This window comes from Pinus tabuliformis, chromosome 2_2 (genome assembly GCF_031772625.1).
Source record: "Pinus tabuliformis cultivar Carrire ecotype Pingquan chromosome 2_2, CPIR1, whole genome shotgun sequence".
Classification (NCBI taxonomy): Eukaryota; Viridiplantae; Streptophyta; class Pinopsida; order Pinales; family Pinaceae; genus Pinus; species Pinus tabuliformis.
The window spans coordinates 680,470,362-680,542,450 of NC_142300.1; the positions used below are offsets into that span (position 1 = coordinate 680,470,362).

General features: G+C 36.6%; 1 protein-coding gene across 6 annotated transcripts; it reads right to left on the reverse strand.

Annotated features, from left to right (window-relative positions):
* Positions 1-10,469: 10,469 nt before the first annotated feature.
* LOC149194494 (beta-xylosidase/alpha-L-arabinofuranosidase 2-like) lies at positions 10,470-33,560 on the reverse strand. Of its 6 annotated transcripts, XM_089405100.1 has the most exons (8): positions 32,618-33,560; positions 30,769-30,931; positions 30,423-30,679; positions 30,235-30,336; positions 27,830-28,024; positions 27,555-27,740; positions 11,036-11,174; positions 10,470-10,870 (listed from the first exon to the last, which is right to left on the reverse strand). In XM_089405100.1, the coding sequence occupies exons 5-8, from the start codon at positions 27,891-27,893 to the stop codon at positions 10,765-10,767; spliced, it is 495 nt and encodes a 164-aa protein (XP_089261226.1). In that variant the 5' UTR covers positions 27,894-28,024; positions 30,235-30,336; positions 30,423-30,679; positions 30,769-30,931; positions 32,618-33,560; the 3' UTR covers positions 10,470-10,764. The 6 variants fall into 6 exon arrangements, with proteins under 6 accessions (XP_089261226.1, XP_089261227.1, XP_089261228.1 ...); XM_089405101.1 differs by lacking the exons at positions 30,235-30,336; positions 30,423-30,679; positions 30,769-30,931; XM_089405102.1 differs by lacking the exons at positions 30,235-30,336; positions 30,423-30,679; positions 30,769-30,931; positions 32,618-33,560 and adding an exon at positions 29,826-30,209.
* Between the last annotated feature and the right edge of the window lie 38,529 nt (positions 33,561-72,089).

Genomic DNA, 72,089 nt, shown 5'->3' on the forward strand with positions numbered 1-72,089 from the left:
CATATCTTATAGAAAAGGATTAACAGAATTTGTTAAACTATATTGAAGAGTGGAAAGCAAAATATCCGAGTACAATTCTATAACATCAAAAGCTCTGGTATCAATAAATCTAGCTTAGGATAAAAGATCATATTCAAGAATCAATGAAATAAATGGGGTCAACCAACAAGAGATTAGTGGTCCAAATTTTCTATATAAAATAAAAACTATTGTAGAATAAAGAAGTTAAAGTACAGGTGGTGAAGGACCAATAAAGCTTCAATCAAAATGGTGGGAGATCATTTACTTAACATAGGACATGTCACAATTCTATCATAGTTGTTTTCCTCCTCTAAACACTCTTCTCAATGAAAATAATTTCATCGAATACTAGTGGTCTCATTAGTAAAGGAAAGCAGATACTTCTTAAGGAGAGAATCAAGAATGAATTTCTGGAAATTGTTATAATATAGAAGACAAAGACAACTAGTGATAAATTAGATAAATAACCCCCTATGTTGGAAAGGATGTGATCAATAACATGATGTTTTTGGAACCACTTATGGCCCAGAAAACTTATGGAATCCCCTAGAAGTATCATTTACATACTAGATTACCATGCCTCACATCATGTTAGGGAGATTTCAATATATAGGAGCCAAGGATATTGGATGTCTTACTATAGTCTATGGCCCCTACATCTTGGTTGAAAAAAATAGTTTTCTTAAGAATATAATGGCCATTAGAGCCATTCACGAGGAGGAGCTCTGCTTATGGGGTGGGGACTTCAATCTAATAAAATCCATTGAGGAGAAAAAAAGTGGTATCTGAAAATTGGATATAGAATCTCAATAGTTTAAAGACCTATTCCATTAACTCCAAGTTATGGATTTGAATACCATAAATGGTACATTCACTTTCAATAACAGACATGAAGGTATGGATCAAATTTCCTATGGAATAGATACATGCATTATCTCTGAATCACTCTTTCAAAAATATATTTTAGTGGAAATATCAATTTTACCTAGTATCGGCTTAGATCACTAACTCATATGCTTCGAACTAGACCTTAAAGTCGCCCCTCATAACATCCCATTCTAATTCAAAAACTTATAGTTGCAAGAGACATCCTTCTCAACTAAGGTTGAAGAACGATGGTTGGAAATTGATAGAAATGGGAGGAATATGATGCACAATTTCCAGTTGAAATTAAAATGATTTTAAAGTCAATATAAAAGAATGGAACAACTCTAATTTTAGTAATATATTCATAGAGGAGCAAGCTCTAGAATCCCAAATGAAAGATTTTCAATAGAAAATAATCGCAGAGGGATGTACAAAATATTTGGATAGGGAAGAAGTAAAACTGCTTAGAAAAATAGAGAAATGTCGTAAGCAATAAGAAAGACTTTGGAAGCAAAATTTCGTAATAATATGGCTACGATAAGGGGAAAAGAACAATGAATATTCCATAAGGTAATGATCAAGCATAGACACAACAATAGAATCTTCTCTTTAACAACTACAAATGGGGGCTAACTTGTCACCCACGCAGATTTGGAGTGGGAATTGGTAGCATAATATCACTCTCTTCTTTTGAATCCATATCCCAATCATCGAGTTGCAATTCAAAAGATAACTTCGAATATACTGACCCTTATAAAACTATCCCAAATTTATGCCCTGACAAGGGAATTCTCATTTACAGAAGTGAGGAAGCCATAATATCTATGCCTATGAATAAAGCTCTTTAGCTAGATGGATTTACAACATACTTCTTTCAATAATGTTGGCCTTTTTAGGCCCATAAATTCATTCACTTGTTGAAGAATCCCGACGTTCCCATTGAATATGGCTAGGACTTAATTATGCCTTCCTCACTCTGATCCAAAAATTTGATAAATTCAATTCATCTAGTGGCATCCATCTTATCACCTCTAGCAATGTCATCTACAAAATCATAAATGCAGTCATATCTAACCCTCTTAAACCCCTTTTGAGCTCCATTATGTCTCTAAAACAAACAACATTTGTGGAAGGATGATATATCCTAGACAATATCCTAGTAGCCCACGAAACAATACACTCTTTGAAAGAATCCAAGAAGGCATGGATGATGATTAAACTTTATCTATCAAAGGCATATGATAGATTGATTTAGTGTTACCTACTTCAAGTACTTTGAGCTTTTGGATTCTATGAAAAATGGATTGCATGGATTAGATCCTTAATCTCCACCCCCCTTTTTTGATACTTCTAAATGGATTGCCTAGATCCATTATCAATCCCTCAAGGGGGATTCTATAGGGAGATCCTCTATCCCCATTTCTACTCATCCTAATAGTAGAGGGCCTTACACAATCTCTTAAAGAAACTATGAACCAAGGAAATCTCAAAGGGTTGCACTGATATAGGGAAGATATTCCAATAAAACATCAATAATTTTTCAATGACATCATGTTTTTGGTGTACCATAGGCTAAAGAAGCCAATATTTTGAAATAAATCCTCAATAATTTAATGGAAGCATCAAGTACATTCATTAATCTTGAAAAAACACAAATATTTTTCTTTGATATTAACATGAATGTTCCATCACTTGGTTTTCCTAATGGGATTCCAAATTATTTGTCTAATAGATAAATATCTTGGTTCCCCATTAGTGAAGAGCACATAACAAACCACCCATTAGCAGAGCACTGTGCAACATATATCACAAAAGCTAGATAGCTAGGTTTTCCAACTGTTAAGCCTAGTTGGATGGTTAGTGCTATTGAAATCAATTTTGCAAGCTCTTCCTTTGTACCTTCTCTCCATAACGAAAACCCCTAAAGCTATCCTTAGATTGATCAGAAAAATCTACAGAAATTGTTGTCACTCGCTGCAAAATGTGTTTTCAGTTGCCCAAAGTGTAAAAGAGCAGAAAAGTTTGCAGCCATATTCCAAGCCATAGATGCTCTTAAAGCTTAATCAGACCCTCTCCATTGGATAGGGCTCAGAATAAGCTTTCCCACGATATGAGGAAGGCCAAAAATGGACTTCTAGATCAAAAGTTAGATCAGATTGGAGATACCCTTTGAAAGCCAGAAGATAAAGAGAAAATGACTAAGGGTAAGGCTCATTGCAAATCGCAATGGGAGTCTTCTGAAGTAACAGTAGCAGAGAAAAGTAAAATCAGTGACCATCGATCACCGATATCACAAATTAGTGATTGATGGGTCTAGGCAACGACGAGGAAATCAGAGATTTGGGGAAAACTAGTGATTGGCGGGTTCGGGCATATCGACGATCAGCGAGTCCAATGGACCATTCTTGAGAAGTTGACCATTCTTGAGAAGTTGCGGGAGGAATGTGTCGATGGCGTTAAAACGCCAGGAGGGCCGAAAACAATTTAATAAAGGAAATTTTCTGCAAAACCAGAGAAGGATGGGCCTTTTATCTATCCTCCAACAGGCCATGTGGTAGAATACCATTGGTCACAATGAATCCACATGGCAGCTGACGTCAGCATGACGTGGTGGTATGGAGGACACGTGGCACGCAGATATGGCATTTTCAAGGGTCCAAAGAGGGCATATCCGGGTGACACATGTCACCACTCACAAGGTGACACGTGGATAAGTATGACGTTATCTCGTAATTTGACAATCAGAGGTCCCAGCTCATCACATATTGCAATCGCAAGAGGTAGGAGGGTGTAACCAGAGGCATGGATTAGAAAAGTATCGATTTCCGATCTCCGATAAGGGCACTGGCCCACGGTCACATAAAGGGTCGAATAACCCAAGGGCTATCAGCAATCGACGAATCGGAAAAACCTAATATCACATTACCCATAGTTATTTCCCTGATTGCAAGTCACCGATAAGAAGCCTTTGATATTGGGTTAAGCACCCGGTCATAGCCGCCGATCATATGAAAAGACATGCAGATAGGGGCTAAAACAAAATGGCACAAGGAGCATCGACAACTCGTTCAACAACACCTTTAAAAGTAAAAGTCCCGCTACCGTAAAGCCCTAATATTATGGTACAAGGCTTTGAAGGCGGGTGGGTCGATCACTAAAGTATTGAATGAAGTATGGTTCAGTGGTAAATCAATATGGGGGGGCTCAAGAAGACTTAATGGCTCGGCATAGAGCTCCACTCAGATACGAAATGAAGCACTGCGCGAAAAAACTCTTCTTATGCTCAGTGACAAGCAAACACAGTGATCACTATTAGCTCCAAAGAGTGGAGAAGTCGGGCAGTTAAGGCGAAAGCAACAAGAACTGGTCAAACAACATGAAATGAATCATGGTAGAGAATGGCTTGATCAAGGGCCTTCACGAGAGCAACATAAGGACATTTTCTTCCATCATCATTCAATTTACCTTGTTTCTATTTTTTGTAATTTCTATTTATTCTATAGTTTTTATGTATTTCCAAGAAAGGAATCAAAACCTTAGAAATCATTTTGGGCAACAGAGTTATCATAGACCGAGGCAACCAGTCCATCGGACAACTGAACCTTGGATGAGATATTTTGTAACTGTTAATTCAAAGCTCCCCCTCTTCTTATAAATAGGGGGAAGAAACACTTAATAGAGGTTCTAGAATTCTGCACCCACAGTGGTCCCAATTCTTTGGTTCCATTTTGGTTCTAAATTCTTGTTCATGAGGGACTTGAGCGACACACACCGTGAATGTAATGGATTGGTTATTAGGACCCTTCAAGTATTAATGAAACTATTCTAGTGATTCCAAGTAGATCAATGCACATTATGTTTCTCCCCTCTAAATATCATGTCATATATGTTTTTTTCTCTGAAATAGGGTGATGAGGCCGCAAGTTTTAACCTTGTTCATGATTGTATATTTATTACCAAGTAGCAACAGTACCTGTGTTAGATACAAATTTAATTTAGTACTTGTAATGTGCACATATTTGCTTAGCCTTTTGGATACAAATGTGCCCATGAGTATATGGCCTGAAACCCTGACTAGCGCTCCACTCCTGCCGCTTTTTCATCTCTTTTCTCTTCCATATTTATGCTGGAACATTGTTTCTTAGGATTTTGTTGACAACCCTATGCATTGAATTCCCTCCTTTCTTTCCTCCTCTTCATGTTACTACAACATCGATATTAAGATTGCCCATTGTTTTGTGTCGGCCACCAGAACAAGGCATTTCTCTTTGAGGTTGACCTAATTTACCCCCTGAGCATTCAGATCCATGTGTTGGCTTGTGTTTACCTTCATGAAGGCTTATTGAACCAAGCCCCATTTATTCTTTTTTTAATTACGTGACAATTGGAGTGCTGCAGAAACCTCCTCATAAATAATCTTCCATGCACTCCCTTATCTAAGATGTCCTAGGAATTGGTTTACAATCAACCCAGAGGCTGTAGGAAGCTTTTTGTGTCTCCCGAAGCACTTTTGCAACTTGCAACGGATGTCATTGACAAGGACATAAAGGTTAATTAAATGACCGTCTTGACTAGCATTGACAGGGACATAAAAGCTAATTAAATAACCGTCGTCTTTGAGAAATTAAATGGCCGAATTGAGTGGACAGAAGAGGGTCGGTTGGCGCCTTGACTCTGTTCTCCTTCAAAAATTTTGAGCTGTGTGTTCATATGCACCTCTCATATGAAATCCTCCTTGTGTAAGCTTGAAATTGCAAGGCAATAACGCTGAAAATGGGTAGGTTTTAAAATGTATGGCCTAATTGACAGGGACATAAAAATAAATTAAATGGCAAGGGAGAAATTTTTGCCTCCATGTCCCAGTGGAGTGGAATCATGCCAATCTGCTTTATTATCTGTAAATGCCTGACCGCCTCTGCCACACTCTAAGTCAAGTCAATACACTCACTTTTCTTTTATCGTTGTTCATTTGCCTTTGAGCTTCATTTTCTAACGTATATGTCAATTCATTCATGAAAGCTACACCAATGACAATTTTTTTGGGAAGTGTGTATAGAGCCCGAGGAAGGAATTGTCTAGAAAATTAAAATTTTTTAATAAATTTTGTAGTAATAGTGTTTGAATTATGTTTTTGATGGTGGAAATAGATTTAGCACCATCAAAAACACTGTAACCTAAATTTACAAAAATTTGTGTAAAATTTTATCGAAATCTACCAAAAATTATCGGAATCTACTAAAATTTCCATAATTTTCAAAACAAAAAAACAATCTAATTAATTTAAACTCACATTTTAAAATGTGCACATCATCATTGACGTCCACTTAATTTTTAAAACCTTCAAGTTGATGGACAAGGTAAAAATTTAATTCAAGTTCTATCACCGCGTCGTACTACTAAATAATTTTATCTCTTAAGATTCTGAGATACATATGCTGGAGGAGTGTGGCCAGTGGCTGACATTTTCATCCGCATTTTGATTGATAACTAAAATCCATTTGCGGTGAAGTGATTTGCATTGGATCTGAGGGCTGGTTGTAAGCTCTGCCGCACCAACCTGGAAGTATTGGCTACAGGTTTGTTGGTGATTATTAAAATAGAGAGTTGTTACTCTTCTTACGTGTATCATAAAATTTTATTGGGATGGAGATCATACATGTATTATGTATTTGTTTGAGTTACATCTTAGCGATTTGCATTTTGTATTAATCAAATATTTTGGTCGCATTGAATATTCTTATCCTTTAAGATGCAGAAATTATTTCAATTAGGGTCTACTGGGTCCTCTTGTTACTTGGGTTTATTCCATTTTGTTACTTGGGTTTATTCCATTTATACCTATATTGCTTACTTTTGTTTATTGTATCTTTCTTTATGCCCGGTCAAAATTGAAGAAATAGTTAGAGACATCATGAACCAAAATTGAGTCAATATAGTTTTGATTCCCCGTTATCAGAAATTCAACCTATGTATGTTTGAAGCTAGGATTTAGCATTGCATTCACATTCTATGTTTAGGATGCATAAAAGCAAAAGCGTGAGGAAAGATTGCTCAAGCTTCATTTTTGTTTAAGAAAAAACCGTTATTTTTTTTTTATTTTTATTTTTTTAAGAAATGGTCTTTTTGTATGATCAGGGGAAAATAATTGTGGTGGGAGGTTTTAAATAGTTATATTTTTAAGTTTTTGTTTGGGATTGTATCAATATTCTTAAATCAATATTATATTTTGATTTTTTTACAAGAGATTATTTCCAATAATAAAAAAAAGTATGTTACAATATGTATGGAATTATTGAATGTTCTCCATATGATTTTTATATTGAATTTAATTAACTTAGATCTATATGATAAAAATTTTCAAGGTGCAAACTCTCTTTTTCTTCAAGTTTTATACTTCGAGAGATTTGATCCTTCTCAACACTTGATAGATAGGAAATTAACATGGATCTAAGCTAGTTTATATATATATATATATATATATATAATTATAATTTGGTTAAGTCAAAATGTTTAAATAACATAATATAACATAATAGGCCATTACAACATCTCTTCCATATTGGGAAGGAAAGTCGTAGCTCAATAATAGTGAATTATTCACATATATGTTTATTAGTTCAAGTGTGTGTGTATATATATAAGAAGGAAATCCATGTAAATATGTATGTGTGCATGATAGAGAGGGATATATATTAGATATATATTTATAATTCTATATCTGATATATAAGCAATTCCAAATTGAACTAGAGAAAATAAAAGGAGTTAAGCATAAGATGAAACTCCAAGATAAACAAATATTGCATGGTTGCTATATACTTTAAGATAAACACAAGGTATGCATTCACTAAGGAGACTATGGGTCTTTGAGCATGGTAAAAAAAGTTTGTCTTTGACCTAACTAACACTATTCAAACCCACACCATGCAAAAGGTTCAAACTCATCATGTGCTCAACTATGGGCCATCTCTATGCTATATAAAAAAACATATGTGGATAGCATAATTAGATTGAAGGGTCTTTTAGTTGTACGTTGCAAAGAAAAAGTCGTTGAAAAAGTCGTAAAATCGATGCAATATCTGCACAACATTATAGTGTTTCAAAATGATATATTTACAATGTCTAAGTCATTCAATCAACATTTATTACCACGACAAAGAACAATATAAAGGTACTTTCCTTGGACATAACATTTGAAGTGCTTCCATGGTGTTGGATAATTTCTACAATAAGCATATGATAGTTATTGTATAAAAATCAATATTGGAAACTAGTTGCAATTCTTCTAATCAAAATCAACATCACAATTATATAATGTTTCAAAATGATATATTTACAATGTCTAAGTCATTCAATCAACATTTATTACCACGACAAAGAACAATATAAAGGTACTTTCCTTGGACATAACATTTGAAGTGCTTCCATGGTGCTAGATAATTTCTACAATAAACATATGATAGTTATTGTATAAAAATCAATATTGGAAACTAGTTGCAATTCTTCTAATCAAAATCAACATCACAATTACAATACTGGAACAAATTGAAATCATCAAGCTAAGTCTAAGCAATTGTAACTCCAAAAATATCTAGAGACTAATACTAAAAATTACTTGTTTGATATCATTTATCATTCTAGATGTATTATAAATAAAATGCAGCCTTTGTAATATTACCTTGAAATTGTCAAGCTAAGTCTAAGCAATTGTAACTCCAAAAATATCTAGAGACTAATACTAAAAATTACTTGTTTGACATCATGTATCATTCTAGATGTATTATAAATAAAATCCAATCTTTTGTAGTATTACCTTTTTACACAATGTATAACTTATGTGGTACTACCTTTTTACACAATGTATAACTTATGTGGTACTGGTAGAACTATATGTCAACTTGCCATGACCTTTGGGCAATTAGCTCTTACTATATAATTACTATAAGTCATTTTGCCATGACCTTTGGACAATTGGCTCTTACTAAATAATTACTATAAGTCATTTTGCCATGACCTTTGGACAATTGGCTCTTACTAAATAATTACAGCGAAACGAAATAATGAGGTGAAATAAAATCAAATTTTGGGACCTTTAGTTCGTAAATAAAATGATTTATTGCAAAAAAAACATGGAGTTCAAATGCGATATAATAGCACTATCAATATCTATAAGATATAATTCTATCTTTAAATGGCTACATTTGGAAGTTATTATTTCAATGGGAAACTTTGCATTAAAAATTAACAATAGAAGTGCAACGACAATGGCAACAATGAACATTTGTTTGCTAAATAAAAGCTTACAACAATGTATAATAGCACACCTGAAGGTACCTACCAAGGTTCAGGTGCTTCATTTGTTTGCAAAGAACCATAGCCATGGCTATAAAGGCACCTTGACGAACAAAATCTACCACATTTGATGTTAATGATTCCAACAGCGCAAAAAAAACATGGAGTTCAAATGCGATATAATAGCACTATCAATATCTATAAGATATAATTCTATCTTTAAATGGCTACATTTGGAAGTTATTATTTCAATGGGAAACTTTGCATTAAAAATTAACAATAGAAGTGCAACGACAATGGCAACAATGAACATTTGTTTGCTAAATAAAAGCTTACAACAATGTATAATAGCACACCTGAAGGTACCTACCAAGGTTCAGGTGCTTCATTTGTTTGCAAAGAACCATAGCCATGGCTATAAAGGCACCTTGACGAACAAAATCTACCACATTTGATGTTAATGATTCCAACAGCAAAATGGCCTCACTTAATGTTGTGTCTGTACAATAGACCCACTGCCAAGGTTGCTCCATATCTGACATGTGGATTATATGACTAAGATAGTAAAGAAACTATTTGTGGGGTCTGTTAAATTTGCAGAGTTTGATTTAGCACCAGCATAAAGGACCCAATGCCAAACATGTTGTTCGTGAGTGTGATAAAACAAACCACAGGAAAAGAAAAGAAGGCAAATCTAGCATTTGTTTTGCTTTGTATAAACTTATAATCAAAGAGGCAAATCTAGCATTTGTTTTGCTTTGTATAAACTTATAATCAAATTACAGAGTCAGTAGTAGAAAAAAAAAAAAAACATGTATACACATGATAATCAACAAAAATAATAACAATACGCTGCAATTTCTAACAATACGCTGCAATTTCTACAGTCTTTTGCTTAGGTGAAGTGACCAAACACTATGTAATTGGAAAATGTCCTTTGGATTAAGAAGCAATACATCTAGCATTTAGCACTTGAGATAAAGGATGCTTTTAGTGCAAGAGCAAATCAAGTTTCTTCAATCTTACCATAGAGGACCTTAAATATTCAACTCAATTTATGTTGTTCTTTGGGAGGAATCCATCCTATTATATGTTTGATAGTTGGCTTGTTGGAGGACAAAGTCTTTTGATGAGATAGTAATCTCATAAACTATTTTTAAAGAAACAAGGACCCTCTATAGGGCAGAGCATATCTCGGCCAAACATTTTAACCACATGACAATCATAAGAGACGATAACCATGTACAAGGGAGAGCATATCGCGACCTAACATTTTTAATTGCTTGTAAACATAAAATCTTTTAAAGGTAACTTTGGAATTAACGATCAGAAGTATTAATGCTCCAGTTAGTAGATAGAGGTAGGTGGCCATAGCTACTGGACTTTCACACATATCTCCTAGTGTTTTGATATCTGTGAGGATAGATGAGTTACTATCTATCTTATTTAGTCCTGAACAAATAAACACTTAGATTTTCATGGCCTAGCTAGTGATATTTTTGATATCTATGATGTCCCCAAGATATATAAACACCATGTTCAATATAAAATGAGGGTTCATTGTGTGCTCTGTCTACACTTGAGATTAGACTAAAAAATTACTACTGCCTTCCGAAGACGACTGCTTTGCATCTGCTTCATATCCTGCCGGAGAATTTTGTACAAGATAGTTTGACCGATTCCTTTTTTGCCTGAAATAAAATGTTTGAGGCAATAAGTTGGCCTCACCGGAAGTTTTCAAGAACGAGAACCTCAAATATGAAGCATTCGGTGAAAAGTAAGGGGAAAAATTTGCATGTTTCAAAGCTTTACATAGTTAAAAATCAAACAGAAAGCAGAGATACTAAGCAGTTTACCATGTAACAAAACACCCGGATGTGCCAATAACAATGGTGAAAGCCTTGCGAGCTGTTGCCTGTTCAACTGGCAGATTGCCTGCTTTCACTGCTGCTTCTGTGTGCAGACCAAGAAAATCCCCACAGTTCAGATCCAATCCTGCGATGTCCAGGCCAATTCAAGTATAAATTTCAGTAAACAAAAACCAGAATCAAATGCCATTTTCTTTTAGATAAGATTCAATGTGCATTCATGAGGCAAAATTTAAAGACATTAACAAAATTGGAAAATTCTACAACAACTAAAATTAAGAAATGCATAAGAGTATAGACCAATGCAAGCTTCAAAATGTTAAAATCAACTAGAAAATCCCAGAAAAAAAGAAAATCGATGAAGAAAATTTATAATTGAATTGTTTTACCATAACCACAAATCTAAATTAAATTTCAGCCAAAAAAATGATGCTCTTTCTGAGGCTATTTTCAGAATTTTCTTTAGAGAGCATTTTATAGCTTGGGAGTTTCTATATATACTTCCCAAACCTCAGGAAACAATGGCAACATGGGTACTTGATAAGCATGGAGATGCATTTATGCCCCAAAATGAAATTTAAAAAGCCCTCCTTCGGATGAACACCATTTGAAAAGAATATAAGCTGTCGAAATGGAAAATTTAAAGTGGGTATTTCAAAATATCCCTGGATTATATGCTCCATATCTCACAATTGCAATGGTTGCTCCCCCAGCTTGACCAGGATAGCCCACCTAAAGAATACCTGAGATCTTGTTATTATCCTTTGCAAAGGATATATCAAAAGGACCCCAGACATGATCACAAGAATTACAGGTCCCTTGGATGCAGCAGAAACTTGGGATATGAGTTGTTGTTGCTGGCCAGGTAACAGCAAAGTCGTTCTGTCTAAACTTTCTTTCTCTAATGTTTCGTCTCCACCTACTATCAACACTCTTGCATCTGCATTTCCTGCTGTCTGGACTGCCCAACCTAACAAATTGTTTCCACTGCATAAAACATTTGCACACCCAGCGGCGTAGAGAGTTTTAGTTTACGCTGAAAGGCCCTAGAGGGGGGTCGTGTACTTGCATGGAGTGTCTGCCAACAATATAAAAAAAATGGATTATGTAATCCAGGGGATATTCGGTAAATACTAAAATCTAATGTTTTCAAGTTTCAGAAAAAATGAATCACCATCTAATGAATCCATACCAGTATAGTTTCCTATCATTGTTTCGGTGACATTTGCGTTGGGGCCAATAACAGCCAAGGAGTGGACTTTGTTAGCAGCCAATGGCAACGAACCATCGTTCTTTAGCAACACTATCCCCTGCCTCGCAGCCTCTAGCGCCAGCTGCTGATGTTCGGCTGTGCACACATCCTTTGGTCCAAGGTTCCCATATGGTTGCTTGGCTGGATCCCCATAGAACCAGCCAAGGCGCATCGCACTGTGAATCTAAAAAGATCTGCATCAACAACATATTTTGGCAGTTTCCCTGCTTTCACCGCTACTTCTGTGTGCAAACCAAGAAATTCCCCACAATTCAGATCTAATCCTACGATGTCCAGACCAATTCAAGTATAAATTTCAGTAAACAACAACCATAATCAAATGACATTTTCTATTACATAAGATTCAATGTGGATTCATGCCTGGCTTCCGTGAAGAAAATATGGATTCCTAAGAGGCATGAACCCTGATTTTTTTGGTTAATGTAGAAGCTAAGGTTTCATATTTATTAAGAATAGAGAATTAGTTACAATGGGCACCTAGGTTACCGTAACGAATTTCTAACGCATTATTTTACTGTAACCAACTTCCAACGCATTTCCACCTCAGTGTTTACTGTAACCAACTTTCAACCTAGAACTGTAACTAACTTCCAACGCATTTCCACCTCAGTGTTTACTGTAACCCACTTTCAACGTAGTGTCCACGGCCTATAATGATCCAACAATGGAAAAAAAATTTATGTCTAATGCATTAAATCAATGGCACAAGACATAACATAGTGACACATTAATGCATTAAATCAATGGCACAAGACATAACATAGTGACACATAGGGGAGTTCTCTCCAGAGGGAAAACCCTGGGTAACTAGCATTTGCACCATATGTTGCAAAGGAAACGCCACAAGGCAATGGCATAAGAAACATTAGTGATTTTGTTTCTTTTTTATCATATGTTATGTTTTAGGGAGATTCCAACCAAGATATGTTCAAAGTGAAATTAATGCACGACACTTCACTCCAAAAGATTTATGAAAATGCTCTTAATTAAAATTTTGGAATCTTTATATTTAAATGTTTTAAATCAAACATTTCATAACAAAGTAATCTCATATCACCTTAATTCACAATGCAATGGATAATAGTTTTTGTTCATTAGAAATTGGTCTAATTTTATGAGAAAAGCTTAATAGAAAGACTTTAGTAGTAAGGGGAACATTAATAAACTCCCTCATCATTTGTTATATAATGTTGTTAATTTAGCTACTTGTTGCTTCTTATCCTTATTTTAGCTGTGTAATATGTCCAAACTATAAAATAATGGTATTATTTATTCTCTTTGGACCATTGTATCCTTCTAGTGCCATCAATAAATTTCAATTTTCAAAATAAGGTTTCCTTCTTGTGATAAAAAAATGTCTTAGATGTAATACCTGTCTATTGAATTTCTCTAGCTTTTATTCCCAAGAAATTCTATTAAAGATTCAAAAACAGTGTTTTAATTTCTCTAGCTCAAAAATAAATGTCTGAGCTTAAAAAAATATCACATTTGACACAAAGCTCTTCTTTTTGCAAAAATGATAAACTCACAATCACAACAGAATCCAATTCGCATAATTGAGGAAGAAGACAATTCTATACTTGTAACGGAAAACTTGTTAAAAGATCAAAAATAAAATAAACAATTACTAGATGTGGACAAACGTACAAGTGGAAGAGAAATGCCTAAGTAAATAGATCATCAACGACACTATGCGAGTTATCAATTTAGGGCTTGAATAAATTATTTATGAAGCTTGTGAAATTTGAGAGAATTAAGGTATTATTGTTGATTTTGATGACAATGTATCAAATTGTTGCAGAGACATCTAAACAATTGAAAGAACAAAAGAAATTGCATTCATCTTAAACATGTTAGACTTTGTTTGGATTGTCTTAACTACCCATATTGTGTAGTAGCGCTAGAGCCGTGTGCCCTGAAGGATGTAGAGTTCACCTTGGGTGCCAATATTTAGAATGAGGGGAAATGCTCAGAGGTTTTCCCCAAAATATGTTGCTTTATTAAAAACAATGACAACTAAATTCATAGTCTTCATAAATGGGAAAAGTTGGAGCATTTGAGGTAATTGCACTTATATTAGATTTCCAAAACTATAGGTTTCAATTTTGTCTTTCATATTAAAGTAATCACACTATTAATTCCCTTGATTCCCTGTGTCACTACTCAACTTGAGCTTTAAGTTATTTTAACATCAGTAAGGCTTCCTCTTTCTTGTTATATCATAATTGTGGAAGACTTTGTATTTCAACTTATTGTGGATGAGGATCAGTTGACTTTTAATTGAGTGTCTAGATTGCTTCTCAAGGGAATATGCTCAGCATATGCTTTGTCTAAGTGCTTATCAATGGTTGTAGTGAGTTTCTTGTTATATCATAATGGCTTAAGACTTCCTATTTCAACTTAGGGTGGATAAGGATTGGTTGACTTTTATTATTTTTTTAATTTAGTGCCTAAGATTGCTTCTCAAGGGAATATGCTCAGCATATGCTTCGTCTAAGTGCTTATCAATGGTTGTAGTGGGTTATTGAGTTCATTAGGTTGCATTGACTTTAAATAAATTAAAAAAAAATCGTGCCATGTGGCTCCCTGCGCACCAATTTACTAGGTATTTGAGATTATTCATATTCTAATATGTTCATATTCTAATTAGATGGGGAAATTAATATATAAGCAAATTTTATTTAGCAAAATGGTCCATTTTTTTCTTTTTACAAGAACTGTTATAGGATTTCATTAACTGCTTGGCTAATGGCCACACAATCGGTTACAAAGAGAGGAGCAAATTTTAGCCTGCCTTTCTACCAAATGGGAATTGGCTCTTGCTCTTATCAGCTTCCTCTTTTTACAATTGATAAAGTGCACTTTGGCTGCTAATTGTCCAAGCAGAAAGATACAAACGAACTGCTGTAAAAGAAGGCAGTAAAACATGACTCTTTACGGGATGGGCGCCCACAGGATTTCCTTTTTTTTGAGAATAGTTCCAGCCTCTAAGTGAACTGCCTTGTTTGCCTGAATGTCTGCTGCTTTATTATTTGTTCTCAAAATGTGAAAATAATTCAAATGTAGAGACTTTGACATGCTTTTAATCCTTGTAATTAACCTTGCTAGTTGCAGATCTGCTGGGTTGGAGTTGGCCACCACTGCTCTTATGATTACTTGCGAGTCTCCAAAGACATTTGCTTCTCGAATTCCCAGCTCTTTGAGGAAGTTTACACCTTGTAAGAGGGCCAACGCCTCGGATTTTATGTTAGATGTATGGCCTAGACCCCAGGCGAAATTGTGAGGAGAAGTGTTGTCTGGCATATTAATGTGTCCTCCAGCACCGGCCTTCCCTGGATTCCCTTTTGCTGCCCCATCAAAGAATAGGGAAGGAATTGGTTGATTGGACAGCCAATCCTGAAAATCTTTCTCATTTTTCCTAATTTTCCAGTCTTTGAGAATTGGAGGGGAGCTTCTTGGCTTGTGAAAATTAAAATTAAGGACAGATCCCAGATCTCTGTCTTGTTGGTTGAGATTTGAGTCGTCTCCTATGTCTTCCAGCCACTCGTTTAGTTGGCATTTCACTGAGTTGGCTACTAATCTGTGGTCATGTTCTTTGCTCCGGAATATCCTCCTGTTCCTTTACAGCCAAACCTGCCAACTGATGAATTTTGGCAGTGCACTCCAAGTTGTCCTGATCTTTTTGTTTTTTGGTTGAGCGCCTAGATATCTAGCCATCAAACCCGCGAACAAACCCTTGACAGAAGTAGGGAGAATGAAGTCATGGTTCCAAGTATCTAGCAACTCTTGCCAAATAGAGATTGTAAAGTTGCATTCAATCATAAGATGAAGGACAGTTTCTGAGTTTGCCTTGCAAAGAATGCATCTGGAAGGTCCATTCAATCCTCTTTTCTGGAGTCTGTCCTCAGTAAGAATTTTTTGGTGACAGAGGATCCAACAGAAATGGTCTATTTTGGGAATAGAGGGGAAATTCCATATGCCCACCCAAGGGGCAGGGTTGGGAGGCACATGAGGGTGCTCAAGACATTTGGTGTATCCCTGCATGACTGTATAGCCTGCCCGATTTCTCCCCCAACCTCTCACGTCCTTTCTGCCTGCGTGGATAGGTGCCAGCCCGTGTAGATGAGATCTGAGCACTGCCCAATCAGGTTGCAATGCGTTGGGCACAGGTAGATGCTTCCAGCCCGCCCAGGTATCCTCTGTCCACCGTGATATGTCCCACAGGGTGTGGACGTTTTCTGCAGCAAGCCAATTCTTCAGCTCTGTGAAATCTCCCAGCTCTTCCAATGGAGGTCGATCCAGAATTTTATCACTCCATAACTGGATTTGCTTGCCATTTCCAGGAATCCAGTGCGAGTAGTTTTTGATCATCGGAGCAATTCTGTTAATGAAAGTGTTGAAGTGAGTTCTGAATGTGTTTTTAGGCTGATCCAAACATCTGAGCCTCCTTCCTCTGAAATATTTCCTCCACAAGGCAATCTGTGCCCAATTTGGATTAGGAGCAATGATTTTCCAAATTATTTTGGCTCCCATAGCTAGATTTTGGGCTTTGAGATCTTTAAAATTCAATCCCCCTTCAAAAAATGGTTTAGTGACTGTTTCCCAGTTGATTAGGGAAAATCTCTTGTCATTTTGTTTGCCACCTTTCCAGAAGAAGTGCCTGATTAATTCCTCCATTTTTTTGATGATTCCCACAGGTGCCAGGAGGACAGAAAATTTGAAAATCAGAAGACTGCAGAGAACTGCCTTAATGAGCACTACTTTGCTGGCGATGTTGAGCCAAGAGGATCCCCAAGCTTGCATCTTAGCTTTAAATTTGTCTAGTTGGGGAACCCAATCTTTGCTAGATGCCCTCTTATTGAAGATTGGCAGACCCAGATATTTGAATGAGGACCAAGAAGTGGAGGCTGCAAATCCAAGGCATCTAGCTATGGAATTTGCAGTAGAAGCAGGGATGTTCCAGCGGTATATTTGACATTTACTCTTGTTTAACATGCTGCCTGAGATCTTAGAGAAGTCGTCCAAAACTGCTTTGAATTTGATAGCTGAGTGCGGTGTAGCAGCTCCCAGCAGTAGAGTATCATCAGCAAAGAGGGCATGATTGATGCATTTCACCCCTCTTGCAATACACAGTCCAGCAATGTCTTGTTCTTGCTACTTTTTATTCAAATAGAAACTGAGAACCGAAGCTTGAATGACGAATAAGAGAGGTGAGAGAGGGCACCCCTGTCTCAGCCCTCTTGAGGCTTTGAAAAAATCAGCGGCCCTTCCATTCACCAAAGGGGAAATCCAAGGCTCCGATATGCAAGCTTTTATCCACTTTATGAGTCTTTGCCCAAATCCCAATTTATGCATTACATCAAACAAAAACCTATGTCTAACACGGTCAAAGGCATTAGCTAGATCTAATTTAATAACCATACCTTTTTCCTTTCGATGTTGGCTGGAGTGGATTGCCTCTTGCACCAGCACGAAGTTGTCCACCAGCTGCCTGCCCTAGATGAATCCCCCTTGATTGTCCGGAATGATTTTAGGGAGAAATCTTTTCAGCCTGTTTGCTATCACTTTGGTGATCACTTTGTACCCAATATTACATAGTGAAATTGGACGAAGTCTATTGAAGGAGTTTGCCCCTTTTTCCTTAGGAATGAGGGCGAGAAATTCTGAATTTGTGCAGCCTCCAATCTTCTGACAGTCCTGGGATTTCTGAATCATTTTGAGGAATTCCTTCTCAATTATCTGCCAACAGGTTTGTAAAAATCTCGGTGTGAAATTGTCCGGTCCTGGGGCTTTGTCCAGCTCCATGGCAAATAGGGCATCCTTGGCTTCCTTGTGCGTGATTTTGCTTTCTAAGATCTGGTTCATCTTGGGGGTGATGAGGTTAGGGACAACGTCCAGCAGGGAATCATTTTTCTCAGCTCCTATTTCTTCCCTGTATAGTTTCTCAAAATGATCTGAAGCTACCTTTTTTATGCTTGCAAAGTCCTTCAGAACTTTGTTTTCTTCTTTTATTTCAATGATGGAGTTCCGTCCTTTCCTAGCTTGAGCTTTTTTATGAAAGAAAGAGGAGTTTCTGTCGTCGGATTTGAGCCAAAGGCTTCTAGACTTGAGCCTCCAGTACTCCTCTTCTGCCAGGCATGCCTTATGGAAGTTTTGCTGAAGTTTGGCCTCCTTTTCCAATTCCTCTTTTGTGATTTCAGCTGTTTCAAGATGGAGATGTTGATTTTCTAATTCTATTTGGAATTTTTTCCTTTCCACAGCTGGGTTAGGCAGGGTCTTGGCCCAATTTTTTAGCATGGCTTTAACTCTCCTGAGTTTTTCCTCCCACACAAAGAAGGCAGAACCCTTGACTGGGTCTTTCCAACAGTCTCTGACCTTGTCCATAAAGTCTGCCTCTTTGATCCAGAGAGAGCTGAACCTGAATGGAATGGGCCCCAGGTCCTTATGGGTCGGCAGTTCCAAGCTAATAGGCTTGTGATCTGATATGCTGCTATGAAGGATGTGCGATCTAGCTTCTAATCCTAGAAGCAGGAAGGAACTTTGCACCAAAAATCTGTCCAGTCTTGCAGTTATATGTCCCAGGCCAACCCTCTTGTTTGACCACGTGTACTTGCCGGCGGTCGGCTTAATATCTATCAGATCCCAATCCTGCATGAGATGATCTACTGATTCTCTTACCAGATCTCTGACAATACTGCCTCCTCTTTTTTCTGACGAAAGGAGGGTGAGATTGAGATCTCCGCTATAATAATGTTTTCCAAATTTTCCAGATCTACCAAGTTTTTGATGGAGTCCCAACAAATTTTCTTTTCACCTGCATTGTTAGGAGCATATACATTGACCAGACTGATAATTTCTTTAGATTCTAAGTGCTGCAATTTTAACAAAATCCAATGAGTGTTCAGGGACTCGGAGATAAGGGAAAACTTATTTGGATTCCAGAGCGACCCAAGTCCTCCTGAAGCTCCACGGGCAGAGGTTGCATGCGCTCCGTCTTTTTTCCATAACTTTTTGCTTGCTTGGAGGAAGGCTAAATCCTCCAGTTTAGTCTCCTGGATGAGAAGAATGTCCGGGGCTTCCAGTCTTGTTAGACTCTTCATTGCTTCTTCTTTTGCTTTGGAGCCCATTCCCCTACAATTCCAGGAGACTATCTTTATCATTTATTTTTGTTGTGGTGAGCTCCTTTGGAGCTCTGGGTTTGGATCCTCTTCGTTTTCGGGGTTTTTGCTAGGAGTTTCTCTAGCGTTGGCTGGCTGCCCTGGAGCTTGTCTTTGTATGTTTCTTGATCCCTTTTTTCCTTTGTTGACATTCGGCCTCTTGTAGATCTTCTGGGGGTAGACTGCAAATCCCCTATTTCCCCTTCTTACTCCGATTCCTCGTACTCTTGGGTTTCATCCTCCTCTTCTAATATCTTCCCTTTGGATCTCTTTGGTCCGCTTTTAGATTTAGGCGGAGAGACTTCTTTCGGAGTTTCTGTCTCCTGGGTATCCATTATTTCAAATCCAAGGATCTCAAATTTATTCCATTGGCTCTCCATGGAAGGATGTTGTGCAGGGCCCGTTTGGGGGGCTCTGGCGTTAGTATTTGCAGTCTTCCTGAAAGAAGTTTTGGGTATTTTTGCCTGATTCCATCCTTCTTCCTTTCCTTTTTCCTCTACCCCTTTGGACGGGCAACCTCTAGCGAAGTGTCCGTAGACTTGACACTTCTGGAATTTGAATGGCCACTGTTCATAGTCCAGCTTCTGGACATGCGTCCAAGGACCTACCCTTATTTTGATGGCTTCTGGTAGTCCGACCTCCAGATCCACCTCCACACAAATTCTGGCACAGTCATACTGATCCTTGTTGTTGGTCTTATCTATGAATTTCCCAAGAGTGTTTCCAATGTGTTTCAGAGAGTCCCAATTCCAACAGTGAAACAGGGGATTGGGAAGCCTTACCCATACCGGGACCGCAAAGGGCACATCCACTGCCGGATCGAAATCTGGCGTCCATTTATTTAAGTACAGCCCTTGTGGCCCCATGAAGTAGGGGCCGTTTCTGAAAATGAGATCCTTGTCTTCTTTTTCTAAAAATTCAAATAGGAAGTATCCTCTTCCGAAGAAGTAAGATGTTACTTTGTTCTTGATCGGCAAAGCTCAATTTCTAGCAACCCAGTTCTCTGTTGATTTTGAAGAGGGTCAGAGACCTGTAAACTGACCAACCAGAGCACAATCCGCCAAAGATAAAGCTACTTGAATCGGAACTTCAGGGGGAAGAGCGATCTCGGGGATGTCTTCAAGTCTTTTCACAAATTTGGCGGCTTCCACAGCTTTCTTCTTAGGCAGAGAGGCCAACAAGGATCTGAAGGCCTCAACAACGGAAAACAGAGAAGGGGAGGAGGGCCCTTGGGGGAGATCCGGCTCCTCCATGGCGAGCAGTAGGACAAACCCTAGCTGACCGCAGCCAGAGGCTAGAGCTTTCGGTAGACAAACCCTAGCCGACCGCACTCTGAAGGCAGAGCCCTCAGTGGACGCGCCCGCAGGGATTGGAGAGAGCAGGAGCGGGCAAGCGCGCAGAGATCTAAATCTGCAGAGTGCGGATCTCGCGAGTTGCCGGGCCGAGCGAGCGCGCGCAGCAGCTCAGAGCTCAAGGGAAATATCAGGATCCAATTCAACAAAATGGTCCATTTTAAAATAAGATGTGTAATGTTTTTTTTTTCAAGTTAAATTAGATTCATGCCAGTTTTTTTTCAAGTTAATTAGATCCATGCCAGGTGGCTCCTTGCCCACCAATTTCCTAAGGATTTAAGATCATTCCAATTCTAATGAATTCATATTCTAATTAGACTTGGAAATTAATATATAAGCAAATTTTATTTAGCAGAATGGTCAATTTTACAATAAGATCTGTAATACCTTTTTATTCTCAAGTTAAAGTTGACCCATAACCTTTTTATACATGGTTAATCAAGAAATTTTGTGCATTTCTTTGTATTGCAATAGTTTTTTTGTTGCAATAATTTTGTTTATTATATTTATGAAGCCTTCAGTTATATAACCGCATTAATATTTTTAATATGATTTTACTAATATATTTTTAAAATTTAACTTCTAATTTATTATTAGATTATTTTTATATTTTCTAGAGTAATAAAAATGACAATTGCCCAATAATGTCCCACAAGATTTGTTAAGAATTTAAATAGGTAGGTTAGTACACAAGATTTGTTAAGAATTATCTCGAATGGCTCTCAGTTGTAATTCCATTATTAATTAATCCTAGCAGGAGTTAGAGAATCTGACAAAAATCTGCAATACCTTTAAAAAACTTTTGAATTAGTGCAGGCATCTAACCATGTTTGAATTTGAGTTACCAGAACTTTTCAGAGGCCAAGTAAACAATTGAGCTGCACATATGGAGTCACCAAAAGGCTTACTAAGTGTCGCTATTGAACTGGATGGTGACAAGAAAATGAGGTCATAATACTTTGAAAAGATTGAGCATCATAATCATTGCATCTTTGAATCATACCTTATTGTCAAACCATTCCATCATTGCAATCGTTTAACCCACAGATTTAAAAGAACATTGTTTGCTTTTATCAAAAGAGATCTGACAAATATCTCCATTTGCAAAATATTATGATTCTAAATATTTATGGAGGGGGAGTACCAACAGTCAAAACAAAATGTACATGTCCGTTTTTGTATAATCAAAACAAAATATATAAATTTGTCATTTTTTATATAGATAATTGATTGTATATTTCATATATAACAACTAAATTGGGTGGAGTAGGTCTAAAATTGTTTTAGATTGGCAGTTTTTTGTAAAGAAATAAGTTGACTGTCCAAAATCTTCTGGAATGTAAGAAATAGATTAAAAATTCAAAATCCAATAAGTTGAATGTCCAAAATCTTCTAAGATGTAAGAAATAGATTAAAAATTCAAAATCCAAACACATCCAGAAAAAATGAAAAATGAAAAACTACCATTTACAAATCTCTAACAAATAATTAAATATTAAAATTTGCAATCAACATAAATTCAATAATTTTAATTATAAAAAAATTAAAACATCATAAAAATACTCTAAAAATCCAATAAAGACTATAAAGACTGAAACACAATCCAACCAACCTATTATCTAGAAATTTATGAAAAGCAGTTTGAAAATTATTACTATCAGATTGATGAGAAGTGTTTGTTTCCATCACCATCCCATAAAAACTAAATATGTGCAGCTTTCAATAAAGAATATAAGTGAAGGTTTGTACTCAATCTGAAAAATTAGGCAGATAACATAATTGATTTCAGGGATTAACTCTGATGTCTAATCAATAACATATAGATATAATCATAATGATATCAAGATTTATGACTAAGATACTCGGAAATGTTTAAAAAATCTGTATATGTCTTTCATTTCCATGATGCAGTACATGTTCAAATAAACACCATATCATATGAATAGAAAGCCTACGTACCTGCTAGCCCTTCCATCTGGCCTTATTGTTTCTGTTATATGGCTATACTTGCATGCGTACCTGCTAGCCCTTCCATTTGGCCTTATTGTTTCTGTTACATGGCTATACTTGCATGTAACAGTCAGAGACATTTCAATCAGGACCTTATCAGAATTTGGAATGCTGATAAACTTCTCTGCCATTTTCTTTGCGATCCCATTTGTAGAATGTTGTCTGTCACCCCCTTCCACATGATGTTTGAGTACAGAGACCCCGAAGATCTCTATACGATTATTTATGCTTACTCCACTTCAACAAACTGTAGACCAGTAGAAAAAGAGAAATCAATGGTGCAATCTATGAACAGCAGTGGGAAGATGAGTTGGGCTGGTGCAAAAAGTCCATCATTGCAAGAGGATGATCAAGGTCCATTCTCAACAAAGAAGAGTTGAAGAGTTTCCATGATGAAAAAATACATGTATGGACTGAAAGGGCTAGGAGGAGTAAAATGAATTGTATGCTCAATACCCTAAAGTCTCTGTTACCTGAGGGTCTCAATTCAAAGGTAGTACTTGATGATTGTTGTCTGGAATAACAGTTCAAGACACTAATATAGGCCATGAGCTAAGCAAATGAGTTTAAAATAGATTTTCATGACTGTACAGACATGCTAGATTCAGATTGCAGAATTGATAGATTCTTATCAAAGCTGATGTTCTAGAGGTTCTAGACACTGAATTGCTGAAGTATTTCTTTCTTAAGTGGACAAAGGAAGAATTGTTGATAAGGCCATTGATTATATCAAGACCCTCCAAACTGCCTTGAAAGATTTGCAAGCCCAACAATCAGAATGCCTTAAAATTCTCTTGGTATTCACATCCTTCCTTCAGTTCCAGTAACATCATCACATCCAGGTCTATAGATTCTTGGATCCAAACTTTTGGGTGGCCAGGCTTTCATCACAATATGGGCCCCTGAGAAGACTGGTTTTCTGCCCAAATTATTTTCTATCATGGATGCCAATCAACTGGAGATTGTAAATTGCACCATAAACGTTGTTGGATCCAACATGGTGAATACCCTTTATGCTAAGGTAAGTAACAGTTCTGAACTTAACCATGGAAATAATTTACTGTCCTTTTACCAGCTACGATATTTGATACATTCTAGGAGCTATGTATACTGATGGTGTTATTTTCCAGAAATTCCTAATCGGATTTTCTCTGTTATATATAGAACTACTTCCTGAAGTGTGCTTTCTTTGATTTTTTTAGTCAAAAAACAATAACCAGCAAGTCACAACCAAGGACTTGAGTTATACCATAGATGAACTTAATACCACCATAGTTGGTCCTGAAGAACATACCTTACAAAATGCTGGCAACAGATAATCTCTGTGAATATCCCAACCAGTGGATTTCTGCTCTAAGAGCGATGATTTGTTTTTTTTCTTTCATTTGTGCAATTTCTCTGCAAAATATATCCATTCCCAGGCTGGGATGCATACCTCAAACTACTTCTGACATTCGTTGCAGTTTTATGACACTTTGTGGCTGGGATGCATACCGATAAACTATAACCATTCCAAGGATGTGATGCATACTTCAAACTTCTGACATTGGTTTTCCTGAAAATCCAATGCAGTTTTATAATACGTTGTGGTAAGTAACTAGCGGGTTCGGAACTTCAAGCCCCTGTAAAAGCACGGATGCCTATTAGTCTAATAAGCGAAGAGTTACTGCAAATCTACATGAGAATCATTAATTTTTGTATTGAGCTATTATCTGTGTACCCCAGTGTGCTTTTCCACTGAGGTGAGAAAATACTGAAGATTTGAACATAAATACAACATACAATCGTAGCATTATATAAAAAAAAATACTTCACAGACTTAAACCAGATTGCTGGTAAAGCAGTTTAATGGACACTACTTTGGATCATCTATTTTGTAATTGGATACCAATTCAGAAAATATGTTAAGGTAATAAATGACCTGGCACAATTATAAAATCCTGACACTAAGATTTTAAACTTTTCAGATAAACTATGACAATGAATAGAATGGTTTGATAATAAGGTGTGATCCAAAGATTCAATGATTATGATGCCCAATATTTTCAAAGTATTGTGACCTCAATCCTTCTACTATGATGTGCTTCCAATTCTAATTGTTGGGCTGGGTCTTGATGTAATCTATGGCCTCATCAACAATTTTTCCTTTGTCCACCTGAGAAACAAATACTTCAACAATTCAGTGTCTAGAAAATTAGGTTTGATAAGAACAACAAAAAACACAACTCTGCAATCAAAATCTAACATGTCTGTACAGACATAAAAATCTATTTTATACTCATTTGCTTAGCTCATGGCCTGTATTAGTGTCTTGAACTTTTATTCCAGACAGAAATCATCAAGTACTACCTTTGGATTGAGACCCTCAGGTAATAGAGACTCTAGAGTATTGAGCATACAATTCATTTTACTCCTCCTAACCCTTTCAGTCCATACATGTGCTTTATGACCAAGGCAACTCTTCTTTGTTGAGGTTGGACCTTTATCATCCTCTTGCAATCTTGGACTTATTGCACCAGTCCAGTCCTCTTCCCCCCACTGGTCTTAAATTGCACTATTGACTGTTGGTTTTCCATTGGTGTCGAGTTTGTTGAAGTGGAATAAGCGGAAACAATCGTATAGAGATCTTCAGAGTCTTTGTACTCAGACATCATGGGGAAGGGGGCTACAGACAACATTCTCCAAAGGGGATAAAAAGAAAATGACAGAGAAGTTTATCCGCATTCCAAATTCTTGTAAAGTCCTGATTGAAAGCTCTCTGAAAATTACATGGAAGTGTAGACATATATAAGAAACAATATGGCCAGATGGAGATTGAAAGAGTTGCAGCTATGCAGGCCTTATCAATTGAATGCATTGAATCTATAATACATATCATTATAAAATGCCAAATTTATATATTTTGTTGTGATTATGCAGAAAGAGATATATGTACATTTCGTTTTCATTGTTGGTAGTTCCCAATCCATGAATATTTAGACTCATAATCTTTTGCAAAAGGGAGACACTCGTCGGATCTCTTTTGATAGAAGCGAACACTAAGATTTTAAACTTTTCAGATAAACGATGACAATGAATAGAATGGTTTGACAATAAGGTGTGATCCAAAGATTCAATGATTATGATGCCCAATATTTTCAAAGTATTGTGACCTCAATCTCTTGTCAATATTTTCAATAGCTCGGTTCTGGTAACACAAATTCAAACATGGCATATTCAAATGTGAATTAAAGGTACTGAACATTTTGTCATATTTGGTAAACTCTCTGCTAGGTTAAATAATAATTGAAATAGACACAAACTTTTATTTTTAGAAATTGAAATAACGTAAGAAGTCAGTTTTGATGTTTAGAGAGGTGCATTATATATTATAGTTCAATATAAGGGTGATGTGTGATTCTGTCTATGTATATATGTTTAAAAAAAAAATTAAACATGGAATTCAGAAATGACAGATCTCGGTAATTTTTCATAAACCAGAGAAGTATGAATTCAGTGAGCATTGAAAGTAAACTGCTCCCCACATTCAAAAGAACGTGTAAAGCTATTCAAAGTAAGGAAAGCTGGATGGTGATGTAGAAAAAAGAGCAGAAGAAATTGCTATGGCCTGGATCAGCAGGCTGTCCAGCGACAAGTCTGGCAACACTAACTGGTCTGTCTTGCAGGCTTTGGTGTTCCCCTCAAAACCCTTGTCTCTTCAGAGAGCATGATCGGTTCCAGGCACTCAAACACACTTGCTTCATGGTTGATTTTACATTGATTTCAACCACTCAGGGGGCTAAAAAGCATTATAGATGTAAATATATGGTACCATTAAGTATAGAGGTCAAAACTTTAACCTCTTTATGTTGTTTTGTGCTTGGAAGGGTTTAAAATAACTGCAGCTACATACCTTTCGGCCTATTAACTAATGAGAGGTATAGTAAAACTTCAAATTCTAGCCTCATAGCTTAAATAAATTGAAACTCCAACCACAATTAAAAATAAATAAATTCGAAACTCCAACCACAATTAAAATAAATAAATTCTCAAAAGTTCAAATCTCCTGCATACTTGAGGGATATAAGAACTGCAACTAGAAAACTCTGGCCTTATTACCCACTCCGAAGGATTAAAAAACTGATCATTACATAATTTTTTATTTATTTATACTGTATGAAAACTTATCTTAACTCAATCGTAAAATAAGCAGTGAGATAGTTATCACTGTATAGCAGGCTAAATATCATTGTTATTCAAAGAAACGTATTTTACCTGGAATTACCAATGGGTGGTCAATAAGGGAGAAGGGTTTCACTCCCACCAAAACACCTATGGATATTGGGTCATTGTTAATGCCTATAGATATTGGGTCATTGAGAATGCCTATGGATATTGGGCCATTAACCTTTTTTCTTATTTTTAAAGTGAACAAATTCTCAGTAAAGTAGTTCACTAAGACATACTCCAAACCCATTACACAACATATTTATAAGTTAAATCATTAACAAACACATTTTAAAATTTAGAGAACTCAAATTTCTGATTTTACCCCAAGACTATCTTGACAGATTCCTATAAAAACAAGGTAAAAACCTCTCATAGTTACATTGCTAAAAAAATTCACTCCACACCATGTACAGAAAATCTGGATAAAATGATTATCAAAGTAAACTAATGACCTTGACTGTGGAGGATCATAATCCAGTCTGTCCTCTGCCCGTAATGGGCTTTACCTTCATAAAACACGAGAATTTTCTTCAGGCCGATGCATTGAAGCTGCTCGTTGTGAATTACCCTGTCTGAACCCGTGGCCTTCAAGTAACCTGACTTGGCCAATCTGTTAGGCTGAGCACTCAAATTCTCGTGGTATCTTGGAACGAAGAAGAACCATTGCCTCTCCCCAGCATCATAAGCCAAAGCTGAAAGCAGGCGAATATATAAATTACTATTCTGTGAATTTTTTATAACAATTCTAACCTGAGAAGTAGCTGAGAGAAGATAAACATACCTGGTAACTCGCAGGAATCGTATCGGTACAAGTCTAATGTTGGTATGATTATATCGAAGCTCATTGGGTGGCCGCCTTGGATCCTTTTCTTCAGATAGAAACCAACCAGTTGAGATACATGTTTTAGTTTAGAAAGCACTCAGTGGAGATTGTTAATGACAACAGTCAAAGCTGGAACAAATAGTTGATAGGTCTCTGTTGCAAAAGAATGGGACAGTCAATGTTTTTCTTATTAAAAACAGAGGTTCCAAAGTAATTGTAACTACTTTTCTTTTAATGAAAGTGTATGTTTTTTTCTTTCTGGAAAATTAAAAAAAAAAAATCTTTATAGAAAAAAAAGTGATGCACTCTAGCTCTCCTGACCTCAGGCACAGATCTAGAACTATATTCCTGAGCTCAAAAACATACAAATTCTCGCTAGTGCATAATCATATGTCTCACCAAATCTGCGCCATTAAACTGACTCCTTAAAACCAAGTCGAACTGTCTCATTGAACTCAAGTCTCACTATCTTGAACTCAAGTGAACTGTCTCTTGAACTCGAGTCAAACTGCCTTACTGAAATGAAGTCAAACTTACAGAATTTGTATTTATGTTACAGTAGTTTTGATGGAAGGTTAAGATTTTGATTTTCTAGGGTTAGGACTTGTATTTATGTGCAGATACAATCACCATGGTCTAGATATTTAGCACTATCAAGGTTCAAGATTAACTGAAGAAAGTGAGCTTCATAAAACTTCTTTTTGAAAATTTGGAGTCAAGAATGAAAAGTTCTGCCAATGGGGTTTGATGGGGTTGTGGTTAAAAGATTGAAAATGACAGAATGTCAGACACCCACAAACTTTTAGTTTCCCTTAAGACATGAGTAAGGGATTGAGGCCATGTTAAAATCCTAGATAATTTTGATGATAGTATATCCCGGTCATGATAACTAAGCCACAAAAAACAACTTATGCTCTGCATTTCGCCCTTTGAGGGCCACTTTTCTTATGATGCTGGACCTATTCAGGTCAATTGCAATACTTTTCTTTAAGTTAAAGAATCCGTCCTTGGATAAAATAAAATAAAATAACCCTAAATAATTTCTTGCAAAGTCTGAATCATTACATTCAAGGAAACAAGGCCCAATTATACCCTTAGTATTATACTCACATTTTAAGATACTTGGTATAGACCATTTGCTGATTTTGTTTATAATTAGCGTGTAGACTGGAAATGTAATAGGGAATTCTGTTTAGAGCTCTCGTTGTTGTGCAAATGTATGGGACAAGGACTTCCAATTACAAACGAAGACATAAATCCAAAAATAGAAAGTGAGTATGTGAATTTTTTATTGTATTGATAATAACTATTGTTGTGCAAATGTATGGGACAAGGACTTCCAATTACAAACGAAGACATAAATCCAAAAATAGAAAGCGAGTATGTGAATTTTTTATTGTATTGATAATAACTAGTATACCAAATGAATCATTATATTCAAGGAAATAAGGCCCTGTTATACGTTGTACTCACATTTATAGAGATTTGGTATTAGACCTGTTACCCACCAATGCGTAGAATAACTTTGGAAAAGGATGAGGGATGTACAGAGCAAAGTTGTTCAGCTTTGGTAGAAAATGGGAAGACAAACTATTAGAGTTAGAAGCTACAAGCATTGCACCTCATATCATGGTAGTTCAATGAGGGCATGGGTCGAGGTAAAAGTGTGTATTTTAGTTTACACATAATCCTCATTCACTGCCCAAGCTGTAAAACATTGACATCTCACTTCTCTTTATGCAGAAACTCTAAGCTAGCCAGCTGGTAGGTAATTCTAAAGGGATGCACTCCAAAATTCTTGGGCATTGAACATTCATACACATTTCACATTCTAACATACAAAACGTATGACCATAACTTTCAAAACTGGTTACAAGGGCAATACCAGGAAATAAGAGAAAACAGATAATAACAGAGAAAACATGATAACAAAACAACCCAAACAAACGCATACCATCAGAGATCCAGCACTAATATAGAACCCGTAGTTGATTGAAAACTTGCTCCTCAGATGTCTCTTCATTTCCACATTGTGCATTCAGTAATTGGAACGATTAATCTAAAGCATACACAGTTTCCATCATCACCGGAGCATTGAATCATGACACATCTTCCAAAAATACAATAATACCCTGTGCCAACTACTTTCAGAAGAAGCTTATTCCATTTATCACTGATAATTTGAAGCGACCTAGTTGTGATATCCCCATCCTCAAAACCCTAACCCTAACCCTAATGGTTTAATTTTTAGAGGATAGAAAAAAGAAAACCAGACATCACAAGAGTCAAAAACTAGCTCAAAAAATTAATAAAACAAGGAAAGCGAAGTAAATACAGAATAATTTTTCATTCATTAATTGTACCCGCGCATGGACTTCACGAGGAAGCTGTGGATCATTGGGTGGCCGCCTTGGATCCTTTTCTTCAGATAGAAGCCAACCAGTTCCTCTTCCGTTGGATGAAATCTGAAACCCGGAAGATCCATCCTAATTATTCATTTGACAGTCTAGAGAAGATTTGGATAAAATGATTATCAAAGTTAACTAATGACCTGACTGTGGAAGATCTGAATCTGGCATCCTCGTTCATAATCTAGTCCGTCTTCTGTCCGTAAGGGGCTTTTCCTTCATAAAACATGAGAAATTTCTTCTGACTGATGCATTGAAGCTGCTCGTTGCGAATTGCCCTGTCTGAACCTGTGGCCTTCCAGGAACCCGACTTGGTCAATCTCTTAGGCCGAGCGCTCGAATTCTTGTGGTCTCTTAGGAACGAAGAAGAACCATTGCCTCTCCCGATCATAAGCCTAACCTGAAAGCAAGCGAATATATAAATTACTATTCTGTCAATTTTTTATAACAATTTTAACATGAGAAGTAGCTGAGAGAATATAAACATACATGGTAACTCGCAGGGATCGTATTGGTACAAGTCTAATGTTGGTATGATTATATCGAAGCTCATTGGGTGGCTGCCTTGGATCTTTTTCTTCAGATAGAAGCCAACTAGTTCCTCTTCCGTTGAATGAAATCTGAAGCCCGAAAGATCCATTAAAAATTTTCCCTGCAAAACCCTCATCGGGGATAAAAGCTCATCAAGCTCCTGGAGTGGGATGCCCAGAGACGCGGCCTGCTCAGCGAGATTTGAAGCAGCAAGAAAAACTGTGCGGAAAGAATATAAGAAACTAACCTAAACTATATCCAATGGTCTGGAACGTTTCAATCATCTAACATCTGATTGAATTGCTCAAACAAGTACACGGTTGTGGCAATTGGGGGAGTTGATGTCAAAGGGGAACGACGTAAATATAATAAATGGGACATAACAATTTTTTGTTTCATTTTGAGAGTTTTCATGTAGTTTGTTCACTGTTAGAATGCTCATAATAGATCTCAAATTTTATAAAATGGATCTATTTAGTAGTTGTAAATGAAAATCTCAAATGGAAACCTATGCATTTCATAATTCATAATTGAATTTGAACATGACTAGGTTTTGGCCTTTTATATCATGGGATGCTGGTTAGAGAGATCGGTCTTTACTTTTTAAACAATCATGAATGCCTTCAAAACATCCACTTTATATATTAGTATTATTGTTTGAAATATTAGAATCCTCTTAAATCCTTATTTAAAGTAAAAATGACCTTAAATTTGTTTTATTATTTATAAGGATGTTTTCCAATTTAATATGTTGAAAGAGGGTCTCTCCTCTACAGAACAATCATGGTAGGTACGAATCTCTGTGGAAGAAATTTAGCATGAAATTGTGGAGTTTAGTCTCCCTGGTATAAGCTAACAGTTTTTTTGTCTCCAAATTCTGGTAAGTTTTGAATGCACCTTTTTAGTCCTATTAATATGACACTCTACATTACATAGGTAGATAATCCTGTAAATATTTGGTTTTTCCATCCTTCTACTATCATCTTCTATGTATCTGAGGATTTTTGCAGACATCTTCAAATATAAGTTATGTTTTGAGTCGGTACTTGGTCTTTTTCTATCTCATTGGGGGCTAAAGATCTCATTGTCTTCCACAGGGATAGTAGTCTTAACATCAGTTTCTATTTAATATATGGTCTCCCATATACTATCTACCCATGATGTATATTCTATCTGCCCCATGATGTATATCTCCCATATACTATCTGCCTATGATGTATATCTCCCATATACTATTTGCCCCATGATGTATATTCTCATCTTATATGAATATAATGCAACTTTTTTCTTACTGAAAAAAATGTTGAAAGAGAAGATCAATTGCTCCTCTTCAAAATGCATTACAGTGAATGAGTTTCAACAGGCTAATGAGAACTTTTGCAGAATAATTCATCATGATTTACAAAAGCTCTGAAATTACATAAGAAATGACTATACATAATTTTCCTAAATCATTATTAGTTTCAGAATAGCTAACATGATTCCATAGGTTTGTTCTTTAATGTATATATCTATGATTTTATTTGGGGGCTTTTATTTTGTATAAAAATTCTTCCGTTACTTCAGAAATATATTACATGAGCATTGACTGAATGTCACTGGTCTTCTTGAGGGAATAGTGTACCAATAACATATATAAAACCTTGATATTAAATCGCTTTCTTCTCATCTGAACATTAGACACAGTTACAAAAAAATCTAGTACCATGAAAACTATAAGTTTGCTAGCAGGCATACAGCCTTGGCCTTGAACAAAAATTGGAAGGGTTGGTATTACAAAAATCAGTTGAGAGAGTGTCATTCAGACCTGGAATTAGAAAGGGAATTCAGCTCGGGCCTTTTGGGAATGGACACGTTCCGAAAATCCTGGATGAACAGAGTGCCCAGTGTCGATGCCGTGGAGACCAATCGTGATCTTTTCCCAATAAGTAGCGTGGAAAATGCTTGAACTCGAACCCAGGTTCCCTTGCTGACGCTTCTCCATGTACTATGTCAACATGCGATGACTCCAGAATCGCTTGAGCAACTGAGAGCCCCGTGAACAAAGCACCCAATCGACTAAGCAACCCATGAGATGCTTCACTCCTAATTGCAACCTTTGCGTGAAGTGCTACTTTCCTTGGTGTAGAGTCGAGCTGAAGTGAGGCCATTTGTGGTGAGTTGTGGCCCATTGATGCTTCTGAGAGGCTAATTATTTTTTTTCCACCTTGAGCCCCGATGAGCAATGAAGTTACGAGTGTGTTGATAAGGAGCCTCAAGGACTAGACAATCACCATTGCTAGCCATGCTTGCTCTGAAACCCTGACTCAAAGGGAATTGTGTGGGCGAGTACAAGGAATTCGAGCCATCAGAGTTTTCCTTTGAATTGTCGAGGTGCTTCTACAAAGTGTGAAGTCTTGAGAGGTTGCAACTTAGGGCATTTGAAACCAGTTGGACATGCTTGGCCGCCAAGGAGACCTAGGCTCTCAAGAGAGCCTGCGTATTGCAATTAGGAACGAGCATCTGAAGGTTAGACAGAACCAAAGGATTGCATATGCTGGGTTGTTCGATCCCCAGAGGAACGAGGAGAATTCCATCGACATTAGGGAAGAGAGCCTGCATATTGCAATTAGGAACGAGCATCTGAAGGTTAGACAAAACCAAAGGATTGCATATACTGGGCAGTTCGATCCCCAGAGGAACTAGGAGAATTTCATCGGAATTAGGGAGCTTTGCACAAAATGAAGGGAAATAACCATCCGCTGACTCGAGAACCGATAGACTCCCAAGCTATAATTACTAAGGAAAAAAAAAAAAAAACCTATATCAACAAAAAAAAATTGCTTTAGTAAAAATTTAATAAATAATATAATAATAACATTTAAATGAAGGGCATAAATATATATAAAACGTCATGCGAAGGGAAGTTTGAAAAATAAATCTATCAAAAAAAAAATTTACATTATGGGTAGGAATGCCCATAGAGATCATAGGGTGTGAGCCCTTCGTATTGAAACATTTTTTTTGGCAACGACAACTCTAAACCATATTCATGCAATGGGTTTCATGGATAAAGTATGACTATAGAGAATATGGAAACACATTTTTCGATGCATAATGACAATCTTGATTCAAGAGAAAATTCCTTATGAAGGTTGACAAAGACCCTAAATATAAGGTAAGATCCACTAAAATTGATAACTACATACAATATATGAAATACCGTGCTCTTATATGCAAATTTATCTATTTCTTAGCCCACTAAAAAGGAACTAGTAAGATGGATACAACACAAATGGAAAGTTAAATGACATGTGGATCTAGAGTTAAGAGCCAAAGGCTTCCTTACTGTCATTTTCAAGAACTTGGAGGACCGAGTCAAAGTCATTGAAAATGGCCCATATTTTTTTAACAATTCTAGGCTATTCATGAGTTTTTGTGAAGAGGTATATTGCAGGGACAAAGAACAATTCCTGGCGGCCCCAGTATTGGTCCGTATGTTTTCACTACTCAAAGAATTCTAGGATCCTTAAATCACTAACAAAATTAGAAATACCACTACATCTTTAATGAACATCTCATAAGTAACATGAAGAGGCCATTATATTTCATATGCCAAAATATGTGTGTACATGAATATAACATAACCCTTGTAGAATCTATTGAGATCTTGTATCAAGATGAAGTCTGTAAACAAACCCTAGATTATAAACATGTGCCCTTTTGCTACAGTCGTTGTCATGAATATGGTCACTTCTTCTAGGATTATCCACTCCTTCAAGAGAAGCCTTAGAAATATATCTGACCAATAAATCTAAAGGGATTTCGAAGAGATGCAACCAGAAGGACAAATCAACCTCTAAAAAATATGTTTGTTAAACAAAAGGGGTAGTATCTTTAATTCACAAAAAATTCTCAATTATTAATGATCAAGAAGAAGAACTAGGGATTCTATAAAATATTATAATCCTAGATCCTAGATAAGAGAGCATACAACTAAAGGTAACATCACAGAAAAGGAAAACCCCAAAAGATAACCATGAAACTTCAACCTAGGATGATGAAATTTTGCTCGATGCTTAAGTTTTTGAACTGAAAGAGGAAACATATCTTCTAGAAAAGGATTAATAGAATTTGTTAAACTATATTAAAGAGTGAAAGCCAATGATCCCAGTACAATTCTATAACATCAAAAACTCTAATATCAATAAATCTAGCTTAGGATAAAAGATCATATTCAGGAATCAATGAAATAAATCGGGTCAACCAACAAGGGATTAGTGGTCCAAATTTTCTATATAAATAACAACCATCATAGAATAAAGAAGTTCAAGTACAGTTGGTGAAGGACCAATAAAGCTTCAATCAAAATGGTGGGAGATCATTTACTTAACACAGGACATGTCACATTTCTATCATAGTTGTTTTCCTCCTCTAAACACTCTTCTCAATGAAAATAATTTCATCGAATATTAGTGGTCTCAATAGCAAAGGAAATCAAATATTTCTTAAGGAGATAATCAAGAATGAATTTCTGGAAATTGTTATAATATAGAAGACAAAGATATCTAGTGATAAACTAGATAAATAACCCCCTTATGTTGGAAAGGATGTGATCAATAACATGACGTTGTTGGAAGCACTTATGGCCCAAGAAACTTATGGAATCCCCTAGAAGTATAATTTACAGACTAGATTACCATGCCTCACATCATGTTAGGGATATTTAAATATATAGGAGCCAAGGATATTGGATATCTTAATATAGTCTATGGCCCCTACATATTGGTAGAAAAAAATAGTTTTTTTAAGAATATAATAACCATTAGAGCCATTCACCAAGAGGAGCTCTGGATATGGGGTGGAGACTTCAATCTAATAAAATCCCTCAAGATGAAAAAAGGTGGTATCTGAAGATTGGATATAGAATATCAATAGTTTAAGGACCTATTCCATTAACTCTAAGTGATGGATTTGAATACCATAAATGGTACATTCACTTTCAATAAAAGTCATGAAGGTAGGGATCAAATTTCCTATGGAATAGATACATGCATTGTCTTAGGATCACTCTTTCAAAAATACATTTGAGTGGAAGCATGATCTAGGTGGCTCCAAACACAGGAAGAAGTGCCAGAGGAGTCAGAAAGGGTCAAAACTCAAAGTGTTTGGGTTGTGTTTGAACTAGGTTCATGTTGAAGATCTCGTCGTCGTGATCACGGTGGTGTGAACGGTTCATCAAACCGAGCACGTATGCGAAAGATAGAGCTCTTCAAAGTTTGACATGACAAGGGAAAAAGTAAGGCCCACAGTGTGCCACATGGCATCCCAGTGAACATATAGGACCCACTAAGTTTATGTGGCGACTTATGGCCACTAAAACATCAACACATGGCACACTAGCATTTGTTCTTAACCTGCACAAAAGACAAAAAAAATATTTAAAATATCATAAAAGAAACCAAAAAAATCATTTTTTAATATGGAAAATCGTTATTAATAACCCTATCATTTAATATATAGTTATTAATATAACTATATAAAAACAAAAATAAATAAATCAATATAGTTATTAATATAACTATATAAAAACAAAAATAAATAAATCAAAAGAGCCCATAATTAAAAATAAAAAATATCATATTAAATATGGAAAAGGGTTAGTGCATTAAAGTTCAACGAATTGTTTAAGAAAAGAAATGGTCGTTGAATTTTTAAAGATATGGTTATGCCATATGACACCACTGCATGTACCACGGCCACCATGTCATACCAAACGGTACCATCGTACCAACAATCAAACGGCTCCCAAAAAAACATGTAATGCGCTAGCTAACATATGGTTACGGGAGTTATGGGGTGCCGCCCAATGCGAACTCGACCCCCCTTCAAAATAATATGTTGCAGTGTTATAAAACGAGAAAAGTTAACCATGGAGGAGGTGGGTTTTGATTCCCTGATTTCTTCTACTCAATTCATAAATCTTAACCAATATGTCAAACAACTTTTTTAGCTTATTTTGCTAAAACATAACTTTCATTTCAATAGTGTGCCTAGGCAGCATGGAGGAACCAGGGGTGGGCATGGAAATTGAGGCGAATTTTTAATTCATTTTTAAGTAGGTGGAACCATGACTGAGTGAAATTTCTAAGAGGGTGAAATTTTTGCAGTGTCCAAATTGGACAAATTTTATGTCAATCTTACACCTTTCGACGATACTAACCCAATGGCGCAGTTAGTTTCCTGATCTGAACAACAGATTTGCAGAGGACCCAAAGGAGGGTATCTTTAAGGAATCTAGGAGGAATCTAAAAGATTCCTTCAACCCTAGATTTTCACTTTGTCAGAATTCAAAAATTTGACAGTCGATTTTGCATTATTTGATGCCACAAATCTGTTGGTGTGTTCAGATTTTCCATTTTCTCATTTCATTTCTTGGCCACTTTTCTAGGTGGAGTGCAGGTGTCAGCATTCATGTGAGAGCAGTCATTTCCATGCGATTCGATGCCATGAGATCGATGGTACGAACAGCTTCAGCAGCTTGACATCATCTTCAGATAGCCCTTGGTTGTGAGGTATATGCAGTGTGTTCTTGTACTTCTTTTGCTATGCATTGTGCTGCATAGATCCCTGTTTGATGTTTGATGTGTGATCTTGTTTCTTACTTGTTTTCATGATTCCTACTTGATGTGACGCGGAATCATCTATGTGATGTACTTGTTGTCATGATTCGTCGTGTTTTATGTGAGATCCCTTTGTCGTTATGTTGATGGGATACTCATGTGTCATAATGTATGATTGCACTGAAATCCCTTTTATGCCATGTTGGCGAGATGTTCATCATCATCATGCATGGGTTTATGTCATACTGATAGGAGTCCTTTTTGACTGAGAGTTCCTGTAGCGGAACATCTCTTGGAGTCACTCCTGCATGAGGGCATTTTCTTTGTATGATAGCGACATCACCTCTTATGTTCATCATCACTATTGACAACACTTAATGCAGTGGCCTACACCATCTTGACAGCGGGGCCCAGACATGTAATCTCTTCTGGACGAACTTCGTTATCAACATCTTGTTATTTTATGTTGTTGATGATTGTCATGTTCCTCTTCTTTACAGCATGCAGATGTATTCATTAATGTTCTTTTAAAAATGCAATCTAACACATCACGAAAGTAAAAGGTCTTATAAGGGTCCTTTGTCACACCCACCTGGATCAAGTGGTATTAGAGCGATCTTTACATGGAGGTGAATTGAAGCGTGAATGATGGAACGTGTAGCGACAGAGGATGAAAAAGCAATGTACGAGACCATGCTCAAAATTTCCAGAAGGGTGGAAATAATGTATGAAACTTTATAGAAAGAGACAGAGGAAGAGGAGCGATTGCGGCTTCAGTTGCAAGCCACAGAAGAGGCCATGGAAGAACTAAAGCAAAACAAACATAATCTTCAAATAGAGAACATTGAATTGAAGATGCATCTACATGAAGAGAAAGAGGAAAAACAAAGTTTGCTACGACAGCTGCAAGCAAAGGATGAGGCCTTGGAAAAGCTACAACGTGACCCATGTAAGGTAAAATGTAGTTCTCTAAATTCATGTATGTGTCCTGATGATGATTTCGTTGTTCAAAATCATACCACAGGAATTAACTCCAAACTGTTGAAGAGAATGGGGTATGAAGGAAAAGGCTTGGGCATTAATGGCCAAGGCTTGTCAACCCCATCAAAGTAGAAGAATTACCCTGTCAGGCAGGACTTGGATATGTCAAAAATGAAGTTCGGGAATGTGCCAAGACAACTAGTGAACTGACAATAGATGATGAGAATTCCTCATTAGTTCTTTCCAAATTGATAGAGGCGGTAAAAGATGTTTATTTCCTTTCATTTTCGTCTTCACATAGTATGATTTCTATTGGATATTTGGAGATCCCAATTACAGGTACAAACATGAGGCTCCTTAACAAGACGAAGCACAAGAAGGAAGATGAACTTGGTATTAATAACCAAGGCATAAATCAAACATTGGAGGTTATGCAGAGACCTTAATTTGCAGGCTCGAGATACACCAAAGGGGAATGCTCGAAGGTGTCAGATTCTTCTGAGACACCGTTGAAATCGTCGAGAAAAGAGAATGATGGGAACACATCCCCATCATCCCATGGCAGTGCCCATTGCAGGGAAAGAGTTGAGGCAAGCTCTCGTTGCCATACTTACACCAAAGACAACAAGGAAAGGTATAACCACTCTCGATGTTCGAATGTTCATTTCAATTATAATCATGTCGCTAATGATGAACGTAAAACATGGAATTGAAAAACATGTACCTTTTGTGGATTACATAATCATACATTTTCTAAGTGTTGGAAAAGAATGGCAGAACACAAAAGGATGAGGCGTGAAAGACCCTCTTGACAGCATGTAAAGAAACAGGTTAAGCAAATCTGGAGGAAGAAGATGTATTGCAATCATTGGAACAGAAATGGCCATCAAAGAGCCACTTGTTGGAGGCTCCATCCAGAGCAGCGCCTTAAAGACAAAGTGTCGATGCATGAACCAGGTGAAGCAGTTATTCGGCAAGCAAAACCGCCACAAGGAGGTGACCCATTCACATTGATAAGTGAAAAATGGATTTTAGATATGTTAGCATTTCATGGTCGTGCTTTTGTAAATCATTTGTTGCATTTTAAAATGTAAAAGTGATGATGTGTTTTCCATCACTTGTTCAACAACAATGATGTCTGGTCTTATTTTGAGTAGCATGATAAACTGTGGAAGTGATGTTGTGTTTCCATCACTTGTCAAAGCAAATAGTGTTTGGCCTTATACTTGCAAATCATGTGTTGCAATGATGATGTGTTTTCCATCACTTGTTGAAGCAACAATGATATGTTGGCCTTGTTTTCGTAGTTGGGGTGTTGTTTCCATTTTAGTGCAAACTTGACCGTCGAGTATGTGTTATAAACTCGTGGCAAGTATGGGATGCTTGGGTCATTAGTTGGTCATGTAATTCAAGCATGTAATTTGCAAAATAATGTACTATAGGTTGCAGAGGTTGCAGGTGTTGGCTCATCGCTTAAGGCTCCGAAGAAAAAAGGTGAAGGAGATGGAAGCGAGACCTTTTTAGGACGCTTGTGATGCAGGAAAGGTACAGAGAAGTTGTAGATTATTTTTTATGCTTTTGGAGACCAAAAGCTCCTCAGTGGGGAGGACTAATCCAGGTAGCTCCAAACATAGGAAGAAGTCCCAGAGGACTCAGAAAGGGTTAAAACTCAAAGTGTTTGGGTTGTGTTTGAACTAGGTTCATGTTGAAGATCTCGTCATCATGATCATGGTGGTGCGAATGGTTTTTCAAACCGAGCTCGTATGCGAAAGATATAATTCTTCAAAGTTTGACATGACAAGGGAAAAAACAAGGCCCACAGTGTGCCACATGGCATCCCAGTCAGCAGGTGAGACGCACTAAGTTTATGTGGCGACTTAATAGCCACTAAAACATCAACACAGGACACGCTAGCATTTGTTCTTAACCTGCAAAAAAGACAAAAAAAATAATAATTAAAATATCATAAAAAAGACAAAAATCATTTTTTAATATGGAAAATGGTTATTAATAACCATATAACGAAAATCATTTAATATATAGTTATTAATATAACTATATAAAAAACAAAAATAAATAAATCAAAAGAGCCCATTAAAAAAACAAAATCATATTATGGAAAAGGGTTAGTGCATTAAAGTTCAACGAATTGTTTAAGAAAAGAAATGGTCATTGAATTTTTAAAGATATGGTTATGCCATATGACACCATCGCATGTACCAATGGCCACCATGTCACACCAAACGGTATCATCGTACCAAGAACCAAATGGTTAAACAAAAAACATTTAATGCGCGAGGCAATATATGGTTACGGGAGTTATAGGGCGGGTTGCCCAATGCGAACCCGACCCCCCTCCAAAATAATATGTTGCAGTTTTATAAAACGAGAACAGTTAAACATGGAGGAAGCGGGCTTTGACCACTTAACCTCCTCTATTAAATTCAGAAATCTTAACCAATGTGACAAACAGCATCTTTAGGTTACCTATTCTCCAAATTTGTATAAACCTTCATTTCACCAATGTGCCTAGGCAGCATGGAGGACCTAGGAGTGGGCACAAAAATTGAGGCAAATTTTTAATGCAGGGGGACCATGACTGAGTGAAATTTCCAAGAAGGTGAAATTTTTGCAGTGTCCAAATTGGACAAATTTTCTATCGATGTTACACCTCTTGGCAACACAAACCTGATAGCGTAGTCAATTTCTTGATTTGAGCAACAGATTTGAAGAGGAACTAGAGGAGGGAAACTTTAAGGAATCTAGGGGGAATCTAAAAGATTCCTTAAGCCCCATATTTTCACTTTGTCAGAATTTAGAAATTTGACAGTCTATTTTGCACTATTCGACGCCACAAATCTAATGATGTGTTCAGATTTTCCATTTTCTCATTTCATTTCTCGGCCACTTTTCTAAGTGGAGTGCAGGTGCCAGCATTCATGTGTGAGCAGTCATTTCCATGCGATTCGATACCGTGAGATTGATGGTCCGGACAACTTCAGCAGCTTGACATCCTTTTCTTCAGATGGCCCCTGGATGTGAGGTATATGCAGTGTGTTCTTGTACTTCTTTTGCTATGCATGTACTGCATAGATCCCTGTTTGATGTTTGATGTGGGATCTTGTTTCTTACTTGTTTTCATGATTCTTGCTTGATATGACACGAAATCATCTATGTGATGTACTTGTTGTCATGATTCATCATGTTTTATGTGAGATCCTTTGTTGTTATGTTGATGGGATACTCATGTGTCGCCATGTATGATTGCACTGAAATCCCTTTTATGCCATGTTGGCGGATGTTCATCATCATCATGCATGGATTTATGTCATACTGATAGGAGTCCTTTTTTACTAAGAGTTCCTATAGCGGAACATCTCTTGGAGCCACTCCTGTGTGAGGGCATTTTCCTTGTATGATAGCGACATCACCTCTTATGTACATCATCACTATTGACAACACTTAATGTAGCGGCCTACACCATCTTGACATCGGGGCCCGAAGACGTAGTCCCTCCTGGACGAACTCTGTTATCAACGTCTTGTTATTTTATGTTGCTGATGATTGTCATGTTCCTCTTCTTTACAACATGCATATGTATTCATTAATGTTCTTTTAAAAATGCAATCTAACACATCACGAAATTAAAAGGTCTTGGAAGGGTCCTTTGTCACACTCGGGCTTGGATCAAAGCATCAATTTTACCAAGTACTTGTTTAGATCACTGGCTCATATGCTTCAAACTAGACCTTAAAGCCACCCCGCATAACATCCCATTCTAATTCAAAAGCTTCTAGTTGTAAGAGCCATCCTTCTCAACTAAGGTTGAATAATGGTGGTTGGAAATTGATAGAAATGGGAGGAATATGATGCACAATTTCCAGTTGAAATAATTTAAATGAATTTAAAGCCAATATCAAAGAATGGAATAACTCTAATTTTAGTAATATATTCATAGAGGAGCAAGCTCTAGAATCCCAAATGAAAAAAAATCAATAGAAAATAATCACGGAGGGATGTACAAAATATTTGGATAAGGAAGAAGTACAACTACTTAACAAAATAAAGGGATGTCGTAAGAAAGAAGAAATACTATGGAAGAAAAATTCCATAATAATATGGCTACGATAAGGGGAAAGAACACCAAACCTTCCATAAGGTAATGATCAAGCATAACACAACAATAGAATCTTCTCTTTAACAAGTACGAATGGGGGCTAACTTGTCATCCATGCAAATTTGGAGTGGAAATTGGTAGCATATTATCACTCTCTTCTTTCAAATCCATACCCTAATCATCGAGATGCAATTCAAAAGATAACTTCAAATATATTTACCCTTATACAACTATCCCAAAATTATGTCCTGACGAGGGAATTCTCATTTACAAAAGTGAGGAAGCCATAATATCTATGCCAAAGAATAAGGCTCTCTAGCTAGATGGATTTACAACATACTTCTTTCAAGAATGTTGGCCTTTTTAAGCCCATAAATTCATTCACTTGTTGAAGAATCTCGATGCTCCAATTGAATATGGCTAGGACTTAATTCTACCTTCCTCACTCTGATCCCAAAATTTGATAAATTCAATTCATCTAATGGCCTCCATCTTATCACCCCTAGCAAAGTCATCTACAAAATCATAAATACAATCATAGATAACCCTCTTAAACCCCTTTTGAGCTCCATTATATCTCTCAAACAAACAATATTTGTGGAAGGCTGATAGATCCTAGACAATATCATAGTAGCCCATGAAACAATACACTCTCTAAATAAAAACCAAGAAGGAAGGGGTGATGATTAAGCTTGATCTATCAAAGGCGTATGATAGATTGATTTAGTATTACCTACTTCAAGTACTTTGGGCTTTTGGATTCTATGAACAATGGATTGCATTTATTAGATCCTTAATCTCCACCCCCTTTTTTGATACTCTAAATGCTTGTCTATATCCATTATCAATCCCTCGAGGGGGATTCTATAGGGAGATCCTCTATCCCCGTTTCTACTCATTCAAGTAGTAGAGGGGCTTAGGGAATCTCTTAAAGCAACTATGAACCAAGGAGATCCCAAAGGGTTGCACTCATATAGGGAAGATCTTCCAATAACACATCAATAATTTTTCGATGACATCATGTTGTTTGGTGTACCACTTGCTAAAGAAGCCAATATTTTGAAATAAATCATCAATAATTTAATGGAAGCATCAAGTACATCCATTAATCTTGAAAAAACACAAATATTTTTCTTTAATACTAACATGAATGTTCCATCACTTGGTTTCCTAATGGGATTCCAAATTAGTTCTCTACTAGAGAAATATCTCGATTCCCCATCAGCTCGTAGCAGAGCACCCTGCAACATATCTCAAAAAATCTAGATAGCTAGGTTTTCCTATCGTCAAGCCTAGCTGTATGGTTAGTGCTACTGAAATCATTTTTGAAATCTCTTCCTTTATACCTTCTCTCCATAACAAAAACCCCTAATTCCATCCTTAGATTGATAAAAAATATCTATAGAAATTTTCTATGGGGTGGATCCACTGGGGAAAGAAAATGGTCATTATTCACATGGGAGAAACTTTTCATTCTAAAAATAGTGGGTGGTTTGGGTCTCCCAGACAAGAAATATGGTGGAGATGGATTCAAGGTGGACAAGAACTATGGAAAAAACTATGGAACCAAAAGTAAAATCCATAGTCTTTTTAATTGAATAAATTACACACTCCAGGTTCCTCCCGAAGATATTCAATTTGGAATATAGAAAAAAAAATAAGAACCTCATACAGGAGCATTTATTCTAGGGAATTAGAGATGGATAGGAGGGTCTATTTTGGGGTGATGCATGCAAACAACTTCCAAATCTCAAATCCCAACAAGAATTCATGGGGATTTCTAACTTCACTCTTGTTCAAAATTGTCATATTGTCTTAGATTTTTAGAAATTGTCCACTAATCCCTCAGAATAGAGAAACTATAAATCAAGGGAAAATTAACCAACCATACCATCTTTAGACCATTAGACCAATCTTAATAAATAATTTAGAAGAAAAAAAATCCCCATAATAAGCAACTTGATAAGCTTCGTTAGAGATACCAAACGAAAGGAATGTTTATGATCAAGGATGTCTACTCATTGATGGTTGGGAAGAAATCTCTCTTGAAAATCTCTATTTGGCACAAAATTTGGCTGTGGTGGCACTCACCAAAAGTCTTACAGTTCCTTTGGTTGGTAGCCAAATTTCTACCACACTCATGGGATAGAATGAGAAGAAATGGATTTTCTAATGCTCCCTCCCACCACCTTGTACTACCTCGAGCTATGGGAGGTGTTACTCATTGCTCTAACTGAACCCCCAAGGTCTATTATGAGAATGGGTTAGAAAAAACCCTCACTTTTTCTAGTATGCATAATTAGCTTCTAATATCATTGTTATGCTCAACTTGTTGATATATTTCTTCCAATACCGATGTTTCCTTGATTTGATCCATGAATCATAAATTGCAATCCTTTAAGGTTTAGACCTATTAAAATATTCCATGTTAACATGTTAATCATGTGGCCTCCACAAAACTTTGATAGGTCATCTTAGTGCCCATGTCATTAGACCATGTCATGTCACTACAGGTTATCACTACCCACGATGCTCAATGTCAAACAAGGAGGAGGTGGTGGATGGCAAGAGGTGGTAAGGATCCATGACAGAACCACAAATTATGTGGACTAACCTCCACTGGTTCTCTCATGCATTATATAGTGCAATGATCATAGTGAGAAGTAGTGAGCAATGGGTAGAGATTCGACATTCCAATATGCACTCGTATCCCACTCTTTAGATCCTTTGTTCAATATTAACTAGAGTTTATCCAACTGTATCGTGACCCCCCCCCACCCCCCCACTACAGGTTATCACTACCCACGATGCTCAACGTCAAATAAGGAGGAGGTGGTGGATGGCAAGAGGTGGTAAGGATCCATGACGGAACCATGACTTATATGGATTGACCTCCACTAGATCTCTCATGCATTATATAGTGCAATGATCATAGTGAGAAGTAGTGAGCAATGGGTAGAGATTCGACATTCCAATATCCACTCGTATCCCACTCTTTAGATCCTTTGTTCAATATTAACTAGTGTTTATCCAACTGTATCGTGACACCCCCCCCCCCCCCCCCCCCCACCCCCCACCCTATTCCTTAAACTTAACCACTATAGTCAATGCCCAATGACTGATGTATTTTTGCATGGCATGATTTTGCTGGGGCATTGTTCCACTAGTTCCTGCTTGGTTAACCCTCCAACTTTGAAAGGAGGTTAAGCATTGTCACTGCCTACTAGTCCCAACGACATAAGAATATATGACCGAATTATCCTAGGTTGGGTTTATAAGTAGAAGGGTGACCACTCCATGCTCAACATCTCAGGACCTCAAGCCATCTTACAACCCAAGGGCCTAATACCCAATTTCTTGGTTTTGATAAAATAACCAACATAGGGACTAGTTAAGCTTGGTATACCCATGAGTCTAGAAATCCACAAACTGAATACAAACACATAATTTCTCATTCACCATGCATGTAATAATGAATAACATGTCCCATGTATACTTCAAAATTCATGAGAATATATCACATCATTCTAATCATTCACATAATAATGAGCCTCACAACTTAGGCATCCATTTACATGTATAGCACACAATATTTTGTGCCATTCATAACATAGAAAGATTCATCCCAGTCCACAAGAAAATATAAATAAGTAATTTACACTTATCTATGTGTTTAAATATGAATGCAATTGGAGGGGGGAATTCAACTCTCCAACTAACCATAGGCCAACCACACTGCAGTATCTCTTACAATTGACTGCCCCTGAACTAGATCCAAAGTTTGAGGCGATGTGTATTTAGGAAAATTCACACTCAATGCTTAATACATAAACACGAGAAGGATTCCACTGCCTAGGCAGTTTATGAACCACTCTCCAACAATAAGCACCACAATGAATCACTTGCTCTATGATGGTGTATTTATATGTTTCTAGGGATTCGAGATACACAATGCACTTAACTTGTCAAACTAGGGTTTGGTAAGCTTGTGAAGAACTCTATGCAATATACATGAGAGATAAGATCCTCACATCGTTCTTAATGACCTAATGAAGAAAACTCATGGGGACATCGTATCAAATGAAGGAGTTAACTCAATGATAGCTCACTACTTAATTAAATGATGCCTCATGCACCTAGGTTTTATTTAAGGGTGACTTTCTTAGTGTCTCCAGTTGAACTCGAATCCTAACAATTCTATAACACTTGATCCTACAACATTTTCTTTAGAGTAGGTTGGCATGTCCCCCAATCAACCTAATCTATAATAATTATTAATTTATGAAATTGAAAAAAAGAACATAAAACCACATGGTCACTACTATGATAATTATTATTCTAAAAAACCAAATTGGGATAAATTGAATGTAAAAGCATCTAAGACATAAAAACATAATCAAACAATTAATCCTACTTGCAAAATACATAAGAAAATAAGCTAGAAAAGTACCACACCTTGATTGGGCCCATCTACAAGTTTGTTTTGTGCCACTATTAGGCTATTAATATAGGCTTAAGTTTAATTCCAAAATATTCCTACAACATTTTCTTTAGAGTAGGTTGGCATGTCCCCCAATCAACCTAATCTAAAATAATTATTAATTTATGAAATTGAAAAAAAGAACATAAAACCACATGGTCACTGCTATGATAATTATTATTCTAAAAAACCAAATTGGGATAAATTGCATTTAAAAGCATCTAAGACATAAAAACATAATCAAACAATTAATCCTACTTGCAAAATACATAAGAAAATAAGCTAGAAAAGTACCACACCTTGATTGGGCCCATCTACAAGTTTGTTTTGTGCCACTATTAGGCTATTAGTACAGGCTTAAGTTTAATTCCAAACTGCTCGACAACAACTCATTTGAGCATAATCGCAAAACTTAAAACAAATTCACAATCACAACTTTAAATCATGATCTGTATATGTATGTGCTTGAGGATTATGTAAATTGCAAGTTCATTGAATGAGTTTTTATGGTGCTTTAAGTTGAATTCATACACATATTTAAACATTAATTTAACGCATAAATAGTAGAAAATAATAGAGGAATAAGCCATAATAGTAACCACAACACATTCAATTGATGAAGGAGTTCCCCCTCCTGGGCTATGTCTCCTGGTCCAGCTTCCAATGCTTGGCCTTCTTTCATTATCTAAACAATGGTGATTACAATGAGTTATGGTGCTAAAATGGCTTCAAAACCTACTCCAACAGCTTCAAAGCTATCAAAAACCCCTGTCTAGCTTCTTTATGCTCCCAAAAAGACCAAAAATTGAGAAAGTTATGAGCTTCCCAAGTTTTGTTGCTAGTTGACCCACAAATTCATCATGTTTGGCCAACTTTCCTACAATTTTGCCCCATTTTTCACTAACGGAGCAAAAAAACCAGCGTAATTTCAGCATAATTTGTGGATTCATTAAATTTCCCACTAACCCCTAGGCGCACGCTCCTAGTCACGTGGACCACCATGGGACTGGGGGCTGGTGCCTAAGGCCTAGCTCTCACCCCTGGTTTTGGGCTTAAGGTCACATGGGTTTATATTTAAGGTTGAGGGGGCTGGGGCTAATCCTTAACCGCCAGGGTTGCCCCTGGTCCTTGTGGGCACAATGACCACGGTTGGGGCTAGCCCTCGACCCCTTAATAAACCTCTTCCAAAAACATAATGTTTAAATGTGTATTGGGTGGGTCCTTTTAACAAGGCCCACCCATGGTATAAAAGTAATGACGAAATTTAGTTGGAGGTAGGTGCAGTGTTCAAATCCTGTAGAGTGTGATCCGGCTTGCCCCAAAAAAATTTGGTGGCCACCGAGGTGCCACGTGGCAGCTTCTACTTGGGCCACATGGTGGCCTCTAGTTGGTCCACCTAATCAACAGCAAACTAATCAATAAATAACCGCCAACTTAGCACCAATAATATTTTGACACATGGTAAGCTTTCATTGGCTCTTTTTGAAACCCAATCATTTGCCAAATCAACAGGCCCAACACAAAATTGTGCATGTTTTCCAAATCGATCAAAGCTCACTTTCAGATAAGTATGAGATCCCTACGCTTAAATATTTTGTTAAGACCATTAGATTACATGTTCATGATATGTTTGCCGAAATTCCTGTCATGGCTAGTGGGGGTCAGATCAAGTCCTAGTAAAAGTGTTTGCATTAGTACCTTTGTTTCAGTGTTATTTATCATTTCTAGAAGTCTCATGGAGTTCTGGGAAGAGGCTTGAATCCTAGCCATGAAAAAGTGGCTCATAATGTAGGGAGCTTAAGTTGAACCAGATCAAGGGATTTTGGCTCCAACGGAGGTGTTAGTGTCTGTCAATCATGCCAGTCACCAGTGATCAAATGTGCTCTTTCAAAGTTTTTTGATAGGGTCCTAGGTCAAATTTTTATGGTTTCAATAGGATTTCAAATAAAAATTTGGTCACTGGTTAGTGTTCTAGGTATGTTATTACTTCCTTCATTTCATGGTCAAATTTTCATCTGATTCATGCCATCACTCATTGTGATGAGTCATCAGTGAAGTGTCTTGATCACCATCTCAGTGGTCATCTCATGGTCAGTCATGTTTCAAGGTCCAAATCATCAATTTCATACTCTATTAGATGTCATCATTAGGTAAAGTCATAAAAAAGGTAAAAAAAGGGTCATGACATCATCTAGGTCATCATTGTGGGAGTAGTAATAGGGAAAAGTGCCCTGTAATAATATCCAAAGTGCATTCCATCCCTCAAAAGATCGAATTCTTGCCTCTAGAATATCATTCTTTCTACCTCGCTGTGTTTTTTGCATCCTTGATGCGATTTAGAAAAGGGAGACAAATCATTAATTACAGAGATTTTATCCATCAATTTATAGGTCCATCACACCATCAACAAGTAAGTGAACTTCATCCACTCCTCCTTCATCCTTCCTTTCATCAGTTTGCTCAGGAAGAGTTAGTGAATCACCCTCTCCTAGGGTTTTGTTGCGCTTTTGGTCTCCTAGTTATTTTGCTTCATTGATGTGGTAAAACCCTACTTTTTATGCTCAAACACCCTCACTTATACTCCATATACCTCCCCTAACCTTTTCCCATGCTCATTCCCCTCATTTCCCTCACTTTGCCACAAACCCTAGCCTATTGCTACACTTTTGACACTTTCCTAGGCTAGGGATGTGTTTTGCACTTTACTACCCCTTCCCCTCACTCATTCCTAGGAATTACATTTCCCTACACTCCTTAACATCCCTCACTACCACCCAAAATTTTCCCAAGAATTTGGAAAGCCCCTAGCCCCTTCATTCCTCTCCATCTACAAGACTGTCTCAAATCCCCTGTTTTCCTAAAACTAAACCCTAATTCTTCCTCCTAGTGAGCTAGGATTTCACCTTGGAAGAAGAGGAAACATAGACTGAAAATAAGAAATGAAATAATGGAGGAAATTTCTGAAGAGTTGAGCCATCTAACATCAAAGAGATCTTTGCCTCACAAACCCATCAAGAGGTCATTTGCGGCACACAAGGATGATTTTTCTTCAAAGTATGTTTATGACCAAATGGGGATGAAATTGACAAACTTGGAAGAGGTTTTTATCAACCATATACCAAGGGAAAAAAGCCTCAGTTTTTTACACAGGTATAATATATTGGGAGATATGAAACCTTCTTGGAGACCTATGTTAGAAAATAAAAAAATTTCAAATTAATTTCCTGTATTAGTCATACTTTTGTGGCATGGATTCCGAGCAAATGAAAATGAATTTCCAGAAAATGAGAGAGGTTTTTCTTCACAAAATCCTTATATACAAAAAATCTTTGATTTTTCCAAAAATACTTATGGTTAGAGAGATATAACTACATCTTTGAGCCCTATTTTTGTAGAAAACCCCAAAATTTTGACCTTGTCAGAAACACAACGCCTTGGTGCTACGCTTTTTCCTCAGAGCTCCAAATGACAAGTGGCTTGCATTTTTGGAAAGATGATGCCCTCCTCTCAGAACTCATTTCCTTATATTTTCCAAACAGGGCTCATATTTTGAGAAAATTGAGAAAAAGGGGTCAAAAATCAACATGCTGCCCCTCTTTTTGACAGGCACTGCGCTTTTGGAGACATCTTGGGAGAATCAATTTTTGAAGGCCTTCCCATGGGTCATTTTCAAAAATTCAAGATGTTCTGGAAACTAGACAGGAAATTCTAGTTGAAAGTTCCCTCACATTTCAAATTTAACTTTAGGAAGGCACCTAAAAGTGGCCTCAAAGATGGCATTGCGCTTTTGCAATTTTCTGAGTTTTCAATTAAAAAATTTAACTGTGTAATTTCTCATATTTCTAGTTTGACTTGGTCAAAGGTAACTTAATGATGTAACTTTAGTAGTTTTAAGTCTAGATGATGCAATCATAAATAAATTAGCATTATAGGTTGTTTTTTTGCCTAATTAGGCCTCATAAATGAAGCAGAACTCAAATCAAAATTTAAGAGAAGAGTTTGTTTTGACCTTCTTACTCTCTCTTGTTGGTTGAGAGATTATTGGGAACTATTCCACCACTTAGGGATTCGACCCTTGAAGGTGGGGAAATGGTTTATCTTAGTATATATGTATCATTTCTCATTCAGAGAGAAGAGTTGGACTTCGGAGGAGGGGACTTGTATCTTATGTTTTCACATAATTAATCAAGGAGAAGTTGCAACTATTTTTTAGGAATACTTGTGCAATGAGTTTGTGATGTTGTTTTCTTTCTATCTTAGTTTCTTATGAATGAATCCATCTCTCTTAACATGCCTTTCTTTCCTCAGTGATTTTCCTTGCATTTATATAGGCAGAATTGTTTAGATTCAAAGCTCTGTTTATGTGGAAAATCATGTTTGTGTATCTCTTCTTCTAGATTAATGAATTCATGCTAATACATGCTCATTATGATTTCTTAAGCTTTTATACCCTACACTACATTGACCAAAATCTTAAATATATCACAAGACATTGTTATCTTGCTCCTCTTTATGCCTGCTACGCAAATTTAGATACCTTGACCTAATTTCTTTCTCTCATCCTTGGTCCAACAACCTAAAAAAACCCTAAATTTTCAAACACCTAAACAAAATTTATACATCTAGCCTAAAATCCATTTCTTTTCCAGTCATTGACTGAGAAATCCTTAGAGAGATCCCTTTTTGGTTCAGCAGGGCTAGTTGTTGAACTGCAAGTGGTTTGAGGTTACCCCTTTCGATCTCCTCCTAAGCCTGGGCCATTGTAGGGGATAACATTTTGGCACCGTTGTCAAGGAACAAAATATCATATCTTCCTTGGGAAAGAATGACAAGGATCAGATATGATTGCTGATGGTGAACAATGATTAGACACAAGAAAGGTTGTGCATCTTTCACCTCGCGACTCCAGTGTCGAAGAATCCAAAGAATTATAATTTTCATGACGACTCCACTATTTAAAAACCAATAGTTTGAATAACTTCTTGGTGACTTAAACTATTTTCAAAATGGATTCAACTGCTCAAAGATATGCTCCTATGAATCAAGCTCATATTCCTGGTTTTTCAAATCGTATTACTTGCATAGATTGGCAAACTAATCTGCCCAATTTCATAGATGGAAACAATGATGAGGCTATTCTACATCTAATAAAATTTCACTGGTATATACATAAGCTTGGGATTAGTTTTCATGAGGAATGTTTGATGAAGATGTTTATGGCTACCCTGGAAGGGAAAGCAAGATCTTGGTATGAAGTGTTAAACCAAGGTAGCTTGTATTCTCTTAAAGATTTCCATAGAGTATTCTCTGAAAATTATGGGAACTCTCTTATACAAATTTGTTATGATTATTGTGAAGGTTTTATTTCATATTTTAAAAGTATTGATGATATCGAATGTATGGATGATGAAGCGCTCATTGGAGCCTTCTATGATTTTTCCTTCCAACAACAATCTGAAGAAGCTAATCACTTTGATACACAAGATCATACTCAACACACAGTAGCCTCATCTTTGATTGATGAATAAGCAGATGATGAATGTTGTCTAGATGCTCATAAAGATTCCCCACAGAAAAAAATTCTGGCAGCAACACAACACACTGATTAGCTAGAGGTTAAGGAAGAAATTCAACAGCCTGAAACTAATCAAGAAGAGGAGAATAATGAAAAAGAACAGGTTATTTTAGATCATGTGGGTGTACACCTTAGCACTTTGGTTTCCGAACAAATTTCTCTTTCCAATCATCAGGTAAAAGTAGTTGAGCATGTCATTGAAGAATCATTTGTTGATTTGCAACAGTCTTATTGTCCACAAGAACATCTCCAACAAAAAATATTTTCTACCATGATTAAAGATTAATTAGATTTGAATTATGAAAGCCAAGTTTTATCTCATGATTCTGATGATGAGTTGCAGTGACCTTGCCAATCTTCAAGCGATCAAGATATATATAAAGATGTTCTTTCCAGCTTCCCTTCATTCCTTTCCTCTTTTGAGTGTTTAATTCAGGAAGAAATATGTGCATATCTGAATTTTAAGTTTGCTTGTATAGAAACTCTAGAGAGTCATGAGTTATCCGTTGAGGTCAAAAACAATGTACAATAGGTTTTTTTGCTTGAGTTTGATGAACATTTTCAGCAACCTTCAAATGATCAAGATATATAATTTTTTCAAAGCCTAGACAATTCTTTTTCTGATATACATGAAAAGCCACTTGTAGAAATTTGTGGTGATGCTGATTTGGCTACCTCAATTGAAGATCTGCAAGAACATGAAAATCTTGTCTATGATTTGGATGGTATGGAAGATCACATTGCTGCATTTCCATTTAATAAGGATCGACCAAAAGAAGAATAACAATCAGTCATTATATTTGAAGGCATCTCCCTTTCTTTTGCTAATCAACAAGAGGTAATGTTTCATTATTTTCAAGACCCCATGGGCAGTCTTTTGCAAGCATCAGAAAAAGTGGAGTTTTTTTTATTCACCCATATAGGTTTTGGACTTAGGTATCATTTTGAGTTTCCATCTTCTAAGTCTTTCTTTATGCTTGGTGGAGTTGAATACAAGCATCAGTCAAGTAGTCATGTACTTGATTGGTTACACTAGATCTTTGACTTCACTTGATCAGTTAGTTTATGGATCAATTAGAGTAGGTAAGGTGTGATGAATAAGCTCAACACCCCAAGAATATTTTTCAGTGTCAATTTCCAGTAGGGTTTGTAGTTGATGGTACAATTCAGTTTTCAATTTAATTTGAGTCAGTTTGATGATTATAGCTGTAGTGACTCTATTCCCCAATGAATAAGGCTACCTGGTCTACAATGTTCTTGACACCTCCAAGGAGATTCCATCCCCAATTGGAGCCAATGTTAGTGTCTGCCAGTCCTTCTAGTCACCAGTGATCAAAGGTGCTCTTTAAAAGTTTTTTGATAGGGTCCTAGGTCAAATTTTTATGGTTTCAATAGGATTTCAAATAAAAATTTGGTCACTAGTTAGTGTATCTATGTATGTTACTACTCCCTCCATTTCATGGTCTAATTTTCATCTAATTCATGCCATCACTCATTGTGATGAGTCATCAGTGAAGTGTCTTGATCACCATCTCAGTCATCATCTCATAGTCAGTCATGTGTCAAGGTCCAAATCATCAGTTTCATACTCTATTAGATGTCATCATTAGGTAAAGTCATCAAAAAGGTAAAAAAAAGGTCACGACATCATCTAGGTCATCATTGTGGGAGTCGTAATAGGGAAAAGTGTTATGTAATGATCTCCAAAGTGCATTCCATCCGTCAGAAGATCGGCTTCTTGCCTCTCGAGTATCATTCTTTCTCCCTCCCTGTGTTTTTGGCATCCTTGTTGCGCTTTTGAAAAGGGAGAAAAATAATTCATTATAGAGGTTTTATCCATCAATTTACAGGTCCACCACATCATCAACAAGTAAGTGAACTTCATCCACTCCTCCTTCATCCTTCATGTCATCAATTTGCGCAGTAAGAGTTAGTGAATCACCCTCTCCTAAGGTTTTGCTGCGCTTTTGGTATTCTAGTGATTTTGATTCATTGATGTGGTAAAACTCTACTTTTTATGCTCAAACACCCTCACCTATACTCCATATGCCTCCCCTAACCTTTTCCCATTCTCATTCCCCTCATTTCCCTCACTTTCCAACAAACCCTAGCCTATTGCTATACTTTTGACACTTTCCTAGGCTAGGGCTGTGTTTTGCACTTTACTACCCATTTCCCTCACTCATTCCTAGTACTTCCATTTCCCTACACTCCTTAACATTCCTCACTACCACCCAAAATTTTCCCAAGAATTTAAAAGGCCCCTAACCCCTTCATTCCCCTCCAACTACAAGGCTGTCTGAAATCCCCTGTTTTCCTAAAACTAAACCCTAATTCTTCCTCCTAGTGAGCTAGGGTTTCACCTTGGAAGTAGAGGGCACACACACTAAAAGCAAGAAGTAAAATAATAGAGGACATGTTTGAAGAGTTTATCCATCTAACATCAAAGAGATCTGTGCCTCACAAACTCATCTAGAGGTCATTTGCGACACACAGGGATGATTTTTCTTCAAAGTGTGTTTTTGACCAAATGGAGATGAAATTGACAAAATTGGAAGAGGTTTTTATCAAGCATATACCAATAGAAAAATCATCCTCCATTTCTTACACAGGTATAATATATTGTGAGATATGCAACTTTATTGGAGACCTATGTTAGAAAATAAAAAAATTTCAAGTTAATTTCCTGTTTTAGTCATGATTTTGTGGCACAGATTCCGAGCAAATGAAAATGAATTTCCATAAGCTGAGAGAGGTTTTTCTTCAAAACATCCTTATCTAAAAAAAAACTTTGATTTTTACAAAAATACTTATGGTTAGAGAGATATAACTCCATGTTTGAGCCCTATTTTTGCAGAAAAATCTAAAATTTTGATCCTACCAGAAACGCAATGCCTTGGCGCTACGCTTTTTCCTCAGAGCTTCAAATGAAAAGTGGCTTGAATTTTTGGAAAGCTGATGCCCTCGTCTCAAAACCCATTTCCTCATATTTTCCAGACAAGGCTCAGATTTTGAGAAAAATGAGAAAAAGGGGTAAAAAATCAACACGCTGCCCCTCTTTTTCATAGGCTCTGCACTTTTGGAGGCATCTTGGGAGAATCAATATTTGGAGGCCTTCCCATGGGTACTTTTAAAAAATTCAAGATGTTCTCAGAACTAGACAGGTGAGGCTAGTTGAACGTTCTCTCAGATTTCAAATTTTACTTCACAAAGGCACCTAAAAGTGGCCTCAAAGATGGCACCGCGCTTTTGCAATTTTCTGAGTTTTCAATTAAAAAATTCCACTGTGTAATTTCTCAGATTTCTTGTTTGACTTTGTCAAAGGTAACTTAATGATGTAACTTTAGTATTTCAAAGTCTAGATGATGTAATCATAAACAAATTAGTATGATAGGTTTTTTTGTGCTTAATTAGGCCTCATAAATGAAGTGAAACTCAAATCAAAGTCTAAGAGAAGAGTTTGTTTTTACCTTTTCACTCTCTCTTGTTGGTTGAGAGATTCTTGGGAACTGTTCCACCACTTAGGTATTCGACCCCTAAAGGTGGAAATGGTTTACCTTAGTCTATATGTATCATTTATCATTCAGATAGAAGGGTTGGACTTCATAGGAGAGGACTTGTATCTTATGTTTTCACATAGTTAGTTAAGGAGTAGTTGCAACTATTTTTCAGGAATACTTGTGCAGTGAGTTTGTGATGTTGTTTTCTTTCTATCTCAGTTTCTTATGAATGAATCCATATCCCTTAACCTGTTTTTCTTTCCTCACCGCTTTTCCTTGTAGTTATATAGACAAAATTCTTTAGATTCAAAGCTCTGTTTATGTGGAAAATCATGTTTGTTTATATCTTCTTCTAGTTTAATGAATTCATGCTAATATATGCTCATTATGATTTATTAAGCTTTTAGACCCTACACTACACTGACTAAAATATTAAATCTGTCACAAGACATTTTTATCTTGCTCCTCCTTATGCCTGCTACTGCAAACTTTGATACCTTGACCTAATTGCTTTCTCTCATCCCTGGTCCAACAACCTAAAAAACCCTAAATTTTCAAACACCCAAACACAATTTATACACCTAGCCTAAAATTCATTTCTTTTCCAGTCATTGACTGAGAAATCCTTAGAGAGATCCCTCTCTGGTTCAATAGGGCTAGTTGCTGAACTGAAAGTGGTTTGAGGTTACCCCTTTTGATCTCCTCCTAAGCCTGGGGCATTGTAGGGGATAACAAGAGGAACCTCAAGAAGTTGTGGAGCAACCACAAGTTGAGGAACAAAGAGTGGAGACAACCACTCAAGTAGTAACATCCAGAGAAGGAAGAAAACAAACTAGATAAGTTGAGAAGCTATTGCATGATGGTAGAGAGACTGTGTGAGAACCCACTTCTCAGCGCAGGAAGAGAAGGTCACCATATCGGTACACTCGCTACATGGCTCTAATGACTAAGTTAGTTGAGACTAAGCCATCCTCTTTCGAGGAAGCAATAGAGAAACTGTATGGGTTGATGAAATGGTAGAGGAATGTGATTCTATTATAAAGAACATTGTTTAGGAACTGGTCCCAAGACCAAAAAATAAATCAGTGGTGGCTTCAAGATGGCTCTACAAGGTAAATCATGTAGCAGATGGAAGCATAAAGAAGTATAAGGCCATGTTTGTAGCTAAGGGATTCTCTCGAGTTTAGGAAATTGATTTTGAGGAAACTTTTGCACACGTCAAAAGGTATTCATCCATTAGATCTATACTTTCTTTGTCAGCGCAGATGGGGTGGAAGATCCACCAGATGGATGTAAAGAGAACATTACTCAATGTATTTATTAAGGAGGAAGTGTACATTAAGCAACCAAAAGGTTTTGATACCTTTAATTGAGAGTCACATGTGTATAGACTCAAGCGAGCATTGTATGGCCTCAAGCAAGAACCTCGTGCTTAGTACACTAGGATCGACAACTATCTCACCAGTTTAGGCTTCACCAAAAGTGAAGCGGATGCAAATGTTTATCATATTTTGCTACAAGGTAAATTGGTGATTATTGTCTTATATATTGATGATTTGATTTTAATGGGTGATGATAATTTGATTAGATCTTGTAAGGAGGACCTTGCAAGATAATTTTAAATGAAGGACATGGGACTAATGCAGTACTTCCTTGGATCAAAAGATATGGTCTGCCAATGTTCAGGGACTTGAAGTCCTAAGAAGACTCAAATATCAGAGGTCAGAGCCTATCAGGACCTCAGAGATTGGAATATCAGAGTAGATGATATCGGAGGCTGGGATATTAGGATATGGGAGGTCATCAGAATATCGGAGGGCCAAGACATCAGAATATCGGGTCTTCTTAATAGATCTATTTTAAAAAGTTATGATAACCAACAAGTCTGATAATGCGAAAAGCGTTGAGGAATGCCGAGAAAGTTAACAAAGGAATTTTTGCAAAGTCAAAGGCGATTGGGATTCTTTCTCTCTCCTCCTCTAAACACATAGCGACATGTCAGTGTGATCGATAAAGTGAAGTGGATGTTGATGTCAGCATATTGGAGGATGGAATATTGGAGGATTATAACATCATAACTCTTGTGAAACTAATTCTTAATGAAGTTCTGATAAAGGGGGCTCCGATATTCCACAGCACATGGTCATATGGAACTTAAGGGGACCATGGACATAACAGAGAGAGCTAAAGACATCAGAGCAAAGAAATATCATAGCATTTTAATTGTGTATGTTATTATATAGAGGGGCTCCGATATAGTGCTAAGCCAATGGTCATAGGTCTTAGTCCGATGAGGAAGCAAATTCCAAAGGATCTGAGGGTCAAGGGAGAGAAGGATATCAGAGAATGAAATATCATAACTTTCGTCCTATGCAAGTTATGACATGCGGTATTCTGATGAGGAATTATATTGAGTTAAATGGATGTATGAGTCGGCATCTGAAGAAATGAATATAGGAACAACGAAGTTGATTTTTGAAGTTTTCTAGACTTGCAGAAGACTCTGAAACAAGGAAACGAGGACAACATTTAACAAAGTTGAATTTGAGGGAATGAAGGAAGAAATTAGCTGCTTCGCGTAAAAATTTGGTTGTGTTAAATGTGGAATAGAGTGGCCATCGGTGAGGACTATCAAGCTTTGTGGAGTAATAAATTAGAATGGGACTCTTAGAGGAGTGCGCAGGTCACCTGAGAATTAAATTATCATCATGGATATTTATGCAGTTAGTCTGTGAAGAGCTCTAGGGTCCATCTCTTTATTTAATACCATGACAATATTCATTAAAAATATGCAACAACAACAGGAGGTGACATACCGAAGTACATTTTGGCAGTAAGAGTACAGATAGTAGAGACAACCTTGTGTAGTGTGCTTCTGTGAATCAAAACCATCGTTTACAATTGAGAAATGAGAGGATTTGAGCATATTATTGAAGTGTTGAGGAACAAGTGTTGTGTGTATAGACAATGAGGTATAAGCACCGAGATGAGACTAAATGTTGGTGCAACAAGAGTAGCGGGAGTGCTGTGAAAAGAACATTGAGGGGAGAGTTGAAGAGCATGCATCAAAGTGATTACTCTAAAAAGAACAACGTGAGTTGAACAAAGGGTGTAGCAACAGAGAGCCCGTGCGAGAGAAGGCAGAGTGCTAAGGAGATGTTGTTGTGAGCAGCGAGTAAAGAACAGTTGCATGAGGCCAAAGGGAGTTAGTGTAATAATAGAGGATAGAGAGTAGAATTTGAGTATGAAACCAACCATTTTGATATTTTACTTGTAATGTATATGCCTCTGTTTTCATTTTCAAAATTGTATGAAATAGTAGAAAAGTGGTAAGAGCAGGTTGGTGTCTCTTGGAAAATTGGTGCTTGCTAACCAAAGGGGGTCAATGCATCATGTGAGTGGGTGCTCACAAACAAACATATGTAATTAAGTAGGTGCTTAATTTACATCATAAACAAAGAACCAATTTGGTGTTTTTTTCCCTCTCGGTCTCCACATGAAAAACACTATGTCAAATGTTTATGTTGCTCATGTCTATGAACATGAATGTTTAAACTTGTTGTTCACTTCCTTTATGAATGAATTCTCCCACAAGTAACATAATTTAAAAAGGGGATATAAGCATACTAAAAAATAATAGCATCTCTCTATTACTGATTCACCCCCCCGTCTCAGTAATTCCTTATTCCAATAATTGGTATCGGAGCTCTAGTTCCTTCAGGAACAGTCTAACCACTAGAAGGTAGATCTATAAGGAACTATGTCTAGGTAAAAGATTCAAGAGGCTTACTCAAGTAGAATACCTATCTCTTATAGGAAAAACTATGCCTTTTGGGAAGTGAGAATGGAAGTGTATCTTATGTCCCTGGGAGTAGATGTTTGGAATTTAGTGCTAATATACTACAATGTCCATGATTTTTCGCCCACTAATGTAAATGGTAAAAAACTATATGGAAATAATGCTAAAGCCAATAATTCTGTTCTCTTTGGTCTTATTCAATCAGAACTTGCAAAATTTATGCATTGTAAGTCTGCTATGGAAGTATGGGTAAATCTTAATTAGAGTCATGAAGGAGATGACAAACTCAAGTAGGCGAAACTTCAAACTTTTAGAATGAGGTTTGCGAGCTTGAGAATGATTGAAGATTAAAGCATAGAAGAATACTTTCTCAGAGTTGATGAAGTAAAAAATATGATTAGGGAACTTGGTGAAGAGGTTAAGGAAGAGATGATTGTTCAGAAAATATTAAGATCTCTACCCATGCGGTTTAATGGGAAAGTCTCAGCTATTGAAGAAATGGTTAATTTAAAGGATCTCAAGATGGACCAGTTGCATGGTACTCTCACAACATATGATATGAAAGTAGAAGGGAAAAGTATGAATCTACGGAAGCGGAATTCAAAATATCCAAAAAGGCCAAGGAACACAAAGATTACTGATACTTCTCTAGCTATGAATCTGATTAGTAGTTGACTCAACTATCGAGAAAAATCAAGCATGGCTCAGGAAAATATAAAGGGAAGTTTCCCTTTAAATGTTTTGACTATGGAAGAATTGGACATTTTTCGTCCAAATTCCCTTAGAAAGAAAAATTTGAAAATGAATATGATCATAAATTTGGAAACAAGTGTCAGAAACATCATAAGAAAAATATCTATAGGAAAAAGGGGTTTTACTCCAAAGATGATAACTCAACACCAAAGTGAGACAGTGAGAACTCATCAGAGAATGAATCAGATAAGTATCTATTTATGGCTTTTGAAATAGACTCCAAGAAACAAGGTATTATTGGACTTTGAAGAGGAATAAGAACAAGAAGGAATAGTGGATCTTGAAGGGGAACTCATCAGTGCCCTTGATGAGTTAAAGAAAGCAAGGAAGAAGATTAAGCACTTGAAGGAACAACTATAGCGTGCTAAAGAAGGTATTTATAACTCTGATAATGAGGAATTTTCTTATCAGAAAGAAAAAATTGAAGAAGGTATCAAAAGCAAAGGTAGTTTAGTTAGTATTCTAGCAGAAAAACAAGGAACTTATGAGAGACTAGAAGAGGAGAACAAGCATTTAAAATAGGATCTTCTCAAGTTAAAAAAGGAAATAATCTCAGGGACATGCACAAATGATATTCTTCCTTTGAAATTTAAACTCAAAGAGGCTAAATGAAAGGAAGAGTTTCTTCAAGAATTGATCCAGGAATGGGAAGAGAACTATCAAAGTCTTGAAGTAGAGGTTGTTTCTCTAAGAAATTGTCTTGAGGGAATAAATACCGAGAAGGGTTTAAATGAAAAATTTGTAGAAGGAAAAAGGAAACTAGATCAGATTCTAAATAGCCAAAGGCCCTTAGGAATCAAAACAGGTATAGGATACTCACAGACACAATAATACTCTATCTAAAACACCATATTTAGGTCTGCAAGATTCGAAGAACCATAGAGCTATGCGAAGAATATTCAAGGAATAAAAAATGAAGATAAAAGGAGCATGCAATGTGGACTTGATTTATCAGCTCATAATCAAGAAAAAAAATGGTATGTGGATAGTGGTTGTTCCAAGCATATGACTAGGGACAAAAGCAAATTCATGTCGCTAAAAGAAAAGGATAGAGGAAAAATTGTCACCTTTGGAGAAAATGCTCGAGTAAGAATCGAGGGTAAAGGCATAGTCAGTCTCAATAAGCACAAAATGTGTTGTATGTAGAAGGTCTCAAGCACAACCTTCTTAGTGTTAGCCAAATGTGTGATAATGACTACGATGCGACCTTTCAATCTAAATACTGTGAGATCCACAACATGAAGAATGGAAAATTGTTGGGAAAAGAAATCGAAACCCACAATAATATATATGGGTTTGATGATTCCAAGGTTAACTGCTATTTAAGAAAAACTAGTGAAGCACAGTTGTGGCATAAGAGGCTTAGGCATATGAATTTTGACAGTCTTATAAGAAGGGAGTCGTGAGAGGATTACCAAGATTGTCAAGGCTTGATAACTCAATCTACAAGTCACGTTAGTTTGGCAAGTGGACTAGAACTCATTTCAAATCAAAAGAGTTCTCCTCATCTAGACCTCTGGATCTCATTCACACAGGTATTTGTGGTCCAACTAAAGAAAAAAATCCAAAAGGAGAAAGGTATTATATGTTTCTCATTGATGACTTTACTAGGGCCACTTGGATTGTTCTCTTAAAAGAAAATTTGGAAGTATTCAAGAGCTTTAATAAATTTAAAGCTCAAGTAGAAAATGAGAAAGACTTGAAGAGAAAATGCCTAATATCAGATAGAGGAGGAGAGTACACCTCAAGAGAGTTTGAGGAATTTTATGAAGAGAATGACATCAGGAGGCAGTACCTAGTGGCTAGAACTCCACAACAAAATGGAATAGTGGATAGGAAGAAGAAAACAATCCAGGAAATGGCTAGAGAAATGCTAGATGAAGCAGGTGTGTCTCACATCTTCTAGGGAGAAGTAGCAAAGGAAATATTGTATATTTCAAACATAACTCAACTCAAGCCTAATATTAATAAAACTCCCTATGAGTTGTGGAAGGGAAGACCTACATCAGTTAAACATCTCAAGATTTTTGGTAGCAAGTGCTTCATTAAAAGAAATAATAAGAATCCTGGAAAGTTTGACTCTCACACTGACGAAGGAATATTGCTCGGGTACTCTGTTCAATGTAAAGGATATAAGTGTTATAAAAAGAACACAAAGAAGCTTTAGGATTGTATTGAAATGATAGTATATGAAATAGGTTCACAACCCGAGTCCTCTAGAAGAAATATGAACTCAGATGATGAAGCAAATTCAGATATGAGGTCCACAGATTTGGAAGAAACATATTTAGATGGTGGAGGTGAGGAAGCAGGCACAACTCCAAGGTCAAAGACATCTTTTAGGTAGTGGGTACTTGCTCTTAATGGTTAAATTATTTAGTTGTTGATATTCAGTACAAAGCCTTAAGGTGCCATCTTTCTTTTTGACAAAAAGTAGGGGGTCTCCCCATGGCGATATGCTTGGGAAAATGTATTTCTTATCAAGCAACTGTTGCAGTTGAATTTTTAATTTTGTTAATTATGGTATGCTCATATGGTAGGGTGTTTTCAGTACTGGAGTAGTTACTAGAATCATTTCAATTGTAAAATAAATATCATGTTAAGGGGGTGACCCAATGATCTCTTCTGGAAATACATCAGCAAATATTTGGACAATTAGCATATTTTATAAGGTTGTTGTCTTTTCTTTAGAGTTAGTGAATCCAACTTGTATTAGATAAATCTGACAAGCCTTTTTATGCACGTTCCCAACTGTGAGGTTGTGATTGGCCTTAATTTCAGGGGTCTTACTATCCCTTGCATTTCTTTCCTAGAACCTTCTTCATCAATAAAACTAATAGTTTTACTTTTAAAATTTATAAGGGACCAATGTTTTTCCATCCAATCCATACCAATTAAAACATCGTAAGAACCTTAGAAAAAACATTTAAATTTACTTTATGGGTTGACCTGCCAATTCAACTCGATAATTCTCCACTTTTCCTACCACTGTCCTTTTTGCCCCAATGGCTAGCTGAACCAGCCACAAGTTGTTAAACTTACTAGCTTGTAGATGACATGAATACACTAATTTAGGACTTATGTAACTAAAAATTGATCCCGGGTTTATTAAAATGGAAATAGTGTGATTGAAAATATCACCTTCAAATTCAACCATTGTAGGTTGGTACTTTGCTCAATAATTCTCCAATGCAACATTGATCTTAGGTAGACTTCTCGCCACTGCCCCTATGGTAGGTTACTCTTGAATATTTATTTCTTGTTTTGCTCTTTCATAATAAGGGAAATTTTCAATATAATGTTGTTCCCCACAACCCCAGTACTCTAATGGTAATTTCTGTGGTTGGCCCAGTTTAGGTCTACTTGTTAGTTCTGTAGATTTTGACTCATTTTCTAGCTACAACTTCTGCTCACTTTTCCCTGTAAATTTACGTTGTTAGTTTTTGTGTGAATTCTTGGCATTATCTATTTTTACATTCCTGGTATTCTGAATATTTTTTTTCCCTTTCTTGCTTGACCATACTTTGTTACCATCCCTTTTCTGTTTCATATGATGATAACATATCCATGCCTTACGAACAACTTCATCCATAGTCTTAGGTTCATCAAACTCTAATCACTCCTTCATAAATATATAGATACTACTTATGAAACATTTCACCTTAGCCTCCTCCTCACATATATAAATAACACACCTTAATAAGGAAGTAAATTTCACCACATACTCTTCCATGGATAGTTGACCCAATATGAGGTCATGAAATTATATGGATGTATCATCATAAAATCACTCAGTTACGTTCTTATTCTTAAAATATTTCTGGAAATTCTCCCATGTTAATTCTTGTTCATCGATTTCATCCACCGCCTTGAGTTCTTCACACCACATAGTTGTTTTTCCCTAGAGCTAGTAGATTGTCAAACAAGCTTTCAAATTGTTATAATTTTCATAAATCTAGAAGTAATTATTAATATTTACTAATCATGCTTCAACAACTTCTTTTGAACCACTGTCAAATTTTGGAGGTGTTATTACTCTATAATTTCCCAAGGTTGTGGAGAGAAACCTAGAGGTAACCACAAAACCACTTGCAAAGTTGGGATCTAGACCTTCCAGCTTCAAAGAGGGATCTCCCTATTTGATTTTAGATTTATGTTTTTAGATATTAGGCTAGTTATTGAGTTCTAAGTTTGGTTTTTTAAAGATTTGGTTGGAAACTGCAGGGAAATCCCATTGGGCATGGAGTCATGAGTTTTTGGATGATCAAATAAAAAAATGATAGAATAGATGTAAGAGGGAAAGATAGTCGAGATTTGGATCTTTAGAGTATTTGTGGAGTGAATGGGATGGAAAGATTTAGATTGAATTAAATATAGAGCATGCTAAAATGAATTCTATACTTAATATCAGAATGAAAACATAAATATTGTTTATAAGCCAGAGCAGAGTGTATTTAAACAAATTCAACACTTAATCTTATTTAAACAATAAAGACAGAAAAACATTTGGAAAACTAGGAAAATACTAATTTCACATGAGAGGATACATCACCAATTTCCTAACACAGGAATCCTGGAACAAAATTTATGTATTGATGAAATTGATCACTTCAGTACATGCACAACTTACATAAAAAGGTTTGCTTTCTTCATACAAGTTCCAACCTTTTCTAAATATTATTTCTGAATATTTATGGAAAACCATTACATCTCAGATTAGATTTCAAAATAAAATATATTTACAAAATAATATCAATTAAAGAGACAGATATTTTAGATATAGAACAAGAAAAATTGGAAAAATTTGTTGAACTTTGCTGCATTGTTGAGGCTATGTAGGAATCTGGTGATGATTGTAGCTATTTCACTACAAATTCTGTTCCTTTGATGCTGAAAATTATGTGCGTTAGTTACACTTCACTCAATCAACTCTAGTAACTGGTCCCGCATTTCTTCACTTGTGATAGAAACATTAACCATATTTCAGAACCTTCCATCCAACACAGTGTAAGTGTCAAAAGTTGGCTTATTGACAAAATGGTTGTGGATTTCATGATGAATTTTCAAATCAAATTGTATTCCTTGTATGCCTACTTCTCTAGTAATAACTCCTTTGGCCTTTACAAACTTAGAAGCATCAACACCTATGTTACACAGTTGTTCTTGGTAGTTTTCTAATGGGATCAATTTGCCATTAGAATTATGGAGAATAGGTAAACCCTTTTCCTGCAGGAGTGTGAATTTTCTATTGAACCTTCTGACTTGTAACTCAAGGTCTTTGCATTTATTCTCTAGTTGTATCATTAATTTTTTGTTGTTGTTAAGAACCTCCTAACCTCCATGACTGTTGTTGTCCGTGCTGGAATGTTTGGGTCTTCTAGCTCCTCCTTGGTCTTGGAATTCAATAGCTTGAAAAAAAATTGTGCCTCTTCTAGTCTATGCTCCAAATATGCCTTTGTGTTATGTATTGTTGTTTTGACTCTTTTCACAAGTTCTTCCTGCTCAAAAGTAATTTGAATTGAAGGCCATATATCTGTTATGTTGGCATTTATATTCTGCCAAATATTGTTCTTAGCTTCTGCCAACATCTGAATGACAAAGGATTGGTCTTCATATTTCTGTATTTGTTGGATGAGCTTGTAATTTTTTTGCATTTCTGACAAATATGCATTATCAATTTTAATATTATTTTTTTCCATCTGAGTTAATGTTGCTAAGAATTTCTCTTTCTTTGGTTGAACTGATGACAATTCATACAGAGCTCTAGTAAGATCTTTTGTAAACTCTGAAGTTGTGGTCCTTGCTGAATTTTCTGCTATTATACCCGTGCCTAATGTAGATTCTCCTGCTGCTTCCCACTATTCTTTTTATTTAAACAAGGCTTCCATGCCCTGCTTCATCTTTTTCATATGTGCGTTCTCCTCAACAACTATAGTAAGTAATTTTTCTTTCTCCATTTCTATACTGACAACTTCTTTAGCTTGAGGATGTTCTATGGAGGGTAGCTTTAGTTTCTTCCTCAATGCTTGAATGTCTGCCTCCTTGCTCTTTATGAGCTCTTCTGCTACTTTGATATCCTTAGGGTCATGTCCTAGCTTTATGATAAAATATTCTATAGATTTGATCCCGTTGTCTTTAGAAAATGATGTCATTTTCTCAATCTTTAACTAAGAATTCATGTTATTCAAAGATCACTGTAATTTGAAAGAATTCATTTCTGAACAGGTAAGTGTTGAGAAAATAAACTACCCAGTTTTCTTGTGTAAATAGATTTTATTAATTTCTTGTATCTTACTGGTATCAATTGAGAAAATGGAGGCTTAGTAGTATTCATCACTCCTGGGAGCTGGTACTAAAGGTTCCATGAAGGCCATTTGGAACTATCCTTTCTCTGAATTGAATGCAAAGAGTAATTTGTGCCGGGTTTTAGTTGTCTACTTCTAGAATTCAGAGTAGGTGGATTCCTTCAAAGCTTCATTCTTCAATTTTATCTCCCTATATCTTGAAAATATAATCTACTCAGTTGAAATTTGGGAACTGGATCATATTGGAGACTGAACTGTTGTTTCCACAATAGGTGACTATATTGTTTCTTCTATTCAAGTACAAGGAATGATAGGAGTCCTTAACAAAATCACGATGGATAGTTGTTGTGTGTCCCTTTCCTCTGGAGTTTCATTTTGAATAGTAATTACTTGAAGCTTAATCAAAGGATTTATTTGAGAATATGACTTTTGAGTAGTGGTTGGGTCCTTCTTTTTCCTTTTAAAAACAATAAATTATGCATCTTGATTGTTAGAATCGGTAGGGGACATGGCTTCCCTTTCCCTTTTTCCCTCCTTTTCCTTGAGAAGAGGTGTCTGCGTAGATGAATGACTAAGCGATTATTCTTCAGCTTCTTGTAAAGTACCCTCTGTCCATTCCTCCCAGTTAGCATATTTTTCAATTTTAGGCCTTGATTTGTGTACATAGGAGGTGCTTTCTGTTCCAATATGAGCTTAGAAATGATGCCTAGGGGATCATAGGACAAAGAGAAACACATCTTGAATTTCATTTAAATTAAAATAGCATCCATCTCCTTTGCTGCAGCTCTGGTGTTGATAATATAGGGCCCTATATGAGCCTTCAGCTTGAACTGTGCTTCCTTCTTGCAGGAGACAAAATGTAGCTCATCCATGTTTAACATTTTCCTAATGTATTCTAATGCAAATATCCTAACTGGTACAAACACCGACATCCTGTAAGAGGTAATTATGATCCATAAACTCTAATTCCAGTGTATTTCTTGTATAAATACCAGTCTCCAACTTTGGATTGCTATGAAAAGTGTAAGAATTTATTTACTTATGGTGAAATCATTAGGATCAGTTCATTGCTAAGCAAACAGAGTGATTTATGTAAAAAAATTCCAACAAAATTAGTATAAGAATACTCCTTTGAGTTATTTCTAACTAGAGAAGTCCAGTTAATCACTTACCAAGGGTTTCCTTTGCTATTTGTCTTTTGTAAAAGGAACTTGAACATGTTTGATTGATAAAATAGCATGAGGTAAACTAGAACCGATTGATATTTAAAAACACTTTCTACTTTGAAATTGACAAACTGGTCATGGATTGAGTTGGAAAAAAACCGTCTGTAATTGAAAAGGATGGCTAGTTTTTTGCCAACTGCAAAAATAGATAAAAATCTTAACACTATCTCATCTATCCGTTGATCACTATGGTACCTGAGTAGTCAAGTTACCATATAAATTACCTTCTTGGACATTTTAGGTAAAATTGAGACTAGATATGGGGGATTGGTCCAGGGTAATTCAACTTTTTCTGGAAGAAAACACTCAAAAATTTGGGCTCTCTAAGGGAATGTCAATTTTTTAATACAATTCCATTAAAACATCAACAGAAAAAGGATGACAGGAGGCCTGGTATTCAATTTTCAAGGTCTGGCAGATACTTTCAAGGGAAATGGAGAAAATGACCTCATTGTTATGAGAAATGAAATCCCTTGACTTTGCAAATATTGGAGATGGCACCAGAAAGAGAACTTAGGGACAAAGTGAGTATGGGGGAAGACAAAATGAGGGAGAAGGGATTCTGAAACACTCAAGTAATCACTTTTGTCCATGAATGTTTTCTTTGCCTAGTTATGGAGCTCGTATAGGTCAAATTTAGACTAGGTCTCGGAAATATTATAGTGGGTGTCTATTAGGGGAGATTTGTCAAAATTTGGGACTAGGGGAATGAGGGGATTTGACTCTGTAAGCTTTCCCTCCCCTTTGCGGTTGACATTTTGGGATATGACATATAGATAACAAAAAAGAAATGCTGGATGAAATCTTGATAGAGAAAGGGCTGAAGAACAAGGTTACCCGTGAAAAAATGTCGATTGTGTGCAGGGAAGGTTGTTGTTGAAGGCTGGAAGTTGGTAATAGTTTGTTCTTCGTCTGTAGGATCAATGTTGTGATGAAAGAAATGAACTGCTGGAATCAAAGGATTATTTATAACAGTTGAATTGGTTGCATAACAACAAAATTACTGTCTGTGGAGTGGGAGAGATTTATTTTCAAAATAGATAGATCACGGGAATTAAATGAAACAACATATATTTGGAATTTCATGATAATTTTTTGAACGTTCAATGGGTATATGACGTGGAGGGGAGTGATGTGGTTGGACAGATGGCGACAACGGAGTGGTGGGTGGTAACATGTATGTGGTGGGAGATGAGTGGTGGAGGGACAAGTCATTAGCGGGAGACGAAGGTGGTATTTCCGGCGGGGGGGGGGGTGGTGGTGTGCAGGTAGTAAGAAGTATCGGGAGGAGACCTGCCCCCCTAAAATTCCCCATTTTTCACCACATTGGCCTAGGGGGTTTCAGCTAAAACTGATTTTCGGACCCCAGCACCCCCCCCCCGCCCCCCCAACCCCCCTTCCTTGTGCTAGTTGTCGAGAGTGCCGCGGGGGGGGGGGTGGGAAGGGGACACTCCTCCTTCGTAGATCTGGGTGGGGATGACTGTTGGCTTCGACACAAAATTTATTCATATACAACAAATCAATTTTTGTCATTTTGTTACATGGCATAACACATAAAAACTAAATAAATGATAATAACCAATGTTTAAAACCTTATAATCTAACATTTTAAGAATTTTGAAATTAGCATTTTGATTGGCTTGTTATAGGGGCTCATCACTTTTTTATTTTTTCTAAATTTTTATTCATTTCTTTTGTGTTTTTCACATATATATGATTTTTTTTACATCCCCTATTGTATTTTATTTTTTCTTTTCTTTTTCTTCTTTTTTTATATAATATATATTTTTTTATTTTTCTTCTTTTCTCTTGAACTCTTGAAAATAATTTGCAAAATGAAATCATTATTTAAAACATCTCATACGATAAAATCAATAGATAATCATCAATTGATCCTATAAATTATAGGACCCTAACAATGGCTCCAATGGGGATGGCATCCTCCTTGTGAGGTGTCAAGAACACTGTAGATTAATAGCCTTTGTCCATTGGGTACCCTGTTCTTATTCTGTAACTGAATTGACTAGCTATTGTTATTATAAATACTGGCAGAAACTAATTAGAAGCTTAGGGCCTTCTTTGTGGGCTTCAATTTCTGATGTCAACCAGCCTCACTTGCAGTAAAATGATAAAATGATATTTACATTGAAATGTATGAAAAACTTATCTATCCTTGAGTGAAATAGTGCTTGAGTAGTCTGCCATTGACAGATCCTCCTGGCAGTCCTTCTCCAGTCAAATATTTTAGCAAGAATGCATTGTTATCTCAGAAAGATTCAATTTTATAGGGTCCTTTCCATATATTGCCAAATTTCCCATGCTTATCTTTCTCCTCATTTCTGGAGTCTCATCGCAGAGCAAGATCATCTGTCATGAATCTTCTTGATTTTGTTGGAAATAATACTGAGAGGGGGGGGTGAATCAGTATTATTAGATCAATAAAACTTTTTCAATGCTCAAAAACATATACGCTACTTCAGTTAAGTGAACCCGCGTGTACACGCTGCTGTGTCTAAAGCAACTAGCGTATATCCAGAAATCTTATGATTCAGTTAGCTTATCTTCAGTAAATGCATCATAACATTATTAACCATATTAACAGTGAACAGGTGCAGTATAACAGAACAGATCATCACACAAAAGTCACACACATGAACACAAAGATATAAGGTGGAAACCCAATGTGGGTGAAAACCACCTGCTGCAAGTCATCTCAATTTTCTTCTTAATAAGAAAATACTTTTACAATATTTGTACTGGTGCAGTCTTATACCAGTACGGGAGCTACAACCCCCTTTGCTTTTGTACTAGCTGATCCATTTACTAGTACACAGGCTACTACCTGCTACAATGCTCCAAAGATCTCTCTTAGCTTTTGTACTAGCTTAGATACTAGTACGTAGGTGCTTGCCTACAATCTTCTCTCCTCCAGGTACCACGTTTCATCAATTTCCAGACTGGATACACTGAAGCACAACATATAATCTGAAAGGCCACTTTTCATCCAATTTTCATACTGGACCCATAACTATCATTGAAGATAAAAACAATCATCAAACTCTGAATCACTGAAACCCTGTTAACAACACTGTCACCAGAACACAGAGCAGACATAGAACTCTGTAATAACCATCTGACCCATCTGCAACTTCAAATATCAAGCTTTACAATGTATACGCTACTTCGATGAATCAAACCCGCGTGTATACGCGCTTTTGCCAAAGACAACCCGCGTACAGATCTAAAAATAATTTCTCATAACTTGCAGCTGTACCAGACATCAATCATACTCATAATACTTATAGAACAATACATGCGTCAGTATGTAGATCTAGAATAAGCATCATAAAGATAGTTCATTTCAAACCATTTGATCCCGATCTCTCCTTAGATCTTGTTCTCCATCAACCGATGAGATCTCTCCTTAGCTCAGATCAAGCAATGCATCATCAACCCATAACCTGCATACTGGATCTAATGCTTCATCAGATATTCAAGACATTTCAGATGCACTTGCCTAATGATTTCCTTCTCCTTATATAGCCTTAGGCCTTGTTCAATACCAAGAGCCAAAACCATAGTAACACAATACCATCAACTTCAAAACTAGGGATCGACACGCCCGTCGAGACACAATGGTCCGAAACCATAGGCACAACTTCCAAGGACTAACCGCCATGGACCAAAGGTACTTTTCCACATACACGCGCTTTTGCTGAAGCCAACCTGCGTGTACACGCGACTTGGGCTTAACGAACCTGCGTGTATGAACTTTCTCTTCTTCTTATAGTCTGATCATCAATTCCTTGCTGCTGACCTTCTGTACTATGATTTGTCATCAGTGAGGTTTTCCATCAAGGACAACACTTATCTCATAATGCCAACAATCTCCCCTTTTGGACTTGATGGCAAAGCTAACTTGTCACACTTAGAATTATCAT

Bases quoted from the DNA above. Each gene is read 5' to 3' on its own strand.
- LOC149194494 (XM_089405101.1), bottom strand. From the start codon at position 27,893: ATGAGCTTCGATATAATCATACCAACATTAGACTTGTACCGATACGAT. The intron at 27,741-27,829 runs GTATGTTTATCT...GCCTGCTTTCAG, and splicing joins CGATTCCTGCGAGTTACCAG to CTTTGGCTTATGATGCTGGG. The intron at 11,175-27,554 runs GTAAAGCCCATT...TGGACATCGCAG, and splicing joins AATTCTCGTGTTTTATGAAG to GATTGGATCTGAACTGTGGG.